At 36.7% G+C, this 72,089-nt stretch overlaps 2 protein-coding genes and 4 pseudogenes across 3 annotated transcripts; 5 read left to right on the top strand and 1 right to left on the bottom strand.

Annotated features, from left to right (window-relative positions):
* Positions 1-2,091: 2,091 nt before the first annotated feature.
* On the top strand, positions 2,092-5,990 carry LOC149001659 (LOB domain-containing protein 12-like). Of its 2 annotated transcripts, XR_016170306.1 has the most exons (3): positions 2,092-2,305; positions 2,385-2,507; positions 5,454-5,538. XR_016170306.1 is itself a non-coding variant. In XM_089137754.1 (2 exons), exons 1-2 carry the CDS (start codon positions 4,843-4,845, stop codon positions 5,790-5,792), a joined length of 612 nt encoding a protein of 203 aa, XP_088993880.1. In that variant the 3' UTR covers positions 5,793-5,990. The 2 variants fall into 2 exon arrangements, 1 of the variants encoding a protein (XP_088993880.1); XM_089137754.1 differs by lacking the exons at positions 2,092-2,305; positions 2,385-2,507 and adding an exon at positions 4,843-5,115 and having other exon boundaries at positions 5,454-5,990.
* A 2,995-nt stretch (positions 5,991-8,985) lies between these two features.
* LOC149001658 (uncharacterized) lies at positions 8,986-10,214 on the bottom strand (annotated as a pseudogene).
* Positions 10,215-23,768: 13,554 nt separating this feature from the next.
* LOC149001657 (LOB domain-containing protein 19-like) lies at positions 23,769-24,817 on the top strand (annotated as a pseudogene).
* Positions 24,818-35,624: 10,807 nt separating this feature from the next.
* Positions 35,625-36,348, top strand: LOC149001656 (LOB domain-containing protein 25 pseudogene; annotated as a pseudogene).
* A 6,328-nt stretch (positions 36,349-42,676) lies between these two features.
* Positions 42,677-43,721, top strand: LOC149001655 (LOB domain-containing protein 3-like). Its single transcript, XM_089137948.1, has 3 exons — positions 42,677-42,698; positions 42,780-42,976; positions 43,263-43,721. The coding sequence occupies exons 1-3, from the start codon at positions 42,689-42,691 to the stop codon at positions 43,650-43,652; spliced, it is 597 nt and encodes a 198-aa protein (XP_088994074.1). The 5' UTR covers positions 42,677-42,688; the 3' UTR covers positions 43,653-43,721.
* An 18,150-nt stretch (positions 43,722-61,871) lies between these two features.
* On the top strand, positions 61,872-62,604 carry LOC149001654 (LOB domain-containing protein 4 pseudogene; annotated as a pseudogene).
* Positions 62,605-72,089: the final 9,485 nt, after the last annotated feature.

Below are 72,089 nucleotides of genomic sequence, written 5' to 3'. Positions count from 1 at the left end.
ATCTATTCTACCGTAAGATTTGCATTATGTCTTCACAATTAAATCCAACGGTAAAAATAAAAAGAGTGGGGGTATTTGAATATTGTAAATTTATGAATTATTAAACATTTGAATATATAGATAATTACTATTGCTCCCTTGTACCTTGATTTTATTACTACTGTATCCCCTGTATTTTTCAAAATTACTAATCCAATCTTTAACTTTGTCTACAATTACTAATGCCCCCCTACGTTAAGTTCCATTAGTTTACTGATGATGTGACACCTTTATATTTCCCCAAAAGCCCCAAAATTCTCTTATACTTATCTATTTACTTATTTACCTTTTTGTCAAGTTATAGTAGTACCCTTAATTAACCGTGGAGAAAAAAGTAACTATAATCCGTTTTATTCTAAAAAAAAAAAAAAAAAAAAAAAAAAAAACCACCAAATAAAGAAAGAATTATGGGAATAAAACTCAAATAGAAACCAAAGAAGAAGAAAAATCGAATTCAATTCAAATTGGAAACTGAATATCACCTAAAATATTTTCAGAATTAATAAAGTTTGGTGAAGGTTTGAAACCAAATTGGATTTGGATTTTGCTCATTTCTTTAATTCAAAATAAATGAAGCTTAGTGAAGGTGGGAAACCAAATCGAATTTGGATTTTGCCAATTTCTTTAATTTAAAATAAATGAAGCTTAGTGAAGGCGGGAAACCAAATCGGATTTGGATTTTGCCCATTTTTATAATTCAAAATAAATGAAGTTTAGGGTAAAATTGACATTTAATCTGGTTTTTATAAATGGGGTAGCATTGTCTTTTGATTTCTTAATTTTAATGAAGGACAAATTAGATATTACATATTCAAACTTAAAGACTACTTAACACCGTTATAAGGAAGGGGAGCAACAGTAATTTCGTAAAGAACAGGGTTTTATTAGTAATAAAATTAAAATACAGGGGGACAATAGTAATTATCCCTTGAATATAAAATCCAAGGAACCATTTTTCGCCAAATTTCGCCCCCTGGCGAACTGAAACCGGGGGCGAAACGAGATCGGCAAGATATCGCCGATTTTGACGATAAATACTGAACTTCGCTGCCGGCCAAGTCTCCGACGGTATCACCATGCTCGCAGGCTCGCAGCAACTATCTGTGCATATTCCTAGAGAGAGAGAGAGAAAAGGAGAGAGCGAAAGCTTACTGTTCTTTTTTTTTTTTGGGGTGAAAGAAAAACTTTAATTAAAGGCAGGTTAATGCTAATAGCACCTACATATTGTACGTGATATATTAGTACAACCATCCAGCTGTGTAGCTGCAAAATATACATAGTTTTCAAAATGCAAAAGGAGCATTGGGTTAGGGAAGTCAACATATTTCACAAATTTTGTTGTTTTAGCTAATTCCATTATCCTTGGTAAGTTGGTAGTTCCTCTAGAGACCACTTCTCTGTTGTCGGCCTTGGTAAGAACTTTGTGATTTGATGATGATTAGTTCAGATCTCATCTATCCTTATCCTCTTCCCTTTCGCAATATGCTTACTGTTCTTGAGAATAGATATTTAGCAGTTGTAGAGTGAGAGGTTAGGGACGAAGGACAAAGGGTGGGTGGGAGAGAGAGAGTTAAAAAGGCAGAGATTTTGATTTGAATATTATTTATTATTGCTTTTACACGGAGGATTAATGTTATGTTTTGTACCTTTGTAGAATATTTTATATTATCTCCAATACATTTTTAAGTTTTACATTTACCTTACATAGATACTCGCACCGATGCATTGAAATTTTGCATTAAAGTGGAAATTGAAACTGAAGACATTTATAAATGTCTTTTCAAACTGCAGACATTTCAAATGTTTTTGAATTAAGCTTCTCAAGACAGCAAAATCTCGCCTAAAAATTGGCAAGATTTCACTATATCGGCTGGTTCACTATGAACGAAACTTAGTTCTTTGAAAAGAACAAATCACATAGTGTGAGTTCACTTGTAAAAACTATTTTTTATTTTTACATTTAAAGATTTAAAGTTTCTTAATTTACAAAGTCAACCTCAAATAATCAGAATCGATTTCCATAGACTCATATCCCCTTCGGACAGAGCATAAAGGAGACCCGATATCAAAGCTAAAGCCTCTCCTTCCAAAGTTGTTCATCAAGGATCTCCTTCGACAGTACAGACGCTTAAGAAGGACGCTGACACAGCTCTGATTAGGGATTGCTCCGCACGGGTGTGGAACGAGTCGCTTATTTTTTCAGTGACTTCCCAGTTCAAGGAAAAGATCAGGAAATTGAGTTTCATTGTGCCCAAGAACTCCACAGGTATAACAGAACAGAGACAATTTTTCCATCGTAACTTGAATCTCAATCTGACAAAATGACCTTCATCTTGTAATTTCAGGTGTTTCCTTTGATCGATTGTAATTGGCCAACTGGAGTACTAGACTCGTTCACCCAATTGAAACACCTTGATTGTCAATCACCATCTACAAATAGTCGATTGCCTTGCAAGAACTCCAAGAAGGTTAGCATGGATTCCCCTAATAAAGCTCCCACTTTGCACCAAGATCTACATCTGCTAGCTTATATAGACTTTCTTTTCAGAAAATCGATTGACTCACCGGAGACTAGGGTTGCTAGGGTTTTTCAGATCCAGAAAATTTGGTTTCTTAGTTTACTAAGTTTTTTGGGTTTGATTCCGTAAATTTTGCTGCTATTGGGTTGTCTTTTGTAAATTAAAAATCTTTAAAAGCTTGAATATAAAAATAAAAAGATTAAAATTGTAATTAAAATTTATTTTTTTAATATAAACCGTTAGATAGAAATAGTATACTCGGTTCAATCTTGACCATGCACCATAAGGGTATTTTGGTCATCAAAATATGATTTGTCCTTAATTAGTCGTTTTTAGAAACTTTAGGGGAGCCATATGCAAAAGGGAACTTTTTTTTGGGACCAAAAGTGACATGGACCAAACCCTGGGGGTCTGAATGAAAATTACCCTATAATATATTACGTGTGGCTTCTAATCAGATTAATACCGTTAGTTGCGAGTAAGTATATTCAAATTTCAAAAGTTGAGGACCAAAATGCACCTGAGATTATTAAATATATTATATTATTAAATATATTTTTTTTAACCGTATAGTAATGCTTAATGACACCAACGGGGGTTGGTCCAAGTGGTAAGCAGCTTGGTTTGCTTAAGCAAGGTTTCGATATCGAATCCTTGTAGATGCAAAAAATCCCCGTTGGGAGACTCACCGACCACATCCCAATTGAATGTACCAAGTTTGTTTAAATTAAGTAAATATTTATCCAATCTAGAGGTATGTCTTTGCATATCAAGTTAAATTAAATATATGTGGAATGACTTTTCATTTTTGCTTTGCATATCAAGTTAAATTAAATATATGTGGAATGACTTTTCATTTTTTAATGGAAATTGATCAATAATAATTTTGCTTTCCATAGAATTTTAGCTCTTGTTGCAAGATGCTCATTATTTTTATTTTTTATTTTTCTTGCATATCATAAATTATTAGTCCAAACTGTTAGTCAACCTGAGTATAGACCATTAGCCTAAACCATTAGTTAACCCGAACCCAAACTACACCAAACAGAAACTGGCCCGAAACCGTTATTTTGTTAATGGGTTGTATTTGGGCTGGGTGTATTTGAGTCCGAAAACTGTTAAGCCCAACCCGAAACTGCTCCAAACAGCACCGTTGACATCCCTAATAAATTGTAATAAATCAAGAATGTATAGTTGTAAATTATATATATAAAAAAACACTTTTAAAATATATATAATTCATTTGAACCATTAGATTAAATCGTGACAAGTGTCGGTGAAACTGTGCCTACATGACAGTATACGTACAGACGCAAATAAAAATCCATAAAACTTATTTATAAACGTTAAAAAGCACGAACAAATTCGTAGAAAGGAAACTATACACCTTCACAACAAATAAGTGCATGCTAGTTGATTTGAAAGTGAACTCGATAAAGTTGGGAGGAATTTATCTCCTTTTCCTTTTATTTCCTTTCGTTTTCTTTACTTCTCTTGCAACCAAACAAACCCCATACTAATGCTCAAGGTTTAAAGTATTCCACGATACCATACGATACTAGCCAATACGTATCCATATTTGACCCAACCGATACGATACATCTCGATACGTCTCTTTATTAAATTACATTAAAATACCTTAACAAGAGCGATACAATACTCGATATAGGATGATACGTATCTTAAAATCACATGACCGATACGATACTGATACGGATACTTTAAACCTTGCTAATTATATCAAAATGATAACTAGAATTTTCATTTTAGTTTTAATGTTAATATTAATATTGATATTATAATCAAATTAAAAATATTAAAAGAGAAATAGTTCACTGACACTTGAAATATTTAACACTAACAGATAATTACATGTGTTAAATTCGAATTTGAGAGGAAAGCTGAGGTAGTAAGAAGTAAGAACCTTATCCCAGAGTTCCGAAAATAGAAAGAAAACTGTTGACCGAAAAAACAGAAAATAGAAAGAAAACGCTTTACCCGTTTTAGTAAGTTTAAGTCTTGTCAAGGTCCTCAAGCTATCATGGGAATTCTGAAACTTTGAATTGGAATACCCAACGTGAAGTCAACTTACACATGGTTTTGGTGTGATAAATTTATCTCAATTTGTTGGATTTTGATCCATCATGTCCCACCGTGACTACTTAAGCTACTGAATCTTCTTGATCTCCATTGCCCACACTCTCTCTTCATTTGTTTTGTTAATCTGTTTCTTAGTATTCTCCCAGATATGCACTCAAAGGAAGCTTTAACTGCTGCTGCTACTATGACTTCATCATCTCCTTCATTTCCGCTTCCAAGTGATTCCTCTACCACTCTGTTTGCTCCTCAACCTTTTTCAGATGCTCCTCCTCCTCCTCCTGATCAGTCTGACCTTCATCACCCAACTGTCAGCAGACCTTGCGGTGCTTGTAAGAGTCTTCGGCGACGATGTGTCCCTGGATGTGTTCTGGCACCACACTTCCCTCCTGATCAGCCCATCAAGTTCTTGGTTGTTCACAGAATATTTGGAGCCAGTAATATTGTCAAATTTTTGCAGGTACTACTTAGTATAAATAATCTGAGAGAGGTGTGAGAACAACTGGGTTGTAGGAACCCAAAAAGATGTGAAAAAATCTAGCTCTGGTACCATGAGCAAACAACAGTTTTAGTGTGATTGTTGTGCTTACCTAATAGGTAAGACTTCTATTGATATTTAAAGATGAATCTCAACCTACATGTGACAGACTCTTTATTGAGATAACTTGGGTAATTCAAAACAGTTTGAATTTTTGAATTTTAAATTTGAAAGAGTCCTTGTGAGTTGGGTCCTTGACTTGGCTATCATTTATGAATGCATCAATGTAACAATTGGAAGTCCTTTTGTTATAAATGCAGGAACTACCAGAAAGCCAAAGAGCTGATGCAGTGGATTGCTTGGTTTATGAAGCAGGAGCAAGAATTAAAGATCCAGTTCATGGATGTGCAGGTGAGGTTTGCAGCTTGCAGAACCTTGTGAGACAGCTTCAGATGCAGTTGGCTAATGCAGAAGCTCAACTTCTTCTCAATACGCCTCCATATCAACTACTAAACTTCTCATGCGATCACAACTCATTGATGGGAATGGAGATGGAAACTGAATCTCAACAACCAACACTGCTGCAACAACCCCTACTACTGGATGAGGATTTCATGTTAGATGATGCCCCAAACAGCTTTCAGATTTATGACTACTAGCTACTTCTCATCAGATTACTGTTGGGTTTAGTGATGAAAATCACTTTATCTTTGTTTGAGTTCAAATTTGAATTTGGTGGGTTAGTGTTAAACATGGGTTAGGTGTTTGGTATCATTAAAAGGGTCTTGGGAGAGGTAAATGGGGTGAGAAAAATAGAGTTTTTAGGGAGTTCTAAAGTGGGTCTTGAGCAAAAACGGGATTGCACTTTTGTAGTCTTCTTCTTGTGGTTTTGCAAGAAAAAAGTTTCTTCTCTATTGGAACTCTAGTGAAGCTTGAGCTTGGATTGAAGGGTTTTCTTCAAGAGCTTGAGGTGGAATGGTTTTTTCAAGGAGGTTTGAGAGGTGGTGTAACTAGTTGAGGTAGCATTGTATCACACTCAAATTTTGTACTATTTTGAAGATTAAAATAGTGAAATCCCTCCCCGTGGATGTAGTTAATCGTGATTATTTTGGATTAGTGAACCACGTAAAATTCTTGTGTGTTGTTTGCATTTCTTTTTCATTCTTGTGGTGGTTTGTTGTTTATTTGCTTTGTGATTGTCTTTCAACTTATTTGCATAAGATCCTTGATTTATTTTGTATATTTGGGTGATTTGTTTAATTATCCGATTCCTTAGATTGGGTCTTGTATTTTACAATTGGTATCAGAGCATAGGTTTTATACATTTATTTTGGAGACAATGAGTGCTCATATGTTTAGGGTGGAGCCATTTGATGGAAATACAAATTTTGAGTCATTTGTTTTGTGATACTATGAGTGCAATTTACTTGGCCAAGAACCAAGTACATCACAATAGGACAAAACATATATTGATACAATATCATTACTTTCGAGAAGTCATTGAAGACGGAAGGATCCAATTGTTAAAAGTTGGAACCAATGAGAATATTGTGGATATGCTTACCAAAGTTGTCAAAGGAGAGAAGTTGAATTGGTGTCTATTTTCTTTTGGTTTCAAGAAATATGATTTGACAAGTAAGTGATTTCCATCAAGGTGGAGATTGTAGGGTTTAGTGATGCAAATCACTTTATCTTTGTTTGAGTTCAAATTTGAATTTGGTGGGTCCCATTTGGTGTTAAACATGGGTTACATGTTTGGTATCATTAAAAGGGCATTGGAAAAGGTAAATGGGGTGAGAAAAATAGAGTTTCTAGGGAGTTCTAAAGTGGTTTTTGAGCAAAAACAGGATTGCACTTTTGTAATCTTCTTCTTCTTGTGGTTTTGCAAGAAAATGTTTTTTCTCTCTTGTGTTCTTCTCCATTGGAACTCTATTGAAGCTTAAGCTTGGATTGAAGGGTTTTCTTCAAGAGCTTGAGGTGGAAGGGTTTTTTCAAGGAGGTTTGAGATGTGGTGTAACCGATTGAGGTAACATTGTATCGCCCTCAAATCTTGTACTATCTTGAAGATTAAAATAGTGAAATCCCTCCCCGTAGATGTAGCTAATCTTGATTATTTCGGATTAGTGAACCAAATAAAATTCTTATGTATTGTTTGTATTTTTTTTTCATTCTTGTGGTGGTTTATTGTTTATTTACTTTGTGATTGTCTTTCAACTTATTTGCACAAGATCCTTGGTTTATTTTGTACATTTGGGTGATTTGTTTAATTATTCGGTTCCTTGGATTTTATTTTGTATTCTACAATTACAACTCATTCTTTCCTTCTAATACCATAAATTGATCCTTCAGGGACATTGAAACCAGTTACTATGTATACACCCACAGATTAATCGTAAGAGAACAATTAATTGGGTTTTATGGTCACAATCGGAAACAACCCCACACCAATCTAGGAAAAAAATAAGTAAAAAGAAGAAGAATTCAAGAAATATAATGATGGTATCTGGTTCCACAAAATGATTTCCAGTACCCAGTACCTACCCAATCCACTGATGATTAAGATTTGCATTTTATCATTAGAGTGGAGCTACAAGGGATTTGTCCTTCAGAAAATGGAAAAGTTGGAGTATAGAACATGAAAACTGGAATCATGCATATTGGATTTGTTGTTGCTCTTGAATGCAACATATACCTCTAATTTCAATTAGAATCTTTGCTGATCATGTAAGCCAGGATCACTTTAATTGCTACTTTGGGCAAAATATTGCCAGAATGGATAGAAAAATCTTAACATTTTTTCATGGCTAGAACATTGTAAGAATTACCCATCTTGGATAGCTAGTTGCAGGCATGAAATGGATTTATAAAAAGAAATCCTTGAGAGCCTAATTAAAGAACTTGAAAGGCTGGAAAAATATATCTAGCTACCATGAAATTTGGCGAGGCCATTAATTGTATTCATAATCTATGAAGATCTAGCTCAGTTGTTGAATGCTCAATCGTAACCAGGTTCAAGTCCCAGAAAGGGTGATAAGGTTGCATATATATATATATTTTGATAGAAAAAGGAAATAGCATTAATATTAAAACTGATAGCACTTACAAATACTAGAGATTGTTCTATTACAGTTATCCTGAAAGGTGGCTGCCATACTGGCACCCCGGTGCTGCCATACGCCGCCTTTTCAATAAGGGGGCGGGATTTTTGTTAACGTTCAACGGTCGGAATTGTGGTTGTTGATTTTGGAGATTCGTTATCATTTTGATGGTCAACTCGCTTGGTGGGTGAGCCCCCGTCCGTTGGAGGATTCTGTTTCGATGTTCCCCCCGTCTCCCTTTGGTCCGGTTTGTCTGGGCCGCCGAGAATTTACAAATCGAGTTGGATTTTGCATTCATTTTGTGCGGTCAAGCTGTAATGTACAACAACATCCATGCTTGCATGTTGCTTTCATTTCTATTTCAAAGATCCATTAGTAGTTCTTTCTTCCCATAGTTATCATTATTGTTATTATTCTCCATGCATGATCAATCCATAGTTATCATTATTGTTATTAATTATTCTCCACGCATTATCAACCCCACCCCTCGTCCGGTTGTGTTGTGTTGTCAATTATGTTTTGGATTCAAGTTTGTACCTAGTTACCTAGACAAGTTCTCCATCCATAAGGCTGTGTTTGATTTTCAAGAAAAGAAAGAAAAATAAAAAGAATCTTGTTGAGTTGCATATATTATATGAAGAAAAGAAAAAACAATTTCTCAAAGATCGACTTTGGTCAAGTTTCCTTCGATAGCTTTTAGACTGAAGTTAAGGGTAATAATAAAAGTTAGGAATAATTATTGTTATCCCATGTATTATACTTTAATTATTAAAAAGACCTTGCTTTTTATGAAATTACTATTGCCACCCTCAGTTTTAACAGTGTCAAGAGACCGTTATAGTTGAATGTCTAATGTCTATTTTGTCTTTCTAAAATTAAAGTCAAAATAAAATATTATTTTCACTTAAAAAAAAAAAAAAAGATTACCTAAGTTATTTTTTTCTACTAAAAAAAAGACAACCCCCCATAACCTTTTCCCAACTAAATGCCACATTCCCCTCCCCTCCCTCTCCTCTTCTTCCTTTCCCCCTTCTCCTGGTTCTTGGTTCCTGCTCTTTGTCTTTTTTTTCTTTGTTTTTCTTTGTTCCCCCTTTCTGTTTCTTGTCCCGTCTTTGTTTTTTTTTTTGTTTCCTCTCTTGTTTTTTTTTTTCTTTTTCTTTTCTCCTTCTTTTTTTTTTTTTTTGTTTGCTCCTCTCTTTCCCCTTTTTTTTTTGCCTTCTTCTTCCTCTTTTTTTTTGTCCTCTCCTCTCTCTTTTCTCGTTCCTTCTCTCCCGTTGCTTTCTGTTTCCTTGTCTCTTTTCCTTTGTTCGCTCTCTCCTGATTCTTTTGTTTTCCCCCTTGGGTCTTCTCCCTTCTCCCGCTCCCGGGCCTCTCTTGTTCTTTGGTTTTCTCCTTACCTAAAATTGATATGGCTTATTCTTGTTCCTTTCGTTCCTTCTTTGTCCCCCCTTTCTCCTGTCCCCCTCTCTTCCTTCTTTCTCTTTTCTTGCCTTCTTTTCTTGTCTTGCCTTCCTCTGGGCTCTTCTGCTTTTTCTGGTCTATCCATATGTCTTTCCTCTTTTCTTCCTTTCATGTCTCTTTTTAGCCTTTTTCTTCCCGTCCTTGGTTCTCCGTCTTTTTCTCCGTTTCTTTTCTCTCCCTTTTCTCGTGGCTCTCTTTTGCCTCTTGTTTTCCTTTGTATCTCCTTTTTTTTGTTTGGCCCCCTTCTCCTCCTCTCCGCTTTTCCCGTGCTCTTCTTTTCCTTGTCCCCTGTCCTGGGTTCCTGCTCTTTCTTCTTGGGTTTCTCGCCTTGTGTCTTGCGGTTTCTCCTCCTTGCTTCTTTTCCTCGACGTCAAATTCTACGTATATAAGTTCGGACCCGCCTTGGTGAAAAGTGCAATCTCCGAAACATAAGTGCTTGAAGATTGCTCATTTAGTAAACTAGAGAAATAGTTTCCCATCTTTTCTTAATTCCTCCTCACAACTAATCTTTACCATCTCCATTTTTAATACATCTAACATGGTCGATCTCTACTCTTCCTATCCCTCATCTTAGCTATCTTATAAATAGATTTTCCCCTTCCTTTGTGCCCAACTTATTGTATAACTCTTCATACTTTCTTTCCCTTGCTTTTCCCGCAATTTTCTTAGCTTCATTTCTATCTAACCTATACCTTTGAAGATCCTCAACATCCTTAGTTCTTTGCCATGTCTTAAAACTAGCCTTTTTATTCCTAATGGCGCTTGAACCTCACTATCCCACCACCACGCTCTCTATAAGAATGGATCTTTCCTTTTGATTCACCTAGAACATCCTTAGCCACCTTCTTAATACACATAGCCATCTCATTCCACATTGCTTGGTATCCCCTTAAAATCCCTTTTCCTGTTTGACTACTTCATTAACGAAGGATTTAGGTACTCTCCTTTCAAATTCCACCATCTTATTCGGGATGTTTACCTTAGACCTTTATGTGTTCTTGGGACTAAGCACATATCCAAGACCACAAGTCTATGTTGTGCGTTGCTTTCCCCGGATCACCTTGCAATCCTTGCACAACAATCTATCGTCCTTCTAGTTAGGAAGAAATCTTTTGGCTTCATGCGTCCACTTTTGAAAGTAATTAAATGCTCATCTCTCTTTTGAAGTAAGTATTTATAATAGATAGATCAAAAGCGTAGCAAAATCCAAAATTGAAATCCCCTCGTCATTCCTTTCTCCAAACCATAACCTCCATGAACACTCTCATATCCTCTTTGATCTTTTCCAATATGTCCATTTAAATCACCTCCTATGATAATCTTTTCTCCTGCGAATTTCTGCGAATCCACCCATATTTTCCCAAATTCGCTTTAGACTTTCATCTAGTCCTACTTGGGTGCATTGCCAATTATTTTCGACTCTTTCTCCATTACAAGCTTGTGCAATAATCCTTCCCCACTCTTTAACATCCACCACATCATTTTTAAATCTTTATCCACTATTACCCCTCCATTTTTTTTGTTTATCCCCGTACCGTTTAAAGTCTCCACTCTTGGCTTTTTACCCCTCCATCGTCTCTTGATGCGCTACATTTCCTTCTTCTCCTCACATCTTCTCTGCTCTACCGTGAGTCCTGTTCCGTGCCTCTATCCTATGCTTTGGCAGCTTCCCCGCCCGTCCCCGGGCCCTGCCCTTCCCGCTCCGGGCGCCGCGCGCGCGCCTGCTACCCTTGCCCACTTATCACTACCCCGGGCCTGTGTGCGCGCTTCTTTTGTCGGCGCCCGCTGCTTTTATCATATAGGTCAATCCATGAAAGGTTTGGCTGATTTTTCCGGCCGCGCCGACCCGCGCACCAACCCTCCCCCGGGGGGGGGGGGGGGGGGGGGGGGGGGGGGGGGGGGGGTGTTTAAAAAAAAAAAAAGAACAAAATAAGGAAGGGAAGAAAAAAGGGGGAGAAAAAAAAAAAAAAAAAGAAAAGAGGAGGATCTTAAGATTAATAACATCAAATTGGAAAGTGAATAACAAAAACTTAAAAACAACACTGAAAAGTAAATATAAAAAAGCTAAAAAATAAAGAGCTACCTAATTAGAGTTAATTTTTTTCTAATTACTAAGGTAATAATATAATTTAGTATAAATTATAAATAAGTAGAATAAAATTTTAAGGTTATTTTGAGATTTTTAAATAAATAAAAATTGTCACATCATCAGTTAATAATGGAGTTTAATGATAGCAGGACGAATTTTGCAGGTGAAGTTTAAGTTTGGATTAGTAATTTCAAAAAGTATAGATGATAAAATAATAATGAAGCTATAGTATAGGGGACAACACTAATGATCCCTAAAAGTTATAATTGAAATGAGAGCTTAGTAAATATGACTGAAAATTACATTTTACCTTAAGTTTTCGAATCAAGCTTGCCTACTTCAACACAACAAATATATTAATCTTGCCTACCCACATTTGTTAGTGTTGAAATTCCAATTTTGACTTTGAAATTTATTGTAAAAAGTTGAATGCACATATATGTTGAGGTGGTGCACCCATAAAGTATGAAGACTTGTTGACTATAAAACTGAGAAAATAGATCAATGAACTCGTTCGATCCTAGATTTTTCTTTAATTTATTTCTTACTAATTTGGCAAGTCTTCTTTTAGGATATTGATTCAAAGCTTCATTCATCCAAGTTTTATCTTCAAATTCTTGGGGAGGATCCAATAATTTAGAGGAGGATTAGGTTTTTCCCTAATTGATTACTGCTCATGAGAGTACCCAATTTGGACTCTCACAAATCACCCAAGATAGATAAGGGAAATATCTCATTAATATTTCAAAAACAAGAATGGCTTTGGAAATGATCTACCAATTAATAAATGATTAGGGTTTCTTGATATGGTTACCTCTCATGAGAGTTACCCCAAAGTCAATTCTCACAAAATAACCCTTACTTTTGCTTGCCAAGGATGGGGAAAGAGGAAATTAACCTAACAATCATGGGGATAGAAGGAAAGGTTGTGGCATTGATGTGAGACCTTTCCCACAATCACCAAAATCAGTAGAATAATAATGAGGGAGTGATCAAGATCCTTTACCTTGACGTGCAATAGATTGTGCTCCCCTTACAACCCATTACCACATGTTTAAGAAGGAAATCAACCTCTAAGCATTGATAAAGTAGACCAATATATGTGGACAGAAGTGGGACCCTCTCCTAAACATGTGGTGGAGAGATATATGGGGAACACAAGTCTAGGTAGAGGATCCCAACTCACCAAAGCACAACCATTTGATTGAATCTTCTTGATCTCTATGACTCACATTCTCTCTTCTCCCTCTCTCTCTCTCTGATTATCTCATACTATCATATTACTATATTAATGTAAAACTTCAAATCAGTGTGATGGATTCATTGGACCAAAATACCATTCCACAAAGCAACATACTCACCCCCCCCCCCCCCTTCCCCTGGAGGCCATGGAACACTGCCCTTATGAACAAAGCATCAAGAACCCATACAAAATAACCTTCTTTTCCCCAAAGCAAAATAGCCTCTCGCCACAGGATACACTCTTACAAAACAAAGTACCCCTTAGTACCCCACCGTTGAAACTTCCCACCCCTCTCATACCAATGCCCTCCCAAATTACGCGCCAAATAAGAATGCAGAGGTATTACAAGTTACAAACCAAGATTTAAACAAAAGACACCTCCACTATGATTCCCCAAGATCTCACTACTTAAAAGAGCTACTGATGCCACTACATTGGCATCTTTTTGACTACTCACAACTACATATATAACACCAAAAATCCCTCCGGAAGTATGGGCAAGAGCATCTACTCCCAGCACACCAACACCCCACAAATGCCCAATCAAGAGTTTTTGTCAAACCAATCTTACTTTAAATTTTTGTTGGCTTCTTTGTTATTAAGGAATAGAGAATATTATTGTAGGTAGCATGGAGCTATTCTATTATGTACCTACACTTTGTGTATATATATATATATATATATATATATATATATATATATATATTATGATGTATTAAGGCAACCATCGAATTTACTCAAATATGGTATCAAGAGCTTGGGTTTGACCCTGGTTCATTTCCCCCCCCCCCATACTCTACTTCAAAGAACCGACTCTTCTTGATCTATGAAAGTAGTTCCGCAAGATCTATGAGTCACATATTCGAGATCTGTGTTCCTTTTTCTCTTGAAACTAGTTTGTTTCTCTTGATAGATTTCAACACACGGATCAACAACAGAGCTTTGGAAATGGAGGCGAACAATTGTAGCAGTAACAATAGTTGTTTCTTCTAGGTCTACTTCTCAGATCAACTTTCCTCTTCTTCTTAGATCAGCGTTTTCTAGTTTCTGGTTTGTGGCTTCAAGATCAGTGATTTTCTGGTTTTCTACACTTTCTGGTTTGTGGTTTGTGTTTCAAGATCTGCTTTCAGCATTTACTTGATTACAGATTTGGTCAAAATAATGGAGGTGTTTGGGTCTTCGAGCTCTATGTTTCAAGCTCTGTTTCTGTGTTCCAAAACTGAGATTCACGAAAGCAAGATTTGTGACTTTTCAGTGTGTGAGATCCAGGATTTGTGATTTCTCTTTTTCATTTGTCAAGATTTCACAAGAATTGTGATTCATGGCTTCTGATTCATCTACATCTGATGTGCAACTTCCGGATTTGTCTTCTTCTCTCTCATTTTCAAATGCTCACCATTATTTGTTTGTCAAGTTTTTTGAAGAGAATTATTTGATATGGCGTTCTCAGTTCTTGGCATTGTTAAATACCACTAGTTTCATGTCTCTTGTTGATGGAACAAATCTTCATCCTAATCCATTTCTTGACTATGACTTTGCATCTCCAAGACCGAATCCAGCTTTCTTTACTTGGCATAAACAAGATCAACTATTGTGGAGTTGGTTTCTTTCCGCCCTCACTGACTCTATTCATTCCCAAGTGGTTGGCTTAAAGACTTCTTTTGAGGTATGGAATGCATTGATTGCTGCCTATGCATCTTCATCTCAAGCAAGAGTGATGCAGCTTCAGCTTCAATTGCCTAATGTAAAAAAGGGAGCTGATTCTATGAATGAATATCTTCTGAAGGTTAAGAAAATTTCTGATGCTTTGGCTCTTGCATCTGCTCCAATTTCTGAGTCTGAACTGGTACTGTTTATTCTTGGAGGCCTAGGGCCTGAGTACCAGTCGTTTGTTACTTCAAGGTTTGTTGTTTTGTGAGGAAATCTGACCGGCTTTTGCATTGCAAGATCTCACTAACATCACAGCACAGGTAGCAAATATTTACGTTTCTCAATCTCAATTCTCTTGGCCAAATTTTACTCGGAATTTTGTTCCATCTCGCTCTGCTAGTCATCACTTAGGCTGATTTGCTGGTAGAGGAGGTCGTGGTGATGGCCGATTCTCTCTCTCTCTCTCGTCAGATTTGTGAATAACCAGGTCACACTGCTAAAAATTATTATCAACTTTCAAGGTTTGTTGGGGCTAATCAGAGGTTGGATGCACCTTCATCTTCTATTGGTCATTATAGGATGCCTCAGGCTCATTTTGCCAATGCACCAACTACTACTTCTCACTGGCTACCTAACTCGGGTGCTTCACATCACATTACTCCACACTTGGATGTCATAAGCTCTAACAGTACAGGGAAATGAACAAGTAAGATCGCATGGAACGTTTGCCTTACTGTGGATTCAAATTTCATTTCCACTCCTCTTTATCCGACATTTGTGCCTTTGTCATGTCGGGTATCCTGTATCCATTTTTTGTTTCGTGTTCTATCGGTGCGGCTCGGGGCCTATGGGCCCGGGATTGTTTTTTTTTTGTTTTGTGTTTGTTGGGTGTTTAGGGATACTTGGGTTTTGTTATTTTTGTGTGTTGGTGTTGGGGTTATTTTTTGGATCTGCCTTTTTGTGTGGGGTTCTGGGTTTTTGTGGTTTTGTTTTTGTGTGTGTTTTGGTTGTATTTTTGTTTGTTGTTTTTGTTTTTTGTGGATTTTTTTTGTTGTTGGGGTGGGTTGTTTTTTTGGTTGTGGGATTTTTCGTATGTCTTGTCCACATACATCTGAATAGAATGGGAGGATTGAGCGAAAACATCGTCAAATTGTTGAAATGGGTTTATCTTTGCTTGCTCACTCGAGTATGCCTATGCGTTTTTGGGTGGATGCATTCTCTATTGTTGTTTTTATTCTAAATAGGCTACCAATTGCCGCTTTGAATTTGTCTCTCATTTTTCGTATTTGTTTAAACGCCATCCTGACTATACTTTTCTTAAGACATTTGGTTGCTGTTGTTTCCCACTGTTGAGGCCGTTCCATAAACATAAATTAGATTTTCGTTCAGATGCTTGTGTGTTTATTGGATATAGTACACGCCATCATGGGTATAGGTGTTTGCAACTATCTATTAGGAAGATATTTGTATCTCGTCATGTAGTCTTTGACGAGATTTTGTTTCCCTTCCGGTCTGCCACTTTAGTTCCAGCTTCTCCCTCTCCATATTCTCCTAATTTTCCTTTGTTATTATCAACTACATTGTCTACCAATTATGGTGTTCCAAAGACAGGTTCCAGTGGTTCCATGGAGGTATTGGATGGTTGTTCGGGTGTTAGTATTGATGCACCTAGTGTTGTTCCTCTTGATTCAGCTATTGCTCTTCCTGTTGGTTCTCGAAGCATCGATCAAAGCATTCATTTGGGTCCAACTACTGCTTTTCCTAATGCTGTAACTGTTGGTGTTCCTGTTCAGAATGAGAATGTTACTTTTACAACATAAAATTTGACTCATTTTGGTATTGTAACTAATAAGGACTATGGATTGTTTGTTTCAGATGGGTGTTTAAGAAGTTTAAATGGGCCATTAGTTTCTATGAATTTGAGTAACTCTAATGGGCCTGCTACTAATGTTCTAAATGGGCATGCTGCTCCTAGTGTTTTACATGGGCCTGCTACTACTAATGTTTTAAAGGGGCCTGCTACTAGTGTTTTAAATGGGCTTGATGATCCTACACATGGGGAGTTCAATGATAACATTTTTTGCCAAACTCATTTACATGGGCAGCCTACACATGGGCAGCATTTCACTTAGTTAAATTTACCTCCTACACATGATCCAATTGATAGTCATATGTCACTCTCTCGCTCCAACGAGTTGCCACTTAACTCAATAAGTCAATCTACTCAGATTGTTTTGCTTAGACCTCATCCAATGGTGACTCGATCTTAAGATGGGACTCGTATCCCTAAACTTCCTAAGAGCTTCTATTCCACTAGATACCCACTTCCTTTGGCTCTATCAGCTGTTGGATCTTCCGGAGCCTACTTGCTATAGTTAAGCTTCTAAATTTCCCATATGGCGACATGCAATGGACAATGAATTTAATGCTCTCTTTGCAAACATAACTTGGATTCTCACACCCTCACACTTGGATAGACCGGTTATTGGTTGCAAGTGGTTATTTCGCATCAAAAGGAAGTCAAATGGGACCATTGTGCATCACAAAGCTCGTTTAGTTGCCCAAGGCTATACACAGTAACATGAGTTAGATTATGATGAGACATTTAGTCCCGTTATCAAACCCACAACTATCCGTATCATACTCACTTGGGCTGTCTCCAAACGCTAGCTTGTTAGACAAGTTGATGTCAATAATGCCTTTCTACATGGCAATCTCACCGAGGATGTGAGACCCAATTCTAACCCAACCAGTCCGCGCCGAGAATCACGACCTATTGCCCGGTTCGGGACACCTGGTTGATTCGTGATAACCCCCCTTTTTGCTTCCCGGGGGAAATTCTGGGTTATTTTGTGTCCTGTTGCGGTTAACTCGTATTCCTTTGTTTTTGGTTCCTCGGCCTTCGTCCCTTTTTTGGGGCGTCGTGGCCCTTTTTCCTTCCCTCCTGGTCTTTTCCTTTGTTGCTTTTTGTCTCCTCCCGTTTTGTGGCTCTTTGGGCTTTGGGGGGGGGGGCGTTGGGGTTTGGGTGTTTCTTTTCGTTTGGTTTGTGTGTGCCTTCCCTCCCTTTGGTGTTTCTTGTTTTTGTGGGTTTTTTTTTGTGTTTGGGGCCTGGTTGGGTGCTTTCCCTCCGTGTCTGCTTTGTGCCTCTTTTCCCTTGCCCCCTTTCTTCTCTGCTCCCCCTCGTCTTGGGCTGGTTGCCTCCGTGCGTTTCCTTCTCCTTTTGTCTGTGTTCTTGTCCCGTTGGGTCTTTTTTCCTGTTTTTTGCTGGTTCGTCTTGGGCTCTTTTTTGTGCGTTGTGGTCTCCTTTTTGTTTCTTGTGTTTTGGCTTGTTGTGGTTTGCTGTTTTCTGTTCCTTCTTTCTCTTCCTGCGTTCTCTCGTTTTGTTGTGTTGGTTCGTTGTGTTCGTGTTTGTTACTTCCTTGATTGTGCTTGTGTTGTGGTGTGGGGTTTACCTTCTGGTGTCCTGCTTGGGTTTCCGGTGTGGTTGGGCCTTCCTCTGTCCGGCCTTTTCTGTCGGTGTGGTTGTCTTGTGCTGTGGTTGTCCCGTGGTGCTCTCCCTTTCGGCGGGGTTTGGCGGTGCCCGTGTTCGGTGGTGGGTTCGTGTGCTCCGCCCCGGTTCTGTGTGGTTGTGCTGTGTTGCGGACCTCGTGTCGCCCCGCGTTGGCGCGTGGGGGCTGCGGCTCCCCCTGCTTGTGTCGGTTGGTGGGTCCTGTGCCTCCCGTTGAGGTTCCATTCTGGTGCGTCGGCCGGGCGCTTGGCTGAGGGGTATCCGGTCCTGTGCCGGCTGTGCTTTGCTTGGGCTGGTTCCTTGACTGCGCCGTCTCGGCCTGGTGTGGGGGGTGTTGACCTTCCCCGCCTGGTTGTGTGCGCCCACTCGTGGTGCCCCGGCTTGTGCCGTGAGGGTGGTGATGAGACTACTCGAGGAGGCTGGTGTGTTATCTTAAGCGTGTCGTAGAGACTCTGGTGGTTATAATCATATCTTCTGTTTATTCTTTTATTCATCGCTGTATATCGATATGTGTGTGTGACATGATGTGCTGCGTATGTATGTTAGACTCCCGGTTCGTGGACTCATCCTCTGTGTTTTTCCTTTTCTTAGACTCGGCGGTGGTGCGATTCATATTACTTGGAGAGTCACCGCCGGAGTCATCGTGGACCGGCGTGGAGAATATCGATGTACTGCGCATTGTGCGTTGTCTATCGCGCGGAGGCTGTATCTTTGATACTTGGGGTTTTGTTTGGGATTGGAAGACTTTGTTTCTTTTTGCGTGAAACATCGAATAACATAACTTCCGTGTATAACTCATGTGTACCTTTTCTCCTAACACGCCTGCGTGTGTTTTTGTGGAAGACTGTAATACTCTTGAGTACTCTTTTGTCACTCTTGCTCTTAATCTGCTTGTTGTTTTTTGTTATGGATTGGAACTCGCCGGATCCTCGTGTGTTATCACCCCCACGGGTTTTCGGGTGGCCGCCGGCTGGGTGGGGTGTGCCAGAGGATGTTTATATGAACCAACCACCTGGTTATGTTGATACTCGGTATCCCTCTTATGTATGCAAACTATAGAGATCCCTCTATGGGCTCAAGCAAGCATCTAGAGCATGGTTTCATCGTCTTAGTTCTTATCTTGTCACTCTTGGGTTTACGGGATCTAAGACTGACTCATCTCTTTTCATTCATCATCACTCATTTGAGCATCTTTATGTGTTGATATATGTTGATGATATTTAGGTCACCGGACACCCTCTTCACCGGTCATTGACTCCTTATTACACTCTCTCTTCGGAGTTCGCTCTCAAGGATTTCAGCCCTGCACGGTTTTTCTTTGGTGTTGAGATGATTCTTATGCCAACTAGCATTCTTCTCTCTCAACAGAAATATATCTTTAGTCTCTTGGCTAAAGCTGAATTGACTGATGTCAAACCGATCTCCACCCCAATGACGCCTGCTCAACATTTTTCATGTTCAAGTGGCAAACCCTTTTGGATGCCACTCTTTATCGAAGTCTTGTTGGTGGGCTCCAATATATAACACTTACAAGGCCTGATATCGCATTTTCTATTAATAAATTATGTCAGTTCCTCTCCTCTCCCACCGAGGATCATTGGGTTGCTTTGAAGAGGTTGCTTTGTTATCTCAAGGGTACTATTCTTTTTGGCTTGCATATTACTCCATCTTCCACCTTATCTCTAGAGGCTTACTCTGATATAGATTGGGCAAGCTGTCCTGATGATCGTAAGTCTCATGGTGATTATCTTATTTTTTTGGGATCTAGTTTGGTATCTTGGCAATCTCAAAAGTAGACTATTGTTGCTCGATCTAGTACTGAGAGTGAATATCGTACTCTTGCCCTTGCCACCACTGAGTTAACTTGGGTTCAATCACTTTTATCTGAGTTGGGCATCTTATTACCCTCTTCACCTGTTCTCTAGTGTGCTAATATTGGGGCGACCTATCTCTCTATGAATCCAGTTTTTCATGCTATAATGAAGCATATAGAGATTGATTTTCATTTTGTTCGTGATCGTGTGGCCAAGAAGGAGTTATTGGTTCAGTATATTTTGACATCTAATCAACTAGCCAATATATTGACAAAGAGTCTCTCCTCTCCTCGGTTCTCTTTGCTTCATTCCAAACTCTAGGTCCTTGAAGGGCCCTTGACTTTGAGGGAGGGTATTAAGGAATAGAGAATTTTATTGTAGTTATCCATGGAGCTAGTCTATTCTGTACCTACACTTTGTTTATATATAAAATGATGGATTTGTATTAAGGCAACCATCGAATTTACTCAAATATTTGTTGAGTTAGTCGAATTATTGTAATTCCAGATTTATACTAACGCTTTTGCATGCCGGAGATTCATATTGGGGATCCAATGCTAGACACTGACTCACTCTCCACTTGATGGATTTTCATCTACCCATGGTAGTGCTAAAGATATGGCTTTTTCATGCGGTTTTGTGTGAGTTGTGTTGGCCTTCCAATGTGGAAAACCAGGAATTATGCTAATTTAGTTCATGTCAATTCGATTTCTTCAACGGTTCATGCCAGCTTGATTCCTTTAGCTGTGATACCTGAAACTCTATCTAGCTTAGAATTAAGCAATTCTGTATCTTTGTTGTTTTATCACATCCTTTTCTTTTTCCATTCTACATTGCTGGCCATTCTCTTAACCGAATTGAACTCTGCTGCCTTGCTGCTGAATAGGCCAAATAATCTATGAATGCATATATCTCTCTCTCTTCATTTGTTTCTCTTTCTTATTCTCTCTATATAAATATTATGTCTCTATTCCAAATGTGCAGTGAAATGAAGCCCTCATCTCTGTTAAAGATCAAACGGACTTATGAAGGTTGATAAATTTAGAAAAAGCAGAAAATCTAAAGAGAAAGTTGAAGAAGTTTGAAGAAGAAAGTAGAAGTCTGTAGAAAGAAAATTTGAAAAATTATAGTGAATAATTTCTCTCTCTTGTGAGTTTGTGTGTGATACCACCACCTAATTGTGCCAACACGTGGTATAAGAGCTCTGTTCGATTCTAGTTGACGAATATGATCCAGCCACAGATTCTGAAATTGACAAAGTCTAATTTGCTTGGATCTCAAGATTTCTAGGAGATTGTTGATGAAGGATATACAAAACCAGCTGCAGAAGTGGCCCTGACTAATGCATAGAAAAAGTGCATTAAAGGACTCAAGAAAGAAAGATATGCAAGAAGGCTCTCTTCCTCATCTATCAAGGTGCTGACGAATCAATGTTCAACAAGATTTCAAATGCCCAATCAGTAAAGCAAGCATGGGATACTCTGCAGAAATCCTATCAAGGCGTTTATAAAGAAGAAGAAAAAATACGCCTTCAAGCTCTAAGAGGAGAATTCGAAACTCTTAGAATGAATACATCTGAGGTTCCTTAATACTGGCGCTAGTAATCACATGTGTGGCATCAATGAGTAATTTACAAAATTGAACTAGACAGTCCAAGGAGAAGTCATGTTTGGTGACTCATCAAAGATTCCAGTGAAAGGAAAAGGCAAGATAATGATCAAGGCAAAGAATGGAGATCACAAGTTTATCATTGATGTTTACTGTGTTCCAGGACTACAAAGCAACATCATAAGTCTTGGACAACTCCTAAAGAAAGGGTATGACATCAATTTGTGCTGTCGAATTTTTTTCATTATCGTTTCTTCGGTGGAACAAAATTTTTTCCTAAGCTATAGTCTTAAGAATGATTTCAGTTTATGGAAGGCTGGCATGTGCTGATCTCTTTAATATTTGTTTTAATCAAATTTTTAGGGTTTATTTGCTTTCAAGTGGAAAAGCACCATTTCAATATCTTTGATGACTCCCCATAATCCCTTGGAAAGAATGAAGGAATATGAATGAAATTGGTATAAAAGAAAAAGGTTCTTGTAATCATAAGTTTACAAAAACTACAACTCATAATGAGTTTGATCTTGCATTGTTGTTCTAGTCTAGAATGGATTCAATAATTTCTCATGTGCTTGAGCATAAGTAAATGTGTGTAAAGTATTCAAATGAAATCCACCATTCGTGCATGACTCATGTGGATGTTATGTTCCCAAATGATTTCTCTTGGGCTTGACTTTTACGTTCATGCATGTAAAGATTGTTTTTTTTTAGCGAAAAAAAAAACTGTAAAGATTGTCTTTACTTGAAAAAGATGGCTGCTTGCCTAGATTTGGAGTAGGCTGTTCAAAGAAGATCTAGAAATGACATTGATTTAATAAACATCACAATTTTAAAATTTTTTTTTTTTTTTTGTTTTTATTTTTTAATTTTATTGCGGAATATTTGAAGAAAGTTCATGGTTTTTATAAACTTAAAATGCATTAAAACTAATGTCATTCCCTCTTTATTTTCTTTTTGGTAATAGTGGACTCAATCCCTCTTCATCTCCTCCATCGCTCAAAAGTTGATCCTATCAGACAAAAGAAAAAAAAGACCTTCTTCTATGCAAGTTTAGTTATCCATTTGGACCTCATCGCCACCTTCACAAGGTTTCTTTCAAGGTACTTAGGAAGAAAATTGTAAACAGCATGTTGGCTTCAACTGCTTCCAAGGTTTCTACCAACTAATTGTTTCCTCATGATCAAATTCGTCTGGTGAAACTTTCGTCTCACTTGCACACAATTCAGATTGTAACTGTAACTCCGTTTCTAAATATAGAAGGTGATAAAAATTACGAGATTTGATGAGGCAAAGCTAGTGAGATTTTGCATTGGATGGGGCTAGGGTTTTCTTGAATCTGAATAGTTTTCTTAATCATCCAAAGTTTGGCATTTTTTTATAAATTATAATAAATCAAGGATGTACAGTTGTAAATTCTAAAACAAAAAAAAAACTAACTTTCAAAATATAATGTAATTCATTTGAACCATTAGATTAAACCGTGAAAAGTGCCGGTGAAACTGTTCCCACATGACAATATACACACAGGCGTGAATAAAAATCCATAAAACTTATTGATAAATGTTTAAAGTGTGAACAAATTCGTAGAAAGAAAACCATACACGACCAGTTCATTGAACAAATAATCATCAATCATGTGCATGCTAACTCACTTGAAAGTGAACTCGATAAAGTTGGGAGGAATTTTTCTTCGTTTGATAGATTGTGTTTTTTTTTTTACTTCTCTTGCAAGCAAACAAACTCATACTAATACTATCAAAAGGATAACTAGAATTTTCTTTTTAGTTTTAATATTAATATTAATATAATTATCAAATTAAAAATATTAAAAAGAGGAATAGTTCACTGACACTTGAAATTTAACGCATGTAATTATAAAATTCGGATTTTAGAAGAAAACTGAGGAAAAAAAGATGAGGAAGTAAGACCCGTATCCCCGAGTTCACGCCAATCGTGGGAATTCTGAAACTTTGAATTGGAATACCCAACGTGAAGACAACTTACACATGGTTTTTGGTGTGATTAATTTATTTCAATTTCTTGGATTTTGATCCATGTTCCACTGTACTGTGACTACTTAAGCTACTGGATCTTCTTGATCTCCATAGCCCTCACTCTCACTCTCTCTTCATTTGTTAATCTGTTTCTTAGCATTCTCCCAGATATGCACTCAAAGGAAGCTTTAACTGCTGCTGCTACTGTGACTTCATCATGTTCTTCATTTACCCTTTCAAGTGATTCCTCTACCACTCTGTTTGCTCCTCAACCATTTTCAGCTTCTCCTTCTCCTCCTCCTGATCAGTCTGACCTTCGTCACCCAACTGTCAGCAGACCTTGCGGTGCTTGTAAGAGTCTTCGGCGACGATGTGTCCCAGGATGTGTTCTGGCACCATACTTCCCTGCAGATCAGCCCATCAAGTTCTTGGTTGTTCACAGAATATTTGGAGCCAGTAATATTGTCAAATTCTTGCAGGTACTACTTCTTTGTTCAAATAATCTGAGAGATATGTGAGAAACAACTGGGTTGTAGACTTGTAGGAACCCAAAAAATTGTCAAAAAATCTAGCTCTGGTACCATTAGCAGACAACAGATTTAGTGTTACTGTTGTGCTTACCTAATAGGTAAGACTTCTATTGATATTTAAAGATGAATCTAAACCTACATGTGACAGACTCTTTATTGAGATAACTTGGGTAATTCAAAACAGTTTGAATTTTGAATTTTAAATTTGAAAGAGTCCTTGTGAGTTGGGTCCTTGATTTGGCTATCATTTATGAATGCATCAATGTAACAATTGGAAGTCCTTTTGTTATAAATGCAGGAACTACCAGAAAGCCAAAGAGCTGATGCAGTGGATTGCTTGGTTTATGAAGCGGAAGCAAGAATTAAAGATCCAGTTCATGGATGTGCAGGTGAAGTTTGCAGCTTGCAGAAGATTGTGAGACAGCTTCAGATGCAGTTGGCTAATGCAGAAGCTCAACTTCTTCTCAATACCGCGCCATATCAACTGCAGAACTTCTCCTGTGATCACAACTCAATGATGGGTATGGAGATGGAAACTGAATCTCAACAACCAACACTGCTGCAACAACCCCTACTACTGGATGAGGACTTCGTGATAGATGATGCACCAAACAGCTTTCAGATTTATGACTACTAGCTACTTCTCATCAGATTACAACTCATTCTTTCCTTCTGATACCATAAATTGATCCTTCAGGGACATTGAAACCAGTTACTATGTATACACCCGCAGATTAATCGTAAGAGAACGATTAATTGGGTTTTATGGTCACAATCTGAAACAACCCCACACCCATCAAGGAAAAAATGAGTAAAAAGAAGAGGAATTCAAGAAATATAATGATGGTATCTGGTTCCACAAAATTATTTCTAGTACCCAGTACCTACCCAATCCACTAATGATTAAGATTTGTATTTTATCATTAGAGTGGAGCTACAAGGGATTTGTCCTTCAGAAAATGGAAAAGCTGGAGTATAGAACATGAAAACTGGAATCATGCATATTGGATTTGTTGTTGCTCTTGAATGCAACATATCCCTCTAATTTCAATTAGAATCTTTGCTGATCATGTAAGTCAGGATCAGTTTAATTGCTACTCTGGGCAAAATATCGCCAGAATGGATAGAAAAATCTTAACAGTTTTTCATGGCTAGAACATTGTAAGAATTACCCATCTTGGATAGCTAGTTGCAGGCATGAAATGGATTTATAAGAAGAAATCCTTGAGAGCCTAATTAAAGAACTTGAAAGGCTGTGGAAAATATATCTAGCTACCATGAAATTTGGCGAGGCCATTAATTGGATTCATAATCTATGAAGATCTAGCTCAGTTGTTGAATGCTCAATCGTAACCAGGTTCAAGTCCCAGAAAGGGTGATAAGGTTGCATATATTTTGACACTCCCAGCTATGCTAAATGAAAGAGCCTTGCGCATTAGTACTGACTTTTATTGGCATTGGTCATGTTTGGGATGTTAAAATAAAGGGCAATTGCTCCGGCACCCCAAAAGAGAGGCTGTTGAAGAAAAAGTATGCATACATTAATACATATATGTATATATGGCTTCAATTCTGTTAGAATGATTCATGGTCATAATAAAACATATTGCCAAAATTCAGCCGAAGTTCACTAAATTTCGGTCGTTTTGACAAGTAGTGAAGTTTATTTTGAACCGAAACCGAGAAATACAAAATATCGGCAAAATTTTGTGGATATATTGTCATAAATCGCTTTTCTTACTATATATCGCCAAAATTGACGATATATTCACAAATTCTCATGATATAGTGTGTTGTTTTTAAAATTTAAATGCACTCATATGTTGCTGTCAACCTGTCAGTATCAAATTTCAACATTTAATTTTAACCTCTTTTATTACTTTTTGAAAACCAAATCAAGCTTTTCACTCTCATGTAGTTCCAATTCTATTTTAAAATTTAAATTAAATGAAACGTGGAGTAGATAGCGGCTTGGTGAAGATGTCAGCCAGTTGATCATTAGTAGATAGGAAACAAAGATGAAGATCTTCTTTGGCAACCTTATCAAGAACAAAGTGGAAGTCAATCTCCACATGTTTGGTACGAGCATGAAAGACAGGATTTGCAGTGAGATAGGTGGCACCAATATAATCACACCAAAGTACAGGAGCAACACTTAGGAATATATGAAACTTGTGAAGTAGAGATTGTAGCCAAGTGAGCTCAACAGCAGCATTAGCAATAGCTCAACATTCGGACTCTGTACTGGAGCGAGCAATAGTGGATTGTTTTTGAGAACTCCATGAGATGATGTTGGGCCCTAGGAAGACAACATAACCACTGGTAGACTTACGATCATTAGGGCATCTAGCCCAATTAGCATCGGAGAAGACTGTTAAAGTCATACTAGAGGATTTGTTGATGAAGATTTCATGAGAGAGTGTACCCTTTAAGTACCGCAAAATCCTTTGACAGCAAACCAATGATCAAGAGTTAGACTTTGCATAAATTGACAGACTTTGTTAACTGGACGAGTCATAGTAGTGTACTGTAGGGCCCCCACAATACTTCTGTACAATGTAGGATCAGTCATGAGTTCCCCCGAAAATTTGCTCAACTGTGTAGAGGGAGAAAGAGGATTGGTAACAGGCTTGCAATCACTCATGTTGGCCTTGTAAAGAAGGTCAATAATATATTGTTGTTGACATAGGTGAAGACCATTAGGAAATAAAGATATAGACATTCCAAGAAAATAATGTAAGGGACCAAGATCTTTGACAATAAAGATAGAGGAGATAGCGGTCATAAATTTTGATAAAAACACTTCAGAACTGCCAGTAACAATGATGCCATCTCCACAGATTAAAATAAAAAGTGTATTAGAGATACCATAATAAATGAAAAGAGAAGTGTTAGTTTTAGGTCCAACAAAACCAAATTCTAGTAATAAGGAACTAAGACGATCAAACCAAGCACAAGGAGCCTGTTTGAAACCATAAAGGGATCTATGAAGGTGACAAACATAGTGAGGGTGAAGAGTGTCAGCAAACCCTGATGGTTGTTTCATGTAGACCGTTTCATTTAGAAAGCCATGGAGAAATGCATTTTGGATGTCTAGTTGACGAATAGGCCAAGAGTAGGAGACAACTAAAGATAGAACCAGGCGGATAGTAGTGGGTTTGACAACAGGGCTTAAGGTTTCATTGTAGTCAAGACCCTCTTGTTGATTGAACTCTTTGGCCACTAAGCGAGCTTTGTATAGAACCATCAGCCTTTTAATTCTAAACACCCACTTGCAACCTATAACATTTGTCTGAGGAGGATGAGGGACAAGAGACCAAGTGTCATTCTTTATTAGGGCATTAAATTCATCATCCATATCCATTCGCCAATGAGGGTATTTGTTGGCAGTAATGAAAGAGGTAAGTTCAATTTAGGTATCATCAAAGATGGATGTTAGTAGGGCTTTAGGTGGATGGTGGGATTTGGAGCGAATTACCATGTGATGAGTGTTAAGATGAGAGTTTGAATGAGGTTGGGAAGGAGAAGGAGGTTGAGAGTCATAAGGAAGGTCAATGAAGATATCCAAAGAGGGAGAAGAGGATAAGGAGGAGGCGGAGATGTGGGGCCAGGGGAAGAAACAGGGGTTAGTTGGGGAGGGGAGTCGTGGTCTTCTAGGGGAGGTCATTTGGCCAAGGGTGTGGGTGGGGTTGGGGGGAGCGGAGGAGGAGGAGATGGAGTAGGGAAGAAAACACAGGATGGGGGCCAAGAAGAGAAGGTTAAGGTGGTTGAGATGGGTAATCACAGTGGATGGTGAAAGGGAAGCTGGTTTTCATAAAAAACAACATGGCGGAAATTAGGAGTTTATTTGTTCGAGGATTGAAGCAACGATACCCATGAAGACGAGGACAGTAACTAAGAAAAACATGCATGCTAGAGCGAACTCTAGCTTGTATTTGTTATAATGGCGAAGGTAAGGGTAGCATGGACAACAAAAAACTCTTAAGGAGGCATAGTCTGGATGGACTGTGAAAAGTTTGTAGTGGGGTGAAACATTGCCCCAAAACAGGGGTAAGAGTCATATTTATAAGAAATACTGCAGTTTCAAAGGTATAGTTCCAAAATTTTCTTGGGCAAGAAGAATAAGCTAACAAGGTAAGGCTAGTTTCAACAATATGGCGATGACGGCGCTCGATAGCCCCATTTTGCTCATGAGTGTGAGGACAAGGGAGGCAATGATCAATCCCACAAGAAGTGAGAGAGTTGGACACAAGGCGATATTCATCACCCCAGTCACTCTGAAAGCGTTTAATCCAGCTGGAAATAAATTTTCAACAAGTAATTTAAACCGTTGAAGAATCCCAACAACCTCAGATTTCAAATGCATAGGATACAACCAAGTGTACTTATTAAATGCATCCACAAAAATAACATAGTACCGAAAACCATCAATAGAAGCAATAGGAGAGGGTCCCCATACATCCGAATAAATTAATCCAAATGAGCTTTAGAGACTGAAGTAGAAGAGGAGAAGGGGAGTTTATGACTCTTTCCTTTTTGACAAGCGTCACACAAAAACTAAATTTTCTCAAAAGTAACAGGAAATCTAAATTGATAAACAAGATGATGGACTAATTTAAAGGCAAGATGACCAAGTCTGGAGTGCCACTGGGAGACAAAATCTTGTTCACTAATGAAAGCTTGGGGAGAAAAGTTGCCCAAGGGCATCTGGTAAAGCCCATTCCTAACGGTTCCTTGGAGAAGACAATTCCCTGTTGCTTGATCCTTCACAAAAAACGTGTCAGGGTGAAACTCAAAGATAGATTATTGTCACGAGTAAACTTGGAAACGAATAAAAGGTTCTTTTGAATGGATGGGACATGAAGAACGTTATTGACAAAAAAAGGAGAATGCTGTGTAGGGAGAGAAAAAGTACCAGTGTGAGTGATTGGCAAGCCTATATCGTTACCAAAACTTGATTCGTACTAGTGTAAGGTTGAGCAAGTTGAAGATTGTCAAGGGCATTGGTGATATGATGTGTAGCCCCAGAGTCAGGAGACCAAGTGTTGTCGGTATAAAGTCCTCTAGAGAATTTGGATAGATGCACAGAGGGGGGAGCATTGGTTTTACCTTGAATAGCATGATTGTAGCGTTGATAACAATCGTGAGCTTTATGACCGTGACAATCACAAAGTTGGCAAGTAAAGAGAGGACTGGTGTTGTTTGTAACCACCAGTAGAGGGTGGAGTGGCAAGAAGTGGAGGACGATAATTTGAAGAACGTCCATGAAAAACTCTGCCACGGTTGTGCGATCGACCTTGAAAGGGAGGACAATAATTGTGAGTACTGCCACTCTGAGCGAGATTAGCCAAAGGAAAAGAGGAGTCATAGGCTAAGTCATCCTTAAGACGAATTTCTTGAGTGAGTAACATTCCTTTTAACTCAGCAAAGGTGATAGGGATGCCACGAGTTGTAATAGAAGTAACAAAGGCCGAATAATTAGGGCACAATCCATTGAGACATAAAGACAAATATCATCATCTGAAACAGTCTTACTGGCAGCCTCAAGTTGATTGGTAGTATGCTTAATACGAAGAAGATAATCATGAATCGTACTATTACCTCGTTTCATGTTTTGTAATTGAAGGCGAGGTTACATAATCTTTGTTGTAGAGGGTGTGGCATAGGTAAATTCAAGATGAAGCCAGACTGCTCTGGCAGTAGAACATCCAACAATTTATGCATGAACGGATTTTGTGAGGGAGGCAATGAGCCAACACATGAGAAGTTGGTCCTGACGAATCCATGAATTGTAGGCAGGATTCGGTTTGCATATAGGAATGGAGTCTTCTTCAATGATTGTAGTGGCAGGAGGACAGATGGAGGAGCCATCCACAAGAGAAAATAAGTCATAAGTCTTCAAGAGAGGAAAAAGTTGTGACCTCCACAGTAAGTAATTGTTGTCCGTGAGCTTGACGGTCAGCAGATTGTTGAGGGAGGGAAGCGAAGCAAGGGGGAAGAAAAAACCTGGTGCTCTGATGCCATGTTAAGACAATAATAGTTGAAGAGAGAGAGAGAGAGAGAGAGAGAGAGAGAGAGAGAGAGTGCATGTGAGATAGCACTATAATTTGATTCACATTAATTTACAAGATTTTAGTACAATGCTTTATATAGAAAGCCAGTCCTTCTTCTTAGTGTTCTAGGACTCCTTCTTCTTAGTGTTCTAAGACTTTAGAGTTACAGTGTGAGTTTACATAAAATATTGACCAGTGTTTTGTACCAATCAATATCAAACTCTTCTTTGGGTTGACTAGAGTCATTGTGAGTACCAATTGTAGAATACTTCTTGTATGTAGTAACTGGTGTTTGATCAGCCGTTAGACTTCTAATAGCAATGGAACTCTTGGAAGTTTGATCAGTTGTGGAACTTCTAATATCAATGGAACTTTTGAAAGCAATACTAGCCACATATGCTTGAGATGAAGTGGCGGCTAGAATGTTGGTTGATTTTCCAGAAATATCCCTAATAAGAATCAATTAACCAGATTATTTTGTCAAACTTGAGAATCAATAAGCTAGTTGTTGTCCCCTGCTTACCAACCACAAATTGTGAAACAATGTTACACCCAAGGAACGATAGTTCATTCAAATCGCTCGGTTCGCTGGCCGAGATTTCGGCGATATTTCGCCCCAAATTGTTATTAAAAATTCAAACCCACATGCGTTTTGGTTTTTTTACATAAAATAATATTATGTGAAAGTCGATTATCAAATCGGATTTATGTTTGCTTTATGGGTTTTTGTTTTTGTGCTTTTTAAACAATTTTTGGTTTTAGAGCCCGTGACATGAGGCTCAAATGCCAAAAGGTAAGGGTATGATTTCCAATGTTTATACTTTCTATTTCTCCCTTGCTTCATAATCTCATCCGATCTCATCTTCATCTTCTCATCTTCATCTTCCCATGGGCGGGCGGTCGGACGAACTCTCGATCGCTAGAGCCTAGAAGTCACCGCATCTACATCTAGATGATAAGCGAGGCTCGGTAGGCACCCTAGGTTTCGTCGCCTCCATTCTTCTCCCCGCTTCTCCCACGGCTATCGCTATTGCTGCTGCTGCCGGTGGTGCCTTTGGGCGCCGGTAAAAGACATACTACCACCACCAACACCAAAGGCGCCGATGAAGACCGGGTTCCCTCGGATTGATGGAGAGAAAGAAGAGAAAGACTGAAAGAGGCGATCAGTGTTGATTTTCCAGCGAGATATCACCGGATTTCCCCGGATTTCGCTAGTTCGGCAAGATATCGCCGAAAAATCGGCAACCACAAATTGTGAAACGAATAACTTTCCATGGTTACACCTTTTGGCAATGCTAATCCGGGCATTTATCTAAGAGGTACACATTTACCTTTGACAGTGTGTATGCATATAAATATTCTAATGGCTGATGCATGACATTGCCATCACCAGTACTTCTGCATTTTTTTTACTGTGGATCACATCTAGGAAATCAAATTATCCAGTTATAAAAATAGAATGGACCAATCATTTGACATAATAGACATTTTGAGCAGCCTGATTAGGTTGTTAGTCTAAAGACTATCGACATAATAGACATTTTGAGCAGCCTGATTAGGTTGTTAGTCTAAAGACTATCTTCTTTAACTTTCTGTCCAGGCCCGTTTCTTCTTGTTATTTTATTATTTATTTTCTGGAAATGTAATGTAAAATAGGCTTTATATTTTATGACTGCCAAGCAGAGGTAAGGCTAAATATATTATGAATCTTCCCAGACCTGTAGTAGGAAGAGCCTCATGCACTGTGTTTGTCTTTATAAATGTGCTGTTTCCTTGATGATATTTGTTTTAGTGAAACTTTGGGTTCATGGATTATCAGTGGGGAGAGATCTGATCTTCCATTCATTTAATGCAGAGAGACACCACTGGATTTGACTGCTGAAAACAAAGAACTCAAACTGAGGTTCCCAGGCTATGTGGTGCTTAAGCTTGGGAAGCAACTGATGAACATAGGAGATCAAGAACTGAGGTGGAAGATCTTAGCAGGTTTTTGGGCAGAGATGATTCTATGTCTTCCTTGTTATTTGCCGGTTAGGAAGAAAGGAGAACAACAGTTAGATCGCCCAAGTGCCAAATTTGTGTCATTTTTTTTTCTTCTTCTCTTATTGGTGTTTAGATTAACAATGTAACATCAAGTTGAATGCTATATGTAGCTTTTGTATATTTGTACACAAGTTGACTTGATTAATATGTATTTTGTATTATTGTTCTTAAATTTTGTTCTTTGAATACTTTTAGGTTTCTTGAATTTTCTTTGTATTCATGTATTTGAACTGTTTTTTAAGAATAAATGTAATAACAACAAATACAGGGGAATTCTTTTTTAAAAAATTTAACCTAATTGGTGGCGGTAAACAAAAAACCGCCACTAATTGAGAGTAAATTATAAGCGGTACACAATTAGTGACGGTTTAATTGGTTCCACCACTAAATATGACACAATTAGCGGCGGTTTAAGATATACCACCACAAAAAAGGGTACAATTAGTGGCGGTTTTGTACTTTCCGCCACTAAATAGGACACCATTTTTGTTTTTACCGCCACTAAATAGGTTTAGTTATTTCCCTTACCCACCTGGGCAAAGACGATTAGTGGCGGTATTATCCGCCAGTTATTGTTCCTACTATTAGTGGCGGTGTGATTTCCGCCAGTGTATATTCATATTATTAGTGGTGGTTTGTTATACCTCCACTATTTGCACATTACACGCATGGTAGCGAAAACCACCACCATTAAATGGTTGCGGTGTCTTTGGTGGCAGATTTGTGGCAGAAAAAACCGTCACTAACAGCGATTTTTTTTTTTTTTTTTTGTAGTGTATTATTTTACAATCTGCACTTCATTAAGAGTTAAACCATTATATAGTGCAATTTTCAACTTATCTTCATTACAAAAATTAAATATTTTTTGAGCCAAAGTGTCAATAGCATCAAAGGCATAAACAAAATATACATCATTAGGATATTTCATGAAAGCATAGATATTAAACTTAATGATCTCGCCATCAAACTCCATTGTTAATGTACCATCATGCACATCAATTTTAGTTCCAGCGGTTTTCAAGAAATGTCTCCCCAATAAAATCATTGAGTTAAGAGAATAGTCTTCCTCCATATCAAGTATATAAAAATTTGCGGGAAAAACTAATCCATTTATTTGAACTAAAACATCTTCTAACACCCATTCAGGATAAATATTTAATCTATTAGCCAATTGAATTATTATGCCAAATATTTTTCAAAGGTCCAACATTCAAAGATTTCTAATAAAATTTCTTCTCCTCCAAACTTATTTTCTCATTGCTTTGCAACTTTCTTTTATTAGTACATAATTCTTTAAGAAATTTTACATAGCGAGGAATTTGTTTAATAGCATTATTTAAAGGAATATTTACCTCAACTTTGCGAAATGTCTCAAGAATTTCTTTTTCCTCTTCAAGTTTTTTTGATTGAGAAAGTCGTGTTGGGAAAGGAGGGGGTATTACCTTCAGGCTTAGTAATAACAGAGCATAGAGTATTTTAGTAATGTCATATATATCAAACAACATGAGGGTTATTTTGGTCCACCCAGTTTTGAAATTTGAGAAACTTAATTGTGGGAGATGGTGTTAGTTGCTAAGGTATCCTAGACATAATTTATTACACTAAGGGGACCCAACATTAGATTATGTTCTACTAAAAGGACTCACGCGTAAAAAAAATCTATTTAATTTTCTATTAAAAGAAAAAAATAATATTTTGATCATAAAAATAACTTTTTGTCCTTACTTAGGCTTTTTGGATACCACAGAGAGGTAATGCAAGAGTTATCAATTTTTTAGGGTTAAAAATGATTTGTATTAAAAGTTCAAGGGTTCAGATGAAAATTACCCACAAATGAAAATTACCCACAAAAAAAAAAAATTGTACAATAGAGATACAACATACAAGTACCAAACCATATGACCCACAAGCAGTGATCTATGACATGGTCAGAGAATCTAAATCTAGGTTGACACATTGCATCTTTCTTTAATTCTTGAACAATCCCAGAAGGCTAGGACCAAATTGGAGTAGACGTTTATTCCTTTGCGGCTAATTTCATCAAAAAAAAATCAACCATCGAGTTTCTAAAAATGAGTTATTTCACCAAAGCTGGAACCATGAAGTTTCCTCTTACACAACAGATAAGCTACAGCCACTGAATCAGTCTCCACCCAGATTTTCTCAAAAGCAAATTCCTTTTCAATTTCTTTTCTTTTCTTTTCTTTTCTTTCTTTTTTTTTTTTTTTTTTTTTTTTTTTTTTTGGTGAAAATCCTTTCATTTCAAAAAATTAGGAAATGACTCAGAAGGCTAGACAAGAAATACCCAAGCTTCTAGAGAGGAAATAGGCCAAAAGCTCTGCCTAGAAACGGCCAAAGCCTTCCGAGCAAGAGAATGAGCACATTCATTTTCATCTCTCGAAATAAAAAGGAACCTCCAAGAAGTAAAACTGTGTTTCAAAGACAATACATCTTCAAGTACGATAGCAGCTGTCAAGGGGGGTGGATCAATACTGATGTCGGCCAGATATTACATTCATTCCCTTCCAATTTCGAGGCCTCATGTCATTGCTTTGATTTCTGCTTAAAAATTTGTCTCTGACAAAAAATTGCCAAAATGCATATGCACGTTCATCTTGAAAAAGACCACCTGAGCTAGCATTGGATTCACACTAAAGCAGAAATTGAATTGATATGGGAAACTGGAGATACTTAATTGGGGCTTCAGTTGGTGATTGAGTTGGATTTAGTTTTGACTTTGTATGATCAAACTGTACGGTACAAATACACCCATGTGAATTTTTGTTATGCATGCTCATCTTGTTTTTCTTTACTTGGTGAGTTGAATGTTGCTTTCATTTCTATTATTCTCCATGCATGATAACCCCCACCCTTTGTCCAGTTGTGTTTTGCTGTAATTTCTTTTGGGCTCAAGTCTCATATCTGGTTGAATGGATGACAAGCTCTGTGCGTGTTTGATGGCCAAGAAAAGTTAAAAAGAAAAGAGAATTATTTGCATGCATGGATTATCCAAGAAAAGAAGAACGAATTGAACTTTTCTGAAATTTGATTTTGACTTTGAAATTTGATTTTAATTATTGAATGAACACTTTTGTCAAGGTGGTCCACCACAAGGTATGAAACACATGGTTTTTTTTTTTTTTAATGAAAGGGTATGAAACACATGATGGATCATATGCAACTGGATTCATTTGATTTCATGATGGTTTGGAAGACTTCTTTTGGAACAACAAAATCCAAGTGTAATCTTAAAATCTACTAAGTAATAATTTTCTCCACTAATTACATGACATATGAGAAAATAGCTCGGACTATCAAACACAAAAAAAGAGAAATAATGTGCAATTAATCTACGTTGCTCTTCAATGCAAGAGTTTATATAAAATGTGGCCAATCTGAAATGCAGCTCTCATCCCTTGGTGCAATGAATTTATCATCTCAATCATGTCTGGCTTCTACTAGTCGTCCTCATGAACAAGGTGACCTTCCTCCGCCGCAGCCCCTCAGACCTTGTGGCGCCTGCAAGACTCTCCGTCGACGTTGCATTTCAAGATGTGTTCTAGCACCGTATTTTCCCCCAGACCAACCCCTCAAGTTCTTGGCTGTTCACAGAGTCTTTGGAGCCAGCAATATCTCCAAATTCTTGCAGGTACTACTTAATTGCTAGCTAGGCAATCTTGTTTCCTGTTTCATATACTCCTTGGGTTGTTTATGAAATGGGATCCTTCATCCTTGTGTGATTAATACAGGAACTACCTGAAAACCAACGAGCTGATGCAGCGGAAAGTTTTGTTTATGAAGCGGTTGCGAGGATTAAAGATCGAGTGCATGGATGTGCAGGTGAAGTTTACCGATTGCAGAAGCTTGTGGAACAGCTTCAGATGCAGCTGGCCACTGTAGAAGCTCAATTTCTCAATACAGCACCCTACCATGAACACAGTTTCTCATGTGATCACAACTCATTGATACGCAAGGAGATGGAAGCTGAAGCTCAAGAACCAATGCTGCTGCAACAAAACCTACTACTGAATGAGGATATAACATTAGGCACACCAAGCAGCTTCCAGATTTATGAGTGCATCTCATGTGACAACTCTTTCTTTCCTACCAATGCAACATTTTAGTTCATGAGAGATGTTGAAACCTGTTGTATATCTCTCTCGGATTATCGGGTTATGATCATTGAGAGTGACAAAAATTTTAAGGGATTTTGATTCTTGTACTAGAACAGTTCGTTGTCTTATGATAATAACTGAAACAAAAATAATGATTCATCTGCATGTTTGGTTTTTCATAATGAGACTCTACGTATCATATCATATTGATGGATTCACATCCTCTGTAATTCCGTTTTCTACAATTCCTTGTAATTCTGTCATAGGATTGTGTCATGTGGCATTCAAGTAATCCAATGGTTATCCAATTTAAACTAAATTTGAATTTTATTTAAACCCACCCATAAATTTGAATTTTATTTAACCTCTAGTTTGTTGGGTAACCTTTGGATTACTTAAATGCCACATGGCACAATCCTACAAGGGAATTGCAAGGAATTGTAGGAAAAGGAATTACAGAGGATGTGGATCCATATTACTATCATATAAAACCGTGAACTAAAAAGAATATTGTTGCATCTTCATTTCTTTAAAAACCCTTATTATTCAATCCATTAGATTTTAATCATCAATAAAAGTATGTTAAAAAAGGATGAACCTAGTGTCAAAGGTTCTTGAACATAGTTCGAGAGAGCAATTTTTCTATGTAACTATACTAGAGTCTGTATTTGACCCTTCAACCTGGTTATACTTGTCACCATCAAGAAGATGCCCCATACCTAGATAAATATGATGGCTAGGGCCAAGGGGGCGCCTCACTTGCATTTTCTCATGTGGTCTATAAAGTGTCACATGTTAAGTCCATGTTAGCATTGTTAGATCAACTTTCAATTTGATGCATATTCACATGCATGGTCAACATTTTGGATTCTTCCTTTTAATTACGTAATCATTTTCAAATATTATGAGACAATATTTCCTAAGTGGAGCCTAACTAAAAGACAACTAATTTATTTTCATTAAAAAAAAAAAGAGAGGAAAAAGAAGAACACTTCAAGTGTTGGTCTTACATGCCCAAGGAATTGGGGGAAAAGGGAATGTGGAAAGAAGGAGGTTCAAATCCAATACCTCCTTGGTCTTACCTCTTACATAAGAGGATGCCACCATTATGCTAAAAGTACATGCACAAGTATTGTATAATAGGGTTTTTTTATAACTTAAATAGAAATCTGGTTTGTAGAAAAACATACTGTTTGTAAAACATGAAAATGGACAATGAAGATTGGATCTAAGTCAACCTTCAAGAACCCTGTAATTGGTCTAGGGACCTAGGAATAGGGATGTGGTGCAGGTTTTTGTGTGTAACTGAAAGAAGTAGATTAATTAACATTGGAATTGATTATGGTAGAATAGGAGAGGGTTGGGTATGCTGTGCCTTTTCATGGAGCCAGTACCTTTGTTATGGAAAAACAGAATTTTTAAGGGTTGGGGGAGTCAATGTTATAGGGATAGAAAGAGAAACTCAAGCAGGGCGCAACACTGGCATACCAAGACTTTCCCCTAATGATATCATATTTACACTAGGGCTGTGTTTTCTTTCTCTAGGATCATAGAAAAGAAGACCCAAAAAAATGATCTACCAGAAGGTTAGGGGATTCCATTTTAGATTATATTTCCTATAGTGGATTTAATTTCATGATTATATTCCCCAGCACTCTAAGCATATGTCTAGGCCAACTTTAAAAAACAAAAAAGAAGAAGAAGATCCGATTGGCCACAATCCTGGTAGGGGGTGTCAAATATCTATAAAAGAATGACATTTTGACAAAAAATTTTGAGTCACCCTTTAGCTTAGCATAGGCCCCTGAAACCCTAACCCTAATTTAGGGTTTTAGAAACCTCAATTCAGTTCCAACTCTGTCAGATTCAGCCCAACCCTAGCCCACATCGGTTGAACTTGATCCAGTTGTGTTAGATGCCATGAGTTAGGGTTAGAAAGACACGTTTTTGGGTGATGGAGAGAGAGAGAGAGAGAGAGAGGGTGAGAGAGAGAGAAGGGTAAGGAAGGATAAAAATCCTAAGATCGAATGACCACCAAGAAGAAGCACGAACGAATCCAACGGTTAAGGAAGGAAGGTAAATCCTATATAAACTATAGGTTCACGCACAATTGAGGTCTCTAATTCATTTCCCTCCATTATCATTTTCAATCTAAGCTCTACAACTAGTTGATGATGGACTTTCTCGTCGAGCCAGTCCATCCACCAAACATGATGGTTCATCCATATATATCCCAGAAGGGTTTCATACTGTCAATATACTGCTGCAGCTCTTCTTTCTCCTCCTGAAGGAGGGTGGTCATCAAATCTATAGGGGTGGGACCTCATATCCAGGGCCTGCTGCATCTGCTACAATATCAATCATGTGCTTGTAGTATGGACCCTACGCCATGTTTGCTGGAATGGAACTATAATACATCCACTTTGATATTGCCTTTTTTACCTTCTTGGCCATACCTTTCCATATACTAGAAATCTAGGTCTGTTTGGCCCCCTTCTTCCTGAAAAATTCAAAATCTTGCTCCATAATCGGGTCCCAATGGCATGAATAAGATGGTGCTGGACCTAATGTACAAGGGGCCCTTAGACTCTATGATTTGCCAAACATGTCAAATACACCACCCTTCCCCCCCCCCCCCCAAAAAAAAAATTCAAATGGTCTAGCCCCTACAGCCCTAGAGAAACCAACTCCTAAAGCTCTAGCTCGGCCATATCCCGCACCCTGATGGTGCAAACACCAAAATAATTGTTTCTACACAAATAAACAATCATGTATGAATATTAAATGTATGATATAAATATGTAATCATGTACCAAAGTATAACTGCTAACTAGCAATTCTTCATTTTATTTTTGAATATAAAATGAACTTTTACAATTTTTTTGGCAAACAAAATAGATTGCCCATATCAAAACCGACGATGAAGCCACATGGGCAACACATCCAATAGTTGAGAAATACTTACATAATTATTCCATAATTTTCAAAACAATTTTCCCCATTTTCCCCTATTTTCTCCATATTTCTTAATTATTGATAATTTAATTAATATTTTAATAAGTTTTGAAAATTAAAATAATTATTTATTGGGTGGAAAATATTTATACTCTATGAGTCTATGAATCGGCTCATGGAGTTCCACAAATGTATTTTCTATCATCATACAATAGATATATTGTTTAAAAAGAAAATTACTTTGCGAAAAAAATTATGACTCCGTGAGCTAGTAGATTGACTCACGGTATTCAAGATATTTTAATTTCATAACCATCCAACAACATTATGGCATGCATTTTGTCAAAAATTAGTTGGAGAAGAATGGTTACTTGTGAGATGAAAAAACTCGCAGATCTATGCAAAATCCCTCTTGATCGACAAAAACAACGTGATATTCAGCAATAACGAAGCAAGATGTACTCTTAGATGTTGAAGATCAAACCAAAATATGGTGAAAAATACAAGAAATAAGAGAGAGAGGCTCTCGAGAAGTTTGGAGAGGAGAGAGAAATTCGGTCGAAAATTCGACCAAATTTCATTATATTGTAGACACTTTGAAAGTGTTGTATCGTTAGGGGGAATCATGTCGCCCCCTAGCAATAGGGCGATATATCGCCCCATGTCGATGATATATCGCGGTCACATTTTTTACTACTGAGGTTTATATTAGTGAAAATTTATAATGATTAATTTCTCTCTCTTGTGAGTTTGGGATTTTTATTTGTAGCATGGTGCCACGTCATAGCAATATGATCTAACGGTTGAGAATTAAATAGTGAGGGTGTATTTATAAATAAATTTTTTTATTTTTACATTCAAGATTTAAATTTTTATAAATTTACAAAACAAGTCATTCGATTTACCAATCCTAAACCCCCATTTCTCAATGATCTCAAGATAAGCACAAAGTCAACAACGACAACATGACCCTATTCAGAAGAACTCGAGGAGGAAGACGAGTCGAGGCTCGCTTTGGTTCAGTAAGGTGACTGGAAAAGGAGAGAGGAGAGAGCAAAGAGAGGGCTGGATTCAAGAGACCATGTGGAGAAAGCAGTAATGAAGCCAGTGGGTTGGAAAGGGTCTTCATCATCACCATTTATGTCGCCGACGACAACGAGAGCAAGGTCGAAGTGACAAGGCCAGAGAGGAGAATCTTGGACTCGCAGAAGGAAGAGATCGTGGGGCTGTCTGTCGCTCCTCTACCACTCGGCTGCAAGAGCAGCACTTCATCACCGACCACCCTGATGCAGTGGTTGTGCAGCAACCTTGCGCCCCTGAGCAAGAGGGGCATTTCTGATATCTTTCCCTCTTTCAATCCCCGCACGGGACCGCACCCTTCCCTCTTTCCATGGCTGCCTTCTTCTTCTTCTTCTTCAACTCTTCTTTAGTTTCGGTTGAACAGCTCATCACCTCACACTTTGAAACTCCAATTCCTCTTAAATTCTCACGGTTTCATTTATAGAATAGAAAGCTTGTCTTTCTAATCGAGGGAGTGAAAAAATGGCCATGGATGGGAGTATCTTAACTCCCAAATCTGCAGCTTTGAGAGCGGTTTCTACAATTGGTCTTGGTTGTGATCTATGTAGTGATAACCATCTTTTCTATTGCAAGTCTAGTCCATCCAATTCCCGTTTGATCGAGCTCAATGAAACCCTAGATCGTGATCATTGAGAAATGGGGGTTTAGGATTGGTAAATTGAAGGACTTGTTTTGTAAATTTATAAAAATTTAAATTTTGAATATAAAATAAAATATTTTATTTACAAATACATCTTCACTGTTTGATTGTCAACCGTTAGATCATATTGTGATGGCGTGGCACCATCAGTACTGTCAGCAGCAGCCAGCAGCGGCTGCTGCAAATAAAAATCCATGTTCTTGGGTGTTCACGAATCTTTGGAGCCAGGTACTACTTGCCACCTAATCTTGTTCCCAGTTTCATTTACTACTGGGGTTATTCATAAAATAGGGGGTCCTCGTGTGATTAATACAGGAACTACCTCAGTTCCAAAAAGCTGATGCAGTGGAAACCTTTGTTTATGACGCAGTGGCGAAGATTAAAGGTCCAGTGCATGGATCTGCAGGTGAAGCTTACAGGTTACAGAAGCTTGTGGAACAGCTTCAGATGGAGTTGGCTACTGCAGAAGCCCAACTTCTCAATACATGCATCACCGTATCAAAAACAAAGCTTCTCATGTGATCACAACTCGTTGATACGTAAGTTCTCTGATTATGGGTTATGATCTTTGAGAAAGGCTAAAAATTTTAGTGTATTCTTATTCTTGAACTAGAACAGTTCCTTGGTCTTATGATAATAATCTGAAACGAGAAAGTAGCCAGAAGAAGAGTTCAACAAATATTATGATGGTGCATGTTTGGTTTTTCAAAATGAGATTCTATCTATCATATTATGTCGTACTCACATTACATAAAATCATGAATTCAAAGAATTATATCTTCATATTTCGAGGAACTTTATTATTGAATCCATTGAACCTTTGGTTATTAATAAGATCAAATTATACTGGCACCCCAAAATGGAAACCTTAAAGCACTAATACCCACTTTATGTTTAAAAAGCACAGAGACCTCAAAATTGAATTTTCCTTAAATAAATTTTTCAAAATTTTCACTGAAAAACTTTCAGATACTGTTTATTATAGGGATATAACCAGTGATAAATAGTAATTTAACCATTTTCAGTGATAAATTTGACAAATATATCAAATAAAAATTCAGTTTGGGGTCTCTGTGCTTTTTAAACATAAAGTGGGGTGTCAATGTTTTAAGACCTCCATTTCAGAATGCCAGTGCAATTTGCTCTATTAATAAAAGATGTTGAAAAGAATAAGACAAAGGCTTTGGAGGAATTTTTGTTTTTTTCATAGAAACAAGATAATGTTCATTTCCCATATTATTACTTTCAGAATGATAACTAAAATTTCCAGTTTATTAAAAATATTAAAACAGAAGAATGGTGGTCCGTTCATCTGATTTAATTAGAATTCACTTCATTGACACCTGGAATACATATCACATGGTAATTACATGTGTGGATCATAAATAAAAGACAACACAAAAAGGAATTCTTAGACTTTGAATGAGGTCAACTTACACATGGTTTTCGGTGTGATTTTGATGTCTTTTTCCCGGATCTTGATCCATCATGTCCCGTTGTTACTACTTAAGTTGGCTACTCAAACTCTTCCTGCATAACGTCTTCAATCCAGTTCCTTCCCTCTACTGGATCTTCTTCATCTCCATAGCCTGGCCTACATCGCTCTCTTCATTGTTAATCCGTTTCTTAATAGTCTCTCTTCTTGATCTTCTCAATTTGCACTCAAACGAAGCTATGACTGCTGGTGCTATGACTTCATCATCTCCTTCATTTAACCTTTCAAGTGATTCCTCAACTACTTCGTTTGCTCCTCAATCATTTTCAGCTTCTCCTCTTCCTCCTGGTGATCAGTCTCACCTTTCTCCCTCGAATGTTATCAGACCTTGTGGCGCTTGTAAGAGTCTCCGTCGACGATGTGTCCCACGTTGTGTTCTGGCACCATACTTTCCCGCAGATCAGCCCATCAAGTTCTTGGTTGTTCATAAAATATTTGGATCCAGTAATATTGTCAAATTCTTGCAGGTACTACTTCTTTGTAAAAATATTCTGAGAAATAACTGGGTTGTGAAACTCAAAATCATTTCGAAAAAATCTGGCTCTTATGCGGTGAGCAAACTACAGTTGTGCTTACCCAATAGGCAAGTCGTCTGTTGATATTTGAAGATGAATCTCAACCTACATGTCAATTCAAACAGTCTGGATTTTCAATTTTCAATTTGAAAGAGTTCTTGCGAGTTGGGTCTTTGGATTTGGCTATCATCTATATGCATCAATATAACAATTGGAAGTCTTTGTGTGATGAATGCAGGAACTACCAGAAAGCCAAAGAGCTGATGCAGTGGATTGCTTGGTTTATGAAGCAGCAGCAAGGATTAAAGATCCAGTTCATGGATGTGCAGGTGAAGTTTGCCGATTGCAGAAGCTTGTGAGACAGCTGCAGATGCAGTTGGCTACTGCAGAAGCTCAACTTCTTCTCAATACAGAAAGACATATACTAGAGAACTTCTCATGTCATAACAACTCATTGATGGGTAAGGAGATGGAAGCTGAAGCTCCACAACCAACACTGCTGCAACACACCCAACTATTGGATGAGGATTTCATGATACATGAACCAAACAGTTCTCAGATTAATGACTACTCTAGCTACTTGTCATCAGTTTACGACTCGTTCTTTCCTTCTAATACCATAAATTGATCCTTCATCAGGGATGTTGAAACCAGTTACTATAGAGATAGGCTCGGATTAAGGCACAGATTTCAATAAATATGGATTCTTGTACGAAAACAATTAATTGGGTTTGATGAAAATAATCTGGGTAATTTGCAATGGAGGCGGAGGTTTCGTCCTATCACTTTTACCAAAATAAATTCTTTTTTGAATCTGACTCTCGTGTGGTTTCTAAAAATTATTTCTTATTTCTGATCAACATACTCTTATTTGTGCAGCGGTCAAGATTGTACTATACATTTTCATTCTAACCAAACGGTTTAAATTAAAAAGGTGAACTATAGTTGTAATTATAATATTTTTATTATATATTTAAGGGTCTTAAAATTTCAAATTTATAAAATTATGCCCTTAATTAAAGTGCTAATGAAAACCCCATTTCCATCTTGCAAGAAAACCCTACTTTGGAGAATATCAAAAATCAGATTTTCCAAAAAAATGCATTGCCTCTTTGTTATGCCTTAGACCAATGACCGAACCCATCACAAAGTAGAGAATGAAGTTGAGGGGGAGGTAGAAAATCCAGTGAGATGAGGAATTTGTAGACCTAGTGACCGAACCCACCGCGGAATTAGGGGAAACCTGTTGCAGGTAGAAACCCATGCACCTACTTGAACTGCCAAGGATGAAGTAGAATCTTGTTAGCAAGCTTGTAGATACAGACTTAACAAACAGAGATTTGTTCTTGTTGTTACTACGTCTTCCTCTAACGTCATTTAATTTTAAATTGGAATTGCCACTGGTTTCATCATTGGACTGTACTCTTTTTCATCATTTGATTTTAATTTAGCCTTCAATTCTTGATGCCAACGGAAATGTAACCCATTAATACTGAACCCAAATCAACCTTAGATCTTTAACCCTAATTAATTATCTTAAACTGAACAAACCTGATCAAATAAGAAAATCTGCAATGTTGGTTCTCTTTTTGTCGGAAGATAAGTTTTTTTTCAGCAAATTAGGCTTTTGGGATGGGAATGAAGTTTTCTTTGAGTTTCAACTAAGGCCATAATTTTGTAAATTTGAAATTTAAGACCCTTAAATGTAAGACTAAAAATGTTATAATTACAATTATAGCACACATTTTTAATACAAACAGTTGGATTGGAACGAGTAAACATGGTACAATCTTAACAGCTGCACAAATAAGTAAATTTTGGTCATAAAATATGATTTGTGCTTGGTTGTCCTTTTTTGAAGCCAAACTCAAAAGAGAAGTTATTTTAGAATGAAAGTGACCTTAACCAAACTAAAGGAGAATGGATGAAAATGACCCTAATAGTCTAAAACAGTTTCACACAACATGGAGCCACACCCACCCAGGAAAAAAAAAATAACAAGCAGAAGAATCCAAGAAATTTAATGATGATGTTTTTTTTTTTTTGGTAACTTTTAATGATGATGTTTGGTTCTGCAAAATGATTTCTAGCACTCAATACCCACCCTATCCAGTATTGAGATTTGTATTTTATCATCAAAGCGAGCTACAAGGGATATATCCTTCACAAAACTAGCAAAACGTACAATATTGTAGAACATGAAAATTGGAATCACGCATATTGGATTTCTTGATGCTCCTGAATGCTCCCTCTGATTTCAAATAGAATATTTGCGATCATGTCACTTAGAACCAGCTTAATTGCAACTCTGGGCAAAATATCGCTAAAATGGATAGAAAAATATTAACAGTTTATCATGGCCAGAGAACATTGTAAGAATTAGCTATCTCGGATAGCTAGTTGAAGGACAGGCATCAAATGGATTTATAGGAACAAATCCTCAAAGAACCTGGAAAGATTGCTAACTTGAAGATAACTAAAGAACTTGAAAAGTTGGGGAAAATCCTTTTTTTGATAAATGGTTTTCTTTCCAAACCAAGTGTGGGACAAAAGGTCGAAGCATTACAAGTTGCTACCAGCCAAGTAGTGAAGTGTGGCCAAATAGTTATGCACCGTACAGACAAGGCCTCCCTTGCTAGAGATCGATCCGCCAAAGCATAAACAGCTCTGGAATAAAACAAACGTACATAAAGAAAAACATGCAGTGAAGTCTCTAATGCCTTGAAAGGCTGAGAAAAGGGTAATAGGAGGGGGCTTAGATAAATCATTTATGTAGTTCACTAGCTCCAAGCAATTAGTATTAAGTGTATTCTAGAGAATATGTAGGCGTAAATTAATTAATATGGTTAATAATTGATGGAAGTCACAACACATTGGGTTGATGATGAACTGTCATTTGGTTTAAGATGGGTTAGATCAGTCTATTGGAAAAGCCAACTAGGTTTTGGGATTACTGTTATAAATAGGAATTATGGAGTCCTCTCAATTTCTAGTCTTTTATTTTCTTTTCTCTCCATAAGAAAAAAGTATGGAAGGGAATGTGACGAGATTGGAGAAGGCTTCATCACTCTAAGAATTTAGATTTTGGATTAATGTTCTTCAACATACGTTGTTGCAACATGTAATTTTCGTTCTAAATATTACATTGTTAACTTTTGTATGGGTATTGATTAGGATTTTGGAAAATCCTTTGATTGTTCTAACAATTAGTTTCAGAGCTTTATCATACAAATCCAAGATAGATATTTCATTTAATTATAATCAATTTGTATAATTCAATGATTGATCAATCAGTATATTGAATAGTGAAAAGCCTGAGTTTTTTCCTTATAAAAGAAGGCGCCTAATTTATTTATTATTTGGGATAAATACTATTGCCCCCCCCCTCCACCATTCTTTGGTTTTATTGCTAATCAAATCTTCTTCTTTATGAAATTACTATTGCCTCCCTCACTTCTAACAGTGTTAAGTGGTTATTAATATTGAATATGTAATGTCTATTTTGTCATTCATTAAAATTCAGAAGTCAAAAAAATGACATTACCCTCATTTATAGAAACTATATTGAATGCCAATTATATCCTTAAAATCTTATATTTTAAAATCATTTTGGATTTGAAAGAGTACCAATCGTCACTATTTAGAATGTGATGAAGACCCAATCAAGAAAGTTTGTGAATAAATTACCTCTTGAGATTTTGCTTCTTCATCTCTAACTCCATCAAAATATGCATTGTAATGAAGACGAATTGTTTTGCAGTATAAATTTAAGTTCAAACAATAGGAGCAATGATCTGGGAGAAAATAAATGAATCTCTATGTGTGCCGACCGAAAGAGATATGTTGTCATATAAAATATTAAAAGGGGTTTCATGTGAGGTTTGAAATGTCAGCGACAAATTTCACTCCCCAAGGAAGGAGATCAATCAATGACAACATAAGCTTTCCTTCTTCGGTACAAAGAGTTATTGGTGGAAGTAATGGTAGATCTAAAATTCTCCGCGTTGACGGAAGGCTATATGGAAGGTATAGTGGTATAATTGGCAAAATTTTACAAGCTAACATGTATAATACTGACAATATTCCTGTGCATGGAGTCATGCATGATTCTAATCAATCTTACATTCAAGGAGACCGCCAAAATTCTAATGTGCAACCATTACAAGGAAACTCTTATATAGATTGGAGGATGGTTAGAATGGAAAAAGGAGCTGATGGTGTGAATTTAAAGATACAAATGGAAGATGACATCCATGGTAACCCCCAAGTCGACGCTAATGATCCCTAACAGTATTCTCTTCCTACAAGTAAAGTTTGAAGATTGGAGCAAAACAAGGTAACAATGCAAGAAATTATCATATAATGCCAATTTTTTGGCTGAAATTATCGTGAATTATCAATATATCACTGACATTTGGCAATTCTCATGTTGGGGGCCTTTTTCGTGTCAAGTCTTTCAACATGGTATATCACTGACATACGGTACCATAATTGCATGCCTTTGATTCTTCGTCTTTTTTCCCTTTCTATGTTCTTTTTTTTCCCACCGTTAACTGTGGGGTGTAAGATTCTTGGTTCTCACATGGAAATAGTCTTATGATTGTTATTTGATCATTGTCCATTATGAGATTAATAGCCGTACACATTCTTTGAATTTTTGCTACTATATAAAAGAATCAAATAGAACTTTGTTTGTCATTCTCATTAAATCCAAAAGAGGGTTCAAGTGTTCTTTACTTTTTATGTACAAGCTCTTTTATTAAACGTGTTACAAATGTGTGAAAGTGGATTTTTGAATGTTTGCTAAGCCTTTGAAAACCTAGTTTCCTTTTGATCTCACATGTGTGTTGACAGAGATCCTTCTGATCCAATCGTCTTATCTGACGGATATTGTCTCATGGTGCACGCTTCTTGAAATTTTTATTCTTACTCAAAAACAAAAACAGAAACACTTTTTTTGGCTCTACTATCTTTGACTTTCTTGTAAAAACTAATCAAATTTAATTTATGGTTTATGCAAATATTCTAGAATGAGAATTGGAGACCACTATTCCAAAAGATTGGAGTTCATTAACAAATTGATCAATTCTGGTTCGAAGCAATTGTGAATATTGATACTGAATTAGAACTTTATGATGCTTATTTAACTTTTTTATCTTAACAGGTTGCTATTCTTTCGTATTTTAATGGTTAATGGTTAATCTTTGGGTTTTGAGACCAATTCTATGTTTAGATTTAATTAAATTTCTCTACAATAGTTGTTCTCCATTAATATGTATTAATACCTTAATTATTTGATATTATTTGTGCGTACTTTTGCACCTTAAACTGAAAATTTTGGAAGAAAATAATAAGGAGAGGGTGTAATCTACTAAAGTAGCATCACCTCATTCTCTTGTTGTTATATTATATGTAATTTTGCACATTGACTGTAAATTTTGGAAGGAATAATAAGAAGAGGTTCATAATCCATGCACCAAAATGGCATCTTCTCATTCTCTTGTAGTTTGTCGGAGAAGTAAAAGTTTGTTGACATTTTCCTAAAGGTAATGTCATCTAAATTTGGAATACATGAACACAAGTCGGAGAAAATAATAATCTAAGGAGTTTCAGATGTCCAAAGGTAATGAAATTTCAAAGATTGTTGTTGTCTTCAATAAAAAAAAGTGAGTAATACAACAAGATATTTTGAGATGCATAATCTAACGGTTTCTTATCACCCAAAGGTGGAAGGAATTCCAAAAATGATTGTTATTCGATGATATTTGCAAGATTATGTGTGAAGCTTTGTACATTTTAATCTGAAGGTTAGAAGTTTACTTGGTCAGCTAATGTTGGAATGTTTGATGTCTTTGGCATGCTTGATATGGTATGACCATATGAGTCCATATACCTGTATATCTAATTGTATCATTTTTTTCTTCATATGATTATGATATAGCTTGTTTGAATGCCTATGTTGCGCTCCTTATGTTTGATTGTTGATTTTTTTGCTTCTCCCTTAAGATGCCTACCCAGACTAATGCTTTAACCTTAATTCCTGTTCTTTCTAAGTAAAACTATAAAGTATGCATAAATTAACTAAATGTTACCATAAGATTGTTTGACTATGATATGGTTCTTAAAGAGCAAAAGTCTGTTGATCTTACTGCTACAAGTACAAATGAGGAGAAGATAGAGTATAAAGAACGTATGACAACTAACAAGAAAAGTCTAATAATAATGAATAGATTCACTGTTAATCCATGTGTGAAAGTGTGGAATGAAGAACACTGTCAAAGAAAATCTTACAGAGATAAAAACAGTGTTTGAGTTATCACAGAACGAAGTGAAAGATGAACTGATGTTTAAATTGACTTCCTTGATATTTGATGGTACAGAAAGTATTAGAGAGTAACTTCTAGAGATGCCTGCTACAAAAAATAAACTAAAGGATCTTGGGACAATGATTGATGATGAATTTTTTGTGCATCTTGCTATCAAATCGCTTCCAAAGTCATATGCTACCTTTTAAATTTCACTCAATACATAGACAAATTAATAGAAAGACTCTAAAAGACCTCGTTTTCATATGTGTTTAGGAATAAAATGATAAGAAAAGGACAAAGATCAATAATGCAAATTTGATTAAAGACAACAAAGCATTTACTAGTGGGTTATACAATAACAAATATAAGTTCCTTAAGAAAAACAAATATCATCTAAATAATAAAGAAAAGAAGAGCTCTAGTGATATTATGTATTATTGGTGTGATCAAAATGAATATTTTAAAAGAAACTATAATGCACGTAAATCTTGCCTAGAGAAGAAAAACGCAAAAGATGCAAATAAAGGGTGATCTAAGAGATAAACCCTTGGTTGAACTTGTTTCTTTTAGTACCTCTATCTATTTTGAAATTTGAACTTTATCTACTCATTTTATTATTATTTGGTAGCATGATTGGATATTATAATTTATTTTTAATTGAATTTATGCTTGTTTAGTGGGTGAATTCAAATGGGAACTAATAAATTGATGTTGATAATAAATTTTACATTTGATGAATAAATTATTTTTCGTTTTATGGATGATTTAATACATACATGCATTTAATTGTGCTTTTGTTGTAAGGTGTTTAGGAAATAATTATTTTACCTTTCTAAACATAGTTTTTAGCTATAATTAATGGACTGGCTATTGAGTATTGCCTTGGGCCCCATAAAAGACCTATAATGAATAATGTTGTTTATGTGATCAAAGTTGTTGGACATTCGTTGTTTATTTATCACATTTCGGTTTAGTTAGTAAATAAACTTTTGTTGTAATTGATAGAAAAACATATACCATATGATTATGCATATATACTATTATCCGACATTAGTAGATTTGTTAAATGGATTAAGAATTATTGGAAAATTTTGTGATTGAGATTTCATAACTACATCAATTCATCATAACAAAGTAATTAATTTAGCCAAAGTAAGTGATTGTTAAGTTTATCCTAGATAATATGTGAACTTAGATTAATTACTGGGATTAATAATCAATGAGGTCTCTACACATTGAGCAAATGCATTGTCATTTAGTTTGAGATGGGGTAAATCAATTCATTATGGAAGTAGACTAGGGTTTGGAATTACTATTACAAATAGTTACGATGAGTCTCTTCAAACTCTGAAGCCTTTTGTTCTCTTTTCTCTCTACCAGAAAGAGGAACGAAAAGAAAGACGACGAGATTGAAGAAGACTTTGTCATTTTAATTTTAAGATTTAGGAATGGAAAAGGTTTTGAATTGATTTTTTTTTTTTTTTTTTCCTTCCTTTGAATATTACATAGTATCCTAACTTTAGTATGAGCATCGTTTAGAATTTTAGGTTCCAACAATCGATATCAAAGCTTTTTCATACAAATCTAAGATTGATATTTTGTTTAATTATAATCATTTCATATAATTCAATGATTGATCAACAGTATATTGAATAGTGAAAGGAACAATTTTTTCCTTAGTAAAGAAGGCGCCGATTCCCTTTTTTCTCCCTTTATTTATTTATTTTTACAAGAAAGCACCAGCTAAAAGTAAAGGTGTTTTATGCCCTTAAGTTTTCTTTCTTTTTTCTCTTCTTTTGTACGTTTTTCCACCTTCACATGTGGTGTAAGATTCTTGATTCTTAAGATTAATAGCCGTTCGCATTCATTGAATTTTGATCATTATAAAAAAACAATAAAAATGAAATTTCTCAGTCATTCACAGTTAAATCCAGAAGAGGTTGAGTTTTAGGGCATGTTTGGTTACATGATTCCAGAGATTAATTTAGGGCCTGTGGTCATGAATCCGAGAGATTTCAAACTCGGACACAAATGGGAATTACCGTTGGTTGTGGACCAGATTCGAAACGCCTTCCACGACGTTTGGTGAGGTGACTTCCCCTTTTGTTAACATTTAAACCATAATCTATTAATTTTGGATAAATTGATTTCTTCAATTCAACTACCCGTTTTTTGCCTGTCTCTGGTTTGGTCCGGTTTGTCTCTTTTTGTCTCCTCGTCCCGCCCTTATGAATGCGAGATTTATACCCGTTTGGTTGTGAAAACCTCTACATTCATGAAATCTAAATATTCATCTTTTTACACTGAAAACGTGAATCTGTAGATTTATGGGTATGGGGAGAAATCCAGAGATTTCATCCTTACTGATATTCCCAGTTCTTAATTCATGATCGGTAATGGTGATTAACTTATTCGATTTATCAGATTGAAACAAGAAAAGAAACAATCTATAAACCCTAACCTAGACTATTCATTCGGTCATGTGATTTACCACGAAATTGGAAGCAAGAAGAAGAAGAGACACAGGACATTTGATTACGGAGTTCGGCATCAGATGCCTACGTCTCCAGGACTCAAGAATGGAGTCCGATCTACTATGGAAGAAATGAAGACTTACAAGATGTCAGGGATTGATATGTACAAGATAACCATAACATGGCAACCATATGGCACCAAACCACCGTCGAGTGTCCTTCTCACAAAGCCGAACAAAAGCTCTCTTTCATATTTGAGGATCAACTTCACCACTAAAGCATCGCATCAAGAACAAAGGTCGCCATGAACAAGCTAGAGAGAAAACTCAGAAAAACCCCAAATCTCAATCGTGTTTTGCATCTCAGAGCTCTCTCTAATTTCCCCAAAATACCAACGAACCTTCTTCTCCCTCCTCTGAACACTCCTTGCTCAGAGCTCCTTCAAGATCGTCCAAGAACCAGATCAATCGACAAAGAACAAAGAGAAACGAAGATCGCCATCGCCAGAGCTCGATTTCTGTTTTCCCCAAATTCCAAAAATCGTGTTTTGCATACAATTGAATCAAACCGGCTCAGAAACACATATACAATGAAGTGAACCGAAGTGAACCGAAACCAGTTCAATAGAAACCAAAACCCTAGGAAATACCCAGATTACCCTTTCACTTACTATAAAAACATTAAACATTTGCGCATTTACAAAATCTCAGATGAATCAACAGCTTTCATTCCACATATTCGGTTAACCAAACAGTTAATTTTATAAATTATGACTTCATAGATTTGAAATTAATAGATTTGAAATTTCTAGACTCATGTAACCAAACAGGCCCTAAGTCATTTTATTAATAGTATTACATGTGTTCACGTGGATTGTTAAGCGCTGATGAAAGCCTACAAAAACCCCTTTTTTATACAATATAGATTGATGGAAATCACTCTATTCCAATCTTCTTTTGTGATGGTTTGTCATCTCATGTCCATTCTCTCAGTTTTGCAGGTAAAAAGTTGTCGCCAAATTAGTACTAGTTGCATTACCTTTTGCTACATGTCATGAATTAGGGTCAGAGAGAGACATTTTTGAGTGATGGAAAGAGAGAGAAAATATGGGAGAAAGAGAGAGACTCAATTTTTCTTGATTTAATTGATCTCGATAACTTACATTCATGGAAATGTGATTAGCTTCTTTGAAATTTTACTAGAGTACAACTTACATATCTATAGATACAAGAATTACTGTTTAAGAGTAGTCTAAAACTCCTGTTCTAGAGTTTGGTTTTGCACAGAGTAGGTATTATGGTTTTACATAGATTGGATTTCCTGTGTGTTTGAGTGCAACTCTGAGTCTAGTCTAGTTGTTGAGATGATATAACCTTTTGTAGACCTTGAGGTATTTGAGATGAAGTAAAATTCTTGGAAAGATAATGATAACATGAAGAGATCAATTCGGCAAGGGCTTTAGATGTGCTTCCAGTAGAGTCCTTCACGCATGGAGGAGTGATGGTGGTAGAGCAACCGTAGATTCGACTAGGGTTGGATGAGATGGTTTGATCTTATTTGTTTGGGGCGAAAAATCATTATTATCCTTCACACCTTCTTATTACATGGGTATTTTTAAACTACCAAAGCAGGTATGTGACAAACTAGACTCTATTGTCAATAAACTTTGGAATGGTAATACAGGTAAATCATCTAATCACTCTTTAATTTGTTGGGACAAAACTTGTATACCAACTTCTTAGGGAGGGCTTGGTTTTAGAAAGGCTAAAATTCATAATTACAGTATGCTTGCTAAACAGGCTTGGCGATTAATAACTGAACCTAATAGTTTGTGGGATAGAGTTTTGAAGGGAAAATACTTTCCCAACTCTTCTTTTTTCTATCCTAAATCCCGTAAAAAGCATGATTCAAGGGTGTGGAATAGTATTTCTTCAAGAATTGGGATCATCTCCCCGTCGGAGAAGCACAAAGCACAAAGTTCTTCAGTGGATAGTTCTATACTTTCTCCAATACACTGTAAAATTGGATCAGGTACTGATACTTATTTCTAGACTGACAGATTGCCAGAGCTTCACCAACAATAATCCCCTCGAAAAAAAGCTGAATCTGACATTCATAAGCTATAAGTGGGGGTTTTAGAGAACTGGGAAAACTTGGTGAGGCCTTTAATTGGATTCATTATCTATGAAGATCTTGCTCAGTTGCTGAAATTAAGCCGAACAAAAGCCCTCTTTCATATTTGAGGATCAACTTCACCACTGAAGCATCGCATCAAGAACAGAGGTCGCCATGAACGAGCTAGAGAGAAAACTCAGAAAAACCCCAAATCTCAATCGTGTTTTGCATCTCGAGCTCTCTCTTGATTTCCCCAAAATACCAACGAACCTTCTTCTCCCTCCTCTGAACACTCCTTGCTCAGAGCTCCTTCAAGATCGTCCAAGAACCAGATCAATCGACGAAGAACAGAGAGAAACGAAGATCGCCATCGCCAGAGAGCTCGATTTGTTTTCCCCAAATTCCAAAAATCGTGTTTTGCATACAATTGAATCAAACCGGCTCAAAAACACATATACAATGAAGTGAACCGAAACCAGTTCAATAGAAACCAAAACCCAAGGAAATACCCAGATTACCCTTACACTTACTATAAAAACATTAAACATTTGCGCATTTACAAAATCTCAGATGAATCAACAGCTTTCATTCCACATATTCGGTTAACCAAACAGTTAATTTTATAAATTATGACTTCATAGATTTGAAATTAATAGATTTGAAATTTCTAGACTCATGTAACCAAACAGGCCCTAAGTCATTTTATTAATAGTATTACATGTGTTCACGTGGATTGTTAAGCGCTGATGTAAGCCTACAAAAACCCCTTTTTTATACAATATAGATTGATGGAAATCAGTCTATTCCAATCTTCTTTTGTGATGGTTGTCATCTCATGTCCATTCTCTCAGTTTTGCAGGTAAAAAGTTGTCGCCAAATTAGTACTAGTTGCATTACCTTTTGCTACATGTCATGAATTAGGGTCAGAGAGAGACATTTTTGAGTGATGGAAAGAGAGAGAAAATATGGGAGAAAGAGAGAGACTCAATTTTACTTGATTTAATTGATCTCGATAACTTACATTCATGGAAATGTGATTAGCTTCTTTGAAATTTTACTAGAGTACAACTTACATATCTATAGATACAAGAATTACTGTTTAAGAGTAGTCTAAAACTCTTGTTCTAGAGTTTGGTTTTGCACAGAGTAGGTATTATGGTTTTACATAGATTGGATTTCCTATGTGTTTGAGTGCAACTCTGAGTCTAGTCTAGTTGTTGAGATGATATAACCTTTTGTAGACCTTGAGGTATTTGAGATGAAGTAAAATTCTTGGAAAGATAATGATAACATGAAGAGATCAATTCGGCAAGGGCTTTAGATGTGCTTCCAGTAGAGTCCTTCACGCATGGAGGAGTGATGGTGGTAGAGCAACCGTAGATTCAACTAGGGTTGGATGAGATGGTTTGATCTTATTTGTTTGGGGCGAAAAATCACTATTATCCTTCACACCTTCTTATTACATGGGTATTTTTAAACTACTAAAGCAGGTATGTGACAAACTAGACTCTATTGTCAATAAACTTTGGAATGGTAATACAGGTAAATCATCTAATCACTCTTTAATTTGTTGGGACAAGACTTGTATACCAACTTCTCAGGGAGGGCTTGGTTTTAGAAAGGCTAAAATTCATAATTACAGTATGCTTGCTAAACAGGCTTGGCGATTAATAATTGAACCTAATAGTTTGTGGGATAGAGTTTTGAAGGGAAAATACTTTCCCAACTCTTCTTTTTTCTATCCTAAATCCCGTAAAAAGCATGATTCAAGGGTGTGGAATAGTATTTCTTCAAGAATTGGGATCATCTCCCCGTCGGAGGTGCACAAAGCACAAAGTTCTTCAGTGGATAGTTCTATACTTTCTCCAATACACTGTAAAATTGGATCAGGTACTGATACTTATTTCTAGACTGACAGATTGCCAGAGCTTCACCAACAATAATCCCCTCGAAAAAAAGCTGAATCTGACATTCATAAGCTATAAGTGGGGGTTTTAGAGAACGGGGAAAATTTGGTGAGGCCTTTAATTGGATTCATTATCTATGAAGATCTTGCTCAGTTGCTGAAATTAAGCTCAGTAATGGATTCAAATTCTATTAATAGGGATAAAGGCTGCATAGTTAAACCCTCCCAACTCTATCGAATGCAACAGCGTTACGTATTGGATATAAATTTTGTTTGGCATCGGTCATCTTTTGTGATTTTAAAATTAAAAGTAATTAAATTGTTCCGTCACCACAAAATAGAGGCTTTTAAACACTAGCATCCTATTTTATCTTTGAAAAGCACACAGTTCCAGCTTTGTAGGAATGTTTAGTGGTATGGTTCTAAAGACTATTATACCTTCATATAATGAGAGGGAAAAGACCTCAACTACTCTTTTTTGTTAGACATATTCTTCAACAACTCCTCACAATTTCTTTCTCATACAAGCACATCAAGTGCACCGTCAAATGATGGATGGGCATTTGTCATATTGTAATCCTAAGTTTAACATTTTTCAAACCTTCAAACATGCATGGTTTATTCTTTCATTCCTCTAACCTATTTTCCCTTCTCTCACGATATTATAATACAGTTTTTTACAAAAGCTTTTATTACAACATAAATTCAATTCCTTGAGTGTCTGCATGGCATTTACAGGTTTTTTTTATTTGATCAATGTATATTTTGAACTCACCATCTTCAACCTGGTCTCAATAATTTGAATGATAAATTTTCAACTCACGAGTTAGAGAGTCCACGGTTGGAGAGTCCACCAATGCTGCAATATGAACCCTATTAATTTCTTCTTCAACAACAGATAAGCCACAACCACTAAATCACTAAATCAGTCTCCACCCAAATTTTCTCCAAGGCAAGTTCCCTTCCAATTTCAAGGGCTCATATCATTGCTTCTATTTTGCTTCAAAACTTGTCCTCTTGCAAATAAAAGGACGAAATGCATATAATATATTTGCATGTTCATCACTAAAAACATCACCCGAGCCAGCATTTTCAGGGTTTCCAATAGGAGTCCGGATCCTCAACCCGTCGGTGGAGCACTTTGTGCTCCCCGACGGCTTTACCACCACAAATTACAGGGGGGCCCAGGGGTTGGGTGATGGGATTTTTTTATATTTTTTACCTGTGGGGCCCACCGATTTTGTGGTGATAAAACCGTCGAGGAGCACTCTATGCTCCACTGACAGGGTGATGATCCGGATTCTTCCAATAGTGGGGGTGAAACTCGAGGCACCTCAGTTTGGTGCCAAAAATTACAGTTTACCCAGTTAAAAATTACACGTTACCTACAGTTACTTGATTATGTTAAGTTATTCAAATTTTGAATGTGAATGACCATCATGCCGTTAGGGGTAGTAATGACCCAATTATCCTCCCATAACCACCTTTTAATTGAGTGAAACCTTTAACCATCTTCTTCTTACACCTCGCTAGAAACCGTCCACCACTGCCGGAAACCACCACACCCCTTCCCCTTGTCGGGAACCACCACACTTCCTCACGTTTTGTCTATCCAGCTGGGGATTGATGTCACATCAGTGTCAACGTGTGACTGGCCCCTTGATTCGGTGACAATTGTATTGCAAATCAAATCATTGGCTTGCTAATCAAGCTACGATCCAGAGGCCATCTCCACCCTCCATTTTGAACGAGGAAATCGTAAGGTTATGATGCACCCCCACTCACCCCTGTGGTATGGTTCTGCTTTATATACCGCCACTATCCATCATGTAAAATAAGTTGAACCTTCAATCTCCAACCATTAATCACTTGCAACTACCCCAAGAAGACATCCTCCTCTTCATCTTTCTTGGACATTTACTCCTCTCTATGAGGATTCGTGTTCTTCCATTTACTGACTTAATCATTGGAGGTGACTTCCCATCCATAGAGGCGGCCCACTCTCACCTTCATTTTGTTCTCAGGAGCCAGGTTCGGGCCAAGAGAGAACCGGTGGGTCCTTAGTCAGATTTCGAAATAACAAGATGGGATTTGAAAGTTTCTTGCTATGGAGGCAACCAACAACAACAACAAAAGAGAGGAAGGGAGGTGCCGGTGCTATCGGCGTCAAGGAAGGAGAGGTCAAGAAAAGAGAGAGAACATAATAGAAAGATAAGTGTAAAAATAGTATTGTAAAAAATATTTATATAATAAAAGGTAACTTGGCATTTACATGTTTGTTTCATGATGACATCATTAACTTTAATACTTAACAGTAAAGGACATTTGTAATTGATTTTGTCAAGATAGTAGATATAATTGATTGCAAATTTAGGGGTTTACATGGAATTTGCTTTGAAAATTAACATGTTTTCCTAACTTGGGGGACTTGGATGTTGCTGTTATTTTTATTTCAAAGGTCCATATATTAGTTGCTTTTTGTTTCTCTCACAGTTGTCGTTGTTATTATTATTCTCTATGCATGATCCTCCCCACCCCTTGTCCAGTTGTGTTGTGCTGGTTATTTTTTTTTTGGATTCAAGTAGGGGGTGTAAATGGACCAGATTCGGATCAGATAGTGGTAATACCATATATGCATCCTATTATATTTTGACGGATTCGGATAATATCCTATCGGTTTTCAGACGGATTTAGTTGGATTCAGAGTAGTTATTTTCTTAAGTAGATTCTTCTAAATGGACATGAATACAGATTGAACATAAGTTTTCGACTTCTTTTTACATCTTTACCATTTTATTTGTGAAGACTAGGTTTGAAATTTAAGAATTTAGCAACTTTGGTAGTTATTTTAGTAGAAAATCTAGAAAAAATAGAGTCACATATCACGGGTAGAAATTTTATAAAAATAAGAAAAATAAATCTAAATAAATAACTTAATGGGATAATAATCGATAAGAAAGGAATAATACCATATCCGCATCTTATTAGTAATCAGACGGATTCAGATACCCCTAAACAGATGCAGATGCGAATTCGAAAGCGGATTTTGGTTATCCATTTACACCCCTAGATTCAAGTCTTCTATCTAATTGATTGGAGAAGCTTTCCATCCATAAGGTTGCATTTGATTGTCAAGAAAAGGAAAGAAAAGTAAAATTATCTTGTTTGCATAGATTATGGGTCTTTTTTATATCAATTATCATTCTCATTTTCTGACATTTTTTTTATTTTTTTTATTTTTTATTTTTTTAATGTACTTGAGAGTTGAGATCCAATCTTATTTTTATTTAAAAGAATAAAATAACACCCAAAATCCAAATTATGGACTCTGGTTCAAAAATTCTCACTCTGTTCATTTCTCCTTTTTTCTCACTCCCAAGCCCTAGGTATGCATCCTCAATCCTCATTATCATTTGTTATCAAATTTTCAATTTCATATGCTGTACTTATTTTACGTTCCATAATTTAATTATGACAAAAGTTATCAAATCAATTTTCATTTTTGACAAAAAAAATGAGTTATTGGGTTGGATTTGGCCTTCATTTTGTATGATTGAACTTGAATGTACCACCGCACCCAAATGAATTATCTCTAGGGTGCGTATGGTAACGGGCAAAGAAGCATTGTTTTTGCCATTTTTTGGTTCTTACAACAAAAAGAACTCCAAATTTTTTTTGGTAAAATATATGGGTTATCCTTTTGTTTTCAGAAGAAAAAAAAAAACAGTCCAATTTTTATATTTGAGAAAGCTTTTTGCTAAACAATTTTAATTTGTTTCGTCATTCTCAAACACAAAAGATATGTCAAAATACGTCAAAGAGGGGACACCAAGTAAACTTCATTCACTTACAACTTCTAACCCCTTTATGCTTTTATAAGAGTTATTTTATTATTATTATTATTTAAAGTCTTCATCATCTCAAGTGTTCTTAATAAAACTTCTACCAAACAGTCAAAATTGTACCTGAACTATCCTTTTTTTCCCAAAATCCTCATTGTTGGAGGAGACTCTTAAAACGCACACTAAAATACTATGGTATTACTTTCTTTGGTGAATTCGGTGCTACTTTCATTACCATTTCAAACATTTTTTTCGTGGGCTTCTAAACCAGCCACCGCATCGACTTGATGATGACAAAAAAAACAAAATGTAAGCCAATTTCTTAGTTACAGCCTTACAGGGCGCACCAAATGCTTTGAGTAAAACTGACAGTGACTTCAACAATCCTTATAAGCGCTAGGGCCACGAAAAACTATTTAAATGACGGAAAGAGTTGCAAATTCGAAGACGCATTTGGAAGCCCTACAAGGCTACAACTACAGAGGGCTTCTCTTCTATTCCAGCCTCTATCATTAACGTTCTTCTAGCATTATGCGAAAGGAGCGCTAAAATCAAACATTCTTTAGTATCTTTTTCCTCTGCATGGTAAGTTTCTTTGTACGTACGAGTTATTATTGTTGTTGTTATTTTCCATACATCATCACCCCCACCTCCTTGTCCAGTTGTGTTGTCTTGTCAAGGAGTCGAATCTTATATTTAGTTGACAGGACAAGCTCTACGTCCAGTTTTTTTTTTCTTCTTCTTTTGTTAATTGAATCCATCCATGTTGTCAAGAAAAGAAAAAGAAAAAAAAAATCCTGTTTGCATGCATAGATTTTTTTTTTTTTTTTTTTTTTGGTAAATGCATGCATAGATTATATCATGAAAAGAAAAGTGACTAAAGTTCCTTAATTCCTTCGGCAGAAATGTCTCTGGATGATAGCTGATGATTTAGTAAATATGATTGAAAATTAGCTATTACCTAAGTTATCGAATCAAGCTCTATACTCTGGTACAATTACAAATATATTAATTCTGCCAACCCTCGTTAGTGTTGAAATTTGAATTTTAACTAATAATCTTCTCCCTAATGCACACCTGACATATGAAAGAAAATTTTTTTTTCTTGGGCTATCAAACGCATCCGTTTCATTGGATTTTCTTGATCTCCAGGTCCTCTCTCTCTCAAAATACATTGAGGAAAAAGAAAAAAAAAAGAGATAAATAATATTCATTTTTTCGTTTGAAAAAGAAGAATTATATATATGTATATATTTTTGAGATAAGGGTATTTAATGAAATACCATCAGCCATCAATGTAGATGGCTCCTTTTTTAAGGAAAGAAAACTTGCTGGGTTGGTAGTATTGCTTGTGATTGGCAGGAAAAAATGATCTTTAGCTTTAGAAGTGGTTTTGCAGCCCATGATGTTGTAATCCTGGAAGCACTAGTTATGCGCAAAGCTTTACAAGGGGCAAAAGACTTTAATTTGTCCTCTGTAGCCATGGAAAGTGACAACCAAGCACTCATCTCTGTCCTGCATAAAAATCTATCAGAGATCTCTTGGAAGATATTTTCTATTATTTATTCGACGGCCGGGTGATTAATACTTTTAAAAATATTTCCATCACTCATGTGCTTAGGAAGCTAACTTAGTTGCTAACGCTTTGGCCAAAGAAGGAGCAGTGTCCCAGGAAACGTTCTTACATGTTTAGACCCCCCCCTTCATATGTTAGACGATTAATGTTGTTTGATCTTTTCTCCTTAGGTTGTAATCGTGGTTTTTCTTTTTAATAAAGTATTCCGTTTGAAAAAAAAAAAGAAAAGAAACATCAAACTCACAATCTCTTCACTAGGAGGTATTGATCTCACCAACTGACCCACCCTACGATGGTAAATAATATCCACTTATACTCTTTTACATCACTCTTTAATGCAAAAGTCTTTATAAAATTGTCAATGTAGGATTGCTAGAGTGGTAAGATCCATATTTCTCAGTGGAGAGGTCATGGGTTCAACCCAGATAACAAAGCTCCCTCCAAAAGATGTAATCGAGATACGCGCAAGCTGGCCGGATAAACGATTAAAAAAAAAATTTTAAATCTTTATAAAATTAAGCAAATCCGCCTTTGACTGCTGTGTTCATCAAATGATCTACAAACGCGTTTCTTTCTCTCTCCCCCTTTGTCTCTATAAATAGACTATCATATGTCTCCATTCGACAATGTGCACTGAAATGAAGCCTTCATCACTTGGTGCAATTATTTCATCATCTCAATCATCTGTGGCTTCTACTAGTCGTCCTCATGATCAAGGTGACCTTCCTTCGCCGCAGCTCATCAGACCTTGTGGCGCCTGCAAAACTCTCCGTCGACGTTGCGTCCCAAGATGTGTTCTAGCACCTTATTTTCCCCCAGACCAACCCTTCAAGTTCTTGGTTGTTCATAGAGTCTTTGGAGCCAGCAATATCTCCAAATTCTTGCAGGTACCACTTAATTGCTAGGCAATTAATCTTGTTGCCGGTTTCATTTACTACTTGGGTTGTTTATGAAATAGGTGTCCTTGTGTGATTAATACAGGAACTACCTGAGAGCCAACGAGCCGATGCAGTGGAAAGTTTTGTCTATGAAGCGGTGGCGAGGATTAAAGATCCAGTGCATGGATGTGCAGGTGAAGTTTGCCAATTGCAGAAGCTTGTGGAACAGCTTCAGATACAGTTGGCCACTGTAGAAGCTCAACTTCTCAATACAGCATTCTACCAAAAACAGAGATTCTCATGTGACCACAACTCATTGATACGTAAGGAGATGGAAGCTGAAGCTCAACAATCAATGCTTCTGCAACAACCCCTACTACTGAATGAGGGTTTAACATTAGGCACACCAAGCAACTTCCAGACTTATGAGTGCTTCTCATCTGACAGCTCAATATTCTTTCCTTCTAATGCAGCAGATTAGTTCCTGAGAGATTATATATTTCTGTTTCTCATATGTTGGGGTTATGATCTTCGAGAATGCCAAAAAATATAATGCATTCTGAAACAAATGTAGGGATGGCGCACGTTTGGTTTTTCAAAGTGAAACTTTAACTATGATATCATAATATAAAATCATGAACTCAAAAGTATATGGCAACATCTTATTTTTTATTTTTTTTTTGGTTTAGGGTTTAGGGTATATGGCAAAATCATGAACTCCCCACATGAACTCAAGAACAAAAAAAAAATCTTCATTTTTTTTTCGTAAACCCTTATTTTTGAATCCATTGAATAATAAATAAAAAAAAAAGACAAAATCTTGTGAGGGGAAGACTGTTGTAGAAGCAGAGTCCGAAAGAGTAGTTTTTCCATGAAACCTTTTCCAAGTTTGTATTTGACCTCCCAGCTTTTTCATATTTGTCACATCAAAAACATGGCGCCTCATAACCACATATATCAGGTGGCTATTGGCTAGGTCACGGGGGCACCTTGCTTGCATTTTTCCATATGGTCCATATGTTGTCACATGGCAAGCCATGTTAGCATTGTTGATCAACTTTTAATTTGAGGGATGGTCAGCATTTTGATTCTTCCTTTTAGATTACTTAAGTAATAGTGTTCAAATTCTTCCTTTCGGATTACTTAATTAGCAGTGTTCAAATATTATGTGACAATACTTCCAAGTGTACCTTGGCCTTGAGATGACTTAATTTATAATGTTGAAATATTATGTGACAATACTTCCAAGTGTGCTTGAGACAATTTTAAGTAAAGCTTAACTTAGAAGACACTTAATTTCTTTTTACTATAAGAGGAAAAAAAGATAAAAAGAATGCTTCCATTCTTGGTTTTATAGGCCCAAGGGATGGGATTTTTTTTTTTTTTTTTTGTTGGTGGGGGAGGTGGAAAGGGGGAAAGTAGGAGGTTCAAATCTGTTGTAAATAAAAGAGAGAAATGAGATCAAGATTCACTTGTAGACAAGATGATTAAGTTGAGGTGTGTCAATAAACACTTTCTTACAACTATAGACGCCCCTAGTAGTGCTTCCGGGTTGAATGTGAATTGGCTGCCAAGATAGAATAGCCTTTAATTAGAGCCTCCTATAGTTAATGAACGCTTCACCTACTATTAACTCCTTAGAGTTCTTCAAGGCAGTACTCAAACCGTAACATGGAAAGCAACAATGATAGTAGCTAGGAATAGAGAGAGAGAGAGAGAGAGAGAGAGAGAGAGAGGGAGAGAGAGAGAGATCCAACTACGAATCCTAAGAAAGGCCCTTTATTTATAAAGGAATGAAACCTCTTGATGGAGGGTGCACCTCTTGGTGGAAGGATATACCTCTTGGTGCAAGAGATGAGTCTTCCCTAGGAGAAACTTTTTGGCTTGAAGAAACACCTATTAACCCCAAAGAGACACCTTTCTTAGCTAAGAACACCAAAAGTACCTATTGGTCTCAAAGAGACACCACCTTACTTGGGTTGAACCCAATGGATATGGATCCTAAATGGATTAGTCTATTCACAATATCCAATTAGCTAAATGGATCAACCTATTATAACTATGCATATCTTTGATAAATGGATGTGCTAATCATAGAGTCAAATTAAGCCATGCAACATCATTATCAACCAACCAAAATTGTAATTTTTTTAAAACTTAAATTTTCTTTCAAAACCAAGAAAATATATGTAACGCCCCAATCTCCATGTAAGGAGAAAGTCGTCATTGATCAAGGATCGACGTTACTTAGGTAGTGAACCAAAATACGCTAAGAGAGTTTCCACAGACAATGTGAATAATAAAATCCACCAAAACTACAGATGATCGCAGCGGAAAATATTCAAATATAAATCAAAATGCTTCCATGAATTGTCTCATAATTTTAATGAAATCCAAGTAAATGTCTAGAATCCAAGATTTACAACTAATACGAAATTTCAATATTTATCTATCCTAAGAGATGTAGTAGACATGATCTTGATCTTCATCCTCCGAATATCCATCATCCCTCTGATCAAGTCCATCATCTCTAGAAGTAAGGGGTAAGTTTCGGGAAGAAACTTAGCAAGTACAACCTAACACATATCAACAGTTTCCTTTCTTTTTATATTTAATATTTAATTAAATAGAATCTTATACAAATAAAATTAACTAACATGTATAAATGAGAAAATAAAGTCATGACATGCCCAATGATATGAATAAGACTCAATGATGCCAAAAAGATAGAAATAAATCACACCCTCACTAATCTAGGGTCGATAGGATGTCCCATGCCGTTACATGGCATGCGCGCGTTACACAGCCCAACATCCATCTACCCTAACCCAAATGTTTCCAAACTCAATGTATGTTCCATGCCGTTACATGGCCTGCGCACGTTACACAGCCTTAACATACATTCTCATCCAAAAACACAACTACCATCTCTCATGCATACATGGTCTAAGGTAGATCGGATGTCCCATGCCGTTGCATGGCTTGCGCGCGTTACACATCCTTAACATACATTCTCATCCAAAACATCTACTGACTCAACATCACACATAATGCTAATATGACCATAACATGTCTTGATGAATCATATGCAAACAATGCAAGATCATATGAAAATGATGAATTTTGGATATAGTCCATTATAAGATCAATGCATAATACAATAATAAATAACCCATAAAACACAAATATAAAGATACATTCATGCTTATAGAAAAGATTAATAAATTCAAGGGAGAGATTAGTTATTGATAGATCATAATAATTTCATAAAATACAATCTAAAAGAATACATATTTATATACTCAAAGACAAGATACTAATAAATCAAGATAGACAAAATCTAAAACGTATTCATACTCAAAATCAAATTATTAAATCAAAGAAATAAATCATATACCAATAAACTATGTAAATCAAACATCATATAAAACTCATTAATAATTAAGATAAGTTATAAATTCAATAAAAGATTCAATCACTAAGAAGTCACGTAAAACTATAAATTAGATCATAGAAAAAGAAGACAATAACATATTGAAAGTGTGAAGATTTTACTTACTGTGGAAAAATCAAAAAAAGAATATCACCCTTCAATAGAGGGCCTTCAAAGCTCTAAATTATCTTCTTATTTTCTCTGCACCCTTGTCTTTCTTTTCTATTCTTGCTTAACCAATATAGGCTCTCAATTCTCTTCTTTAATAACCAATATAGGCTCTCAATTCTTTTCTTTAATATACCACATTCTCATCATCTTTCTTCTCTCCCCTCAATATTCCTCAATATTGTCTCTTCCTAAACTACACCTAAATCCTCGTTTCTTTCACCATCAATTTCTCTCTCCTCTCAATATTCCCTCCTCTTACCATCCATTTCTCTCTCCACCTAAATCCTCCTAAACTCCACGTTTAAACCATCAATTTCGCTCTCCTCTCAATATTCCCTCTCTCCTCTCAATATTCCCTCCTCTTACCATCCATTTCTCCTCTCAATATTCCCTCCTCTTACCATCCATTTCTCTCTCCTCTCAATATTCCCTCCTCTTTACCATCCATTTCTCTCCTCTCAATATTCCCTCTCTCCTCTCAATATTCCCTCCTCTTACCATCCATTTCTCCTCTCAATATTCCCTCCTCTTACCATCCATTTCTCTCTCCTCAATATTCCCTCCTCCTAACATCTAGGATTCCATCAACCATCTCTTCCTGAATTCCCACGTTTTCCTTATATTCCCATACTTAGTTTCTCTCAATATCGGATTCCTCTTTTTATTTGATTACATATTTTATCTCTCATGCAATATTTGATTTGTCTTTTATTCCCTATTGAAATCTCCAAGATTCTAAAGTAGATCCGGAAGGGGTTATAACAATATCAAAATGTATAATATAATTTATGTAGCTATGAAGCATTGAACCCCGGACCTCTTTCTTCATTCAAGGAGCTTGTTAACCGTCTAGCTAATTCTCAACCTATGATTGAATTTAGCAAATAAATCCTAGTAACTATGTTAATCCCATACTAGTTCGGCTTTTAACGGTAATTATTTGAATATCAATACAAAATGCCAAGACTACCCCTATGTTTTAGTTGCGGGTGTTACAATATAAGACCTTCTTGGTCTTACTGCTTTTACATATAAAAGGTCACCATTATGCCAAAATCACACCCACAAATTGTAAATTAAGATTTTTTTTAATAACCTAAATAGGATTTCGTTTCATAATTATATTCACTCTAAGCGTAAGTCTGATTATCAAAAAATAAGCACAAGTCTACTATAATAATAATAATAATAATAATAATAATAATAATAATATATAAAAGAAAGAAAGAAAACATTTCTTGTCAAAATGGCAAGACTTATTGAGTCACCCTTTAGCTTAGTCTAGGCCGGCCCCAAAATCCTAACCCTAATTTGGAGTTTAAGAACCTCAATTGAACTCCAACTCTATCTAGCCCAGCCCAGCCCGCGCCGGTCAACCTTGATCAGGCTGGGCTGGGTTCGTTTGATCCTTTTTTTTTTTTTTTTTTTTTTTTTTTTTTTTGCCTCCCATGCCTTAAAAATTTTGAGAAATCATGTTCTGTATTTTTCAATTTGGATTGTTCAATCACAATAAATAATAAAAGGAAGTGAAAAGAAATAAGAGGCATAATAAAGGTAATGAGTAATAACACAAGAATTCATACAAAGAAAAATAATAATAATAGTAGTAGTAGTAACATAAGAAGAAAAAATTAGAAACATCGTCGGGGTCAAATTGGGACCTAGTTGGACATGAGGCCTCAACCCTAGGGCAATTCAATCCTAATTGATGGCCTTATTCCCGACCTTTATCTGTCTTTAGAATTGGAAAACCCAACCTCAACCCTATTCAGGCTCAGGGCAGGTTTGTGCTATTAGGACGAAACTTACACCCTAGAGACAAGATCTTTTATCTATCAAGGTAGAGGACTATATTCCCCTTACACTCCCTCCACCCCACTTTAGTGACAAAAATACAGTTTACCCACTTCCAAATTACAACTTACCCACAGTTACTTGATTCTATTAAGTTATTAAATTTTGAATGTGAATGACCATAATGGCATTAGGGGTAGTAATGATCGATTTACCCTCCCATACCCAACCCTTATGTAACGAACCCCATGTTTCTAACCCAGAATCCATATTGCAGGTCCGATACCCAAAGGTCAAGCCGGAATAAGTTGTGGAATATCCGAATTAAAGTTCATGATCCATATCCTGAGTCCATGGATCTGGATCCTCTGAGTGGATTTTCAGTCAGAGTCAAGAGGTGTTTGAAGATGTCTAGATTGAAGGTAAGACCTCCCCTACATGTTGTTAGGGTTAGGTAAGACCTCATTCATTTCATATATGCATTGTTGATTATGTTGACATATGTATGTGTGTTATCCTTACTTAGTTCGTCAGAACTCATTCCTTTCTTTGTATGTTATATTATACTGTACAGATGGTAGCACGTCGGAAACCGAAGAGGTACCGCATGGGTGCAATATCACATATGAAGAAGATGTGGCACCGTCAGTGGGAAAAGGAGATGTGGTCCACGAAGCCTCCTGCTGATGCTTGGAGCGTGCTTATAGCACCCATTGATGGCCGAAGAATCCAGATTGTCAGACATTTTGAGATGTCCTTGGAGAATAACTGAAGAACTCCATATCTTGTTGTTTTAGAAGAGAAGACTATAGCTTTAGAAAAGTCTACCAGAAAGAAACTGATTTAGTTTATTTTATTGCTTCCGTTGAACTCGTTAATTCTTGAAACTTGATTACTTTCGTTTGATTCTTTTCTTTGATTCATTATTTGGAGTATTTGGACTCCTGGAATTCTTTTTGTTTAATTATTGAACTTGCTCTTGCTCTTGATTATTTATTTCATGCATTTATTATTATTGATGGTAAGACGTGGATCCTGTGACAAATCGCACCCACGGGTTGTCGGGCATAACCGAGATCAGCGGGTGGGGTGTGACACCTTAGGTGGGTGAAACCCTCACCCATTTTCTTCCTACACCTCGCTGGAAACCACCCACCACTGCTAGAAACCACCACACCCCCTCCCCTTGCAGGCAACCACTACCCCCACCTCTTGCCAGAAATCACCCATCATCGTCGCTTTTTGCCCTAAACCCTAATAACCACCACCTTCCCCCTCCCCCTGGTGTTCATGGTGGTTTCCAGCAGTAGTGGTTGGTTCAGTGAGGTGTAGAAAGGAGATGGGAGGACTGGGTATGGGAGGATAATTCAGTCATACACCCCCCCTCAGGGCATTGTGGTCATTTACATTAAAAATTTGAATGAATTGACAGAATCAAGTACCTCTGGGTAACTTGTAATTTTGAAGTGGGTAAACTATAATTTTTTGCACTAAAGTGGGATGCTTCAAGCTTCACCCCACTAAAGTGGGTCAACTAAAATATAAAAAATATTAAATAAAAAACCCGCTTATTTCAAAAATCCGTTAGAAGCTTTTTCTTCTCCTCGCCCCCCCCCTTTGAGTTACCATTATTGTTATTATTCTCCATGCATTATCACCCCCACCCCTTGTCTAGTTTTGTTGACTATTAATTTTTTTTCCTAGGTTGTCTTCTATCTAGTTGACTAGATAAGCTCTCCAACCATAAGGTTGTGTTTGATTCTAAAGAGAAAAAAGTAATAAAAAATATATATTTTTTTAAAATCTTGTTAGATTATATCATGAAAAGACAAAACAATTTGTCAAAGATTAACTTTGATCAGGTTTCCTTTTTAGGTAGATTTATCTTCAAATTGAAGTTAAGGGTAATAGTAAAAGTTATGATTGAGATGAGTTTTTTTTTTTTTTTTTGGCTAAAAGTTCATTTGTATTAAAGGCGGAAAAAAAAATTATAATCATACAATAATACACAAGTTGAGAGTAACTTGAAACTTTGGATTGATCGGATCCCATATTTGATGGAGGTGAGACCTCGGGAATTCGGGGTGCGGTCTTTCCTCTCAAGGGCGCAATTGGAGATCTTGTTAAAGAGAGAGGAGAAAAATCATATTCAGGTTGGTGGGGAATTCAAAAATGCCTGAGATCGACTCACTCCCATCTCCGATGCAGGCTGGGTCATATCGTTGGATTGTGATCCCATAATAGGAGTATAAACGACAATCCAGTCAGTTTTATTTCTCCTTGATTGGACAAGCAGACTTTCATTGCATGGATAAATTGTGAGATCTCGCGAGGAAGTCCTGGAAGTTGAATCAGGAGGTGATTTTACACTCTCTTGGGAAAGGGTTTATTGTATTTTAGTTCCATTACGAGGGAGATAAGACAGAGGTTTGTGGAACGTTGGCAAGCAAAACATTCATTTTCAGAAATGGCGCCCGGACTTTAATGTTCATTCTCCTCAACCGGTGGCCAAGCTCATTTGGGTTCGTTTACCGGAATTACCTCTTGAGTACTAGCATGACAAAGTTCTTCTTTCCATAGAAAAAACAGTAGGGAGATCTGTCTCGCTTGATAAAAGAACTTGCCAAGGTTCCTTAGGCCATTATACTAGAATTTTGGTCGAGTTGGAGTTTGATGCCACTCGTGTGGAAGAAGTTCATATCAAACGTCTTAAACCAGGTTCTAAGTGAGTTTTTAGTTTCTTACAAAAGGTTGTTTATGAGAATGGTGTTCAAAAGTCTTTTGTTTGCAAGCGGGAAGGTCATTGGGGGTCAGCATTGCAAGATGAACGCGAAGGCGGATGCTGTTCGAAGTTGTGAAGCAAGTCCAACTTTCAAAGGAGAAAACTTCAAATCCTATTGAGAATGGAAGTCAGATTGTGGAGGTGGGGGAGACAACACCTACCTCTCTCCAAATTCAAATTCATGGGACCCTTGAGGAAGCTAGTTGGTGATTCTCCTTTACCAATCAAATTTCAAATGTGAACCCCAAAAAAATCAAATTTGAATATTGTGTTCCCAATTCATGAGGAGGTTGTGTCGGATGAGGACTCTACAAGGTGTGAATAGCTTCAAATTCAAATTCGAAACCAAAAGTCGGTGGTTGACCATGAAGAAGTCTTGGTCCAAGTGGAATCTCACTCCCAATCGAACATAACTTAGGATTTGCAGAGAAAGCGGAAGTCCAATGGCTAAAAGATGGTGATAAAAACTCTACTTTTTTCCATCTGACAATTAAGATCGGAAGAGTGAAAAACTCACTTAGATCTCTCAAGTGGGAAGATGGTTCTTGGACAGCAAGGCAAACCCAACTAAAAGAACATGTTGCTGAATTTTTTGAGTCTTTTCACATATCGGAAGAGTATGTAGATCATCCTGACTTACTTGAGGTAATCCCCAACACTTAAGTTATTTCTGATTAGATGTTTCTAGAATCAATCCCTTTAGAGGATGAAACAAAAAGGGCTGTGGGGATTTAGATCCAGAAAGTTCTCCAGGACATGATGGCTTCCCTAGGAGTTTTTTTTAGAGAATATTGGGATGTAGTGAATCCTTGCTTTTGTTATCCTGTCTAAGCTTTTTTTTCAAAGAGGGAAGATCTCAAAAGGAGTCAACAATTGTTTTTTTTTTTTTTTTTTTTTACTCTCATATCCAAAGGGAGGGAAGCAATGACCTTAGACAAGTTTATACCTATATGTATGGAGAATTTTTCTGTAAAGTATTGTCAAAAATTATGACTTCCTAGCTGAGTACCTTGTTACCCCTACTTTTCTCTGAAGAACAAGATGCTTTTTAGAAAGGGAGATAATTTTTTAATATATTTTTGTCACCTCTTAACTATGCTTTTTAGAAAGGGAGATAATTTTGTAATATATTTTTGTCACTTCTTAACTATGCTTTTTAGAAAGGGAGATAATTTTTAAAAATATTTTTGTCACCTCTTAACTATCTAACATGCTATTTTCAATAGTTAGAGGGGGTGTAATGGGTTTGAAACTAGACATTAAGAAGGCGTATGACTCCTTATCTTGGAAGTTTTTGTTTGACGTTTTGTCACGTTTTGGATTTTTAATTCGTTGGCAAGGATGAATTTGTGAGTTCTTTATCTCTACTAAAAATTTTGTACTTGTTAATGGTGGTCTTGTGGGCTTCTTTGGGGTTGACCATGGACTTAGACAATGTGACCCAATCTCACCTCTTTTGGTTCTATTTGCGGAAGAAGTCATATGGTGGGTGTTCTTTGCCTGGTCCTAGAGGAGCAATTGTTCCTTCTCACTTACTGTATGATGACATCTTCATTTTTTGGAATGCATCACTGAAATATGTCAAAAATTTGTTGTTGTTTTTAGAAAAGTATCAAGTGTTTTCAGGTCAACATATTAGCCTGGACAAGAGTAAGTTGTTTCTAGGGAAGGTTCCTTCTGATAGGAAACAAAAAAAATAGTTGAAGTGTTGAAAATTCCTGTAGCAAAACTCCCTACTAGATATCTTGGTGTAGAGGTCTTCAAAGGTAGGGTATGAAAGTCATGA

Source organism: Hakea prostrata, chromosome 10, assembly GCF_041222555.1.
Source record: "Hakea prostrata isolate BN-2017 chromosome 10, UWA_Hpros_2, whole genome shotgun sequence".
Classification (NCBI taxonomy): domain Eukaryota; kingdom Viridiplantae; phylum Streptophyta; class Magnoliopsida; order Proteales; family Proteaceae; genus Hakea; species Hakea prostrata.
This window is presented reverse-complemented; position numbering and strand designations above follow the sequence as displayed.

What these genes read in the sequence shown, in the direction of transcription:
- LOC149001659 (XM_089137754.1), top strand. Translation starts at nt 4,843, where the DNA reads ATGACTTCATCATCTCCTTCATTTCCGCTTCCAAGTGATTCCTCTACC. An exon ending in ATATTGTCAAATTTTTGCAG is followed by an intron (nt 5,116 to 5,453) that starts GTACTACTTAGT and finishes TTATAAATGCAG; the next exon opens with GAACTACCAGAAAGCCAAAG.
- LOC149001655 (XM_089137948.1), top strand. An exon ending in ATATTGTCAAATTCTTGCAG is followed by an intron (nt 42,977 to 43,262) that starts GTACTACTTCTT and finishes TGATGAATGCAG; the next exon opens with GAACTACCAGAAAGCCAAAG.